Here is a 72,089-nt window from a genome sequence, read left to right on the forward strand (position 1 = left end):
TATGAAGTGGATTCTAAAATCAATTTAGTGAGTCATAAACATTGTTTTATTTGAATAAAATAAAACAGAGAAGCGTAGACAACACACATATGCCTAATATATATTTAAATATTTTCATGGCAATTTTGCATCCATTTTAATTATAATTTCATATACATATAGACTGAAATTTGACATAAAATATATTTCTTAAAGTGGGGCAAGATAAAAAGTTGTGTGAAAATTATTGTCAGGTTTTAGACAGCAAAAAGCAGATGGAAGGATTTAATCTCAGAATTAGATAAATCATTTTTTCCAGGGTTTTGAAAATTCTAACTATAGCAAATTAATATTTTACTGAGTTTACTAACCATAAACTTCCCATTGATCATCTATACTATTCCTTTTATGTGGATAAGACAACTGAAATTTACTAGAGTTTAGTGTCTTTTCCAAGCCATTCAGTTAGGAAGCTATGAAGTAGAATTGGGAATCTAGCCCAGGCTCAAGCCTATACCTTCTCAATCAACAGAAATAGCAAGCTTATTTATTCCTTTATTTATTCACCCATTCAAAAAATAAATGTGCATTGTACAGTCAGTGAGGTCCAGTCATGGTATGGAAGAAAGGAAATATATTGAAGGGCAGTATAGTCATTATTGCATTATTGTTGCTGCTGATACATATGTACACACACATACACACATATATATATACACACACACATATTTGTTTATATAGTCGTGGCCCTGCTTTAATGAAGCTCACAGCCTAACATCCACAGGCTTAGCAAGTAGTGAAATGCAATTGGACCTCAATGAAGTTTAACTTCTTTCATGGACGCTTAAGAATTATGATGCAGATATAAAAACTGGTTTGTCATGACATAGACCCAAGCCAGCATCGTCACTTCTTTCCCATGTCTTTGATATTGGTCAAATCACTTCTCAAATTCAGCTTTCTCCTCCTAAAATGGAAATTATAACACCTAGCTTTCAAGTTTGCTGTTAGAATTAGAAATAATACAGCAAAAATGTGGGGTCCCATGTCTGGCTCTTCACTGTCAGTATTAAGAGCTATTACTGTCAACGAACACAAATTCTGGAGAATACCTACTTAAAGCATAAGGACTCAGAGAACCGTACATAAGTGTTAACAGTATTAGATATGAAGACTCCCTAATAAATGCCTGCCAAGTTTCTTACATATAAATGCCAATTTGTAGTCCTCGGCAAATATAAATACAAAATCTGTCTACTAATATGTATTTAACAAGGACAATAAAAACAACACAACCTAGAGAAAATGAAGAGCTCAACATTCCCATTAGTGCCAAAGCATTTCATATGCTTCATTTCTAGAAGAAGGTAAAGCCAACCTTGCCTACTATTGAAAATTCTCTTCATTCACAGTAACTGGCTCTACTCACAGCATCAGTGCTTAAAATAATCCCTCCAGGGAATTGATAAAGCAAAACTTCCAAGGCTTTAGCTATTTGGCAACAGTCTTTTGAAATTTCCTATAAACATTTACCCTGACCCGTGATATCTTTCCATTCTTCAAAGTTTGGTATCCCCAGGGTAAAGATGGCAAATTATGTGGAATTAGGTGGTGGTTAGAAAATATAGCTTCACTGAAAAGAGTTTTCAGTAATAAAAATTCTATGAATTTGTCTAGGGCAAAAATCTACAGTTACTTTGGGAAAGGTTTATGTAAGGTCTGACATTTCAAAATGAGGCATCAAATATTATTGGCTGCTTAGTTTTTGCAGTCTGGGACACTTGTGCTTTTTGAAAGGGTGAAGAAAAATTGAAAAACCACTTAAAGAGTCTCTTCTCCCCCATCTACTCTGTCAACCAAATTCAGACTGAAAATCGTTCCCTGAGCAAAGGCTTTTCATAAGGTTAAACTAAAAAACCTAAGAAAGCAAAGATAAAAGGTTATTTTATCCATGTTAAACATACCAGCCTTGAGAGAAGCTTACATATTTCACACTGGGAAAAGACGTATATATTTCTAGTCTACTTTGATGGAACAGTTAATTTATTAGATGCTATGCATATGGTCTCAAAACTGCATTTCATATGTATTTGTTCTACCCTGCTCTTCCTGCTCTGCACCCTGTCCCCAATCCAACTCAGGCCATCAAAAACAGACTGAGCTAAGAAATGTTCAGGAATCCAGATTTATTACCCATCAATCATTCAATAACTCTAACATAACTCTAATCTAGAGCCTTCCTTCTCTTCTTTCCTACAGAATCTGGCCTCCCATCATAGAGGAAGCTTCCTCCAGATTCTAAGTCTATATAAATCCAAAGACCTTCTCCCCTTTCCCAGTGTTTCCAAGGAAAAAGTTTAGATTTAGACATTGGAAAAGGGAAAACTGGCCCATAATACATTATAAATATGGTAGTGGAATAGATTTAAGGAGAGAGACATTCTTTGGTAAAATAATATCTAAAAGCTTTGCTTGCAGGAAGGAATATAAGTTACTATGTGCAGATGAATGTGTGCTAAGTTGCTTCAGTCATGTCTGACTTTGCGACCCTATGGACTGCAGCCCACCAGGCTCTTATGTCCATGGGATTCTGCAGGCAAGAACACTGGAGTGGGTTGCCATGCCCTCCTCTAGGGGGTCTTCCTGACCCAGAAATCAAACCTGTGTCTCTTATGTCTCCTGCATTGGCAATCTGGTTCTTTACCAACAGGGCCACCTGGGAAGCCCATGTGCAGATAAGCCTTCTTATTTATAGTCTGTTAACCTTTTCACAACTGGATCATGGAGAAAGCAAGGGAATTCCAGAAAAGAGAAAAAAAAAAAATCTACTTCTGCTTCCTCGACTACATTAAGTAAGCCTTTCACCGTGTGGATCACAACAAACTGTGGAAAATTCTTAAAGAGATGGGAGTACCAGACAACCTTAGTTGTCTCATGAGAAACCTGTATGTAGGTCAAAAAATAACAGAACCAGCCATGGACCAACTGACTGGTTCAAAATTAGAAAAGAAGTATGACAAGCCTGTGTATTTTTACCCTGCTTATTTAACTTACACGCAGAGTATACCATGTAAAACACTGGACTGGATGAAGCTCAAGTTGGAATCAAGATTACTAGGAGAAATATCAACAGCCTCAGATATTCAGATGATAACACTCTAATGGAAGATAATTAAGAGGAACGAGAGTCTCTTGATGAGGGTAAAAGATAAGACTGAAAAATCTGGCTTGAAACTCAATGTTACAAAAAAAAAACCAAGATCATGACATCTGGTCTCATCACTTCTTGGCAAACAGAAGGGGAAAAGGGGAAGCAGTGACAGATTTTATTTTCTCGGGACTTCAAAATCACTGCAGACAGTGTAGCATGACTACAGCCATGAAATTAAAAGACGCTTGCTCCTTGGAAGAAAATCTGACAAACCTAGACAGTGTAGCCAAAAGCATAGATTTCACTTTGCCAACAAAGGTTTGTACAGTCAAAGCTATGGTTTTTCCAGTAGCCATGTATGGATACATGAAGAAGGCTGAGTGATAAAGAACCAATGCTTTTGAATTGTGGTGCTAAAGAAGACTCTTAAGAGTCTCTTGGATTCCAAGGAGATCAAACCAGTTAATCCTAAAGGAAACCAACACTGAATATTCATTACAAGGACTGATGCAGAAGCTGAGGTTCTAATACTTTGGCCGCCTGATGCAAAGAGCCAACTCTTTGGTAAAGACCCCAGTGTTGGGAAAGATTGAGGGCAGGAGAAGAAGGGGACAGCAGAGGATGAGATGGTTAGATAATATCACCAACTCAATGGACATGAATTTAAGCAAACCCTGGAGATAGTAGAGGACAGAGGAGCCTGGCGTACTGCAGTCCATGAGGTCAAAAACAGTCAGACAAGATTCAGTGATTGAACAACAAACAACTATCATCTCTGAGAAAGAACACAAAATTCAGAAAGAAGAAAACCAGTGACTCACCACCAAGTCCTCCCAGCCCTAATGGTGCCTTTTTATTAAGAAAAAGCCATCCCTCACTTTTCAATCCCAGTATTTTCTGATTAAACAGGGAAAATAATTCCTTTCATGTACCCCTCACCTAACCATTGCACAGTGCACCTCTACTACCTTGGCATATCATCTGGTTCTCAGAAGTAGGGCGGATTTCAGCCCCCACCTGACCCAGAACTATTGGAAGTGCTCAACTGTTCAATGCTAACTTACTTTCATCCAGAGCCAAAACCACTATTATGTCCTTGTTCTATCTTCCAACCTTAGAATCAGTTTCTTCCTTTCCTTTCCAAGCAACCCAAGCAGTTAAAGGAGAAAACAGTTGTGGCCCATACCAATGGTCCATTCTGCAGACCTGAGGATTTCCAGGATGCAAAAGGAAGGGGAGGCCACGGGGGAGCCAAAGGCTTGGAGATAACCAGAGTGAAGAGGAAAGAGCAGAGTTAAAATGATCCAGGAACTTCTGAAGAAAAGGAGTAGTGTGGGATCACATGGCAAGTTTCTGAAGAGCTAAGGACCCACTTTGGCAAAGGCTATATACACTTCAGGTAGTTGGACATGTGCTCTTTGTGTGGTATTCTTCATATACCCTTCCCTCCATCTCTGCCAATATCTTTCCACTCAGTAATTTAGATGCTACCTCTGTATCTAAGATAGCTCCCTAGCTAAATAGATGATAGCTGGCTACCTAATTAGCTAGTTTGCATCTTTGGGAGTTTCCAGGGTTATATTTGCTAGTGATGACCATACTAGATTTCATGGTCATCAGCAGGCATCCAATATCCACTCAACATCAGTGACAATGAAGGTAAACTAATCAGTTTAATCAGTTTGTCTAAAATCCCTGACCCATTTCAATACCTCCTAACTGCACCTCCCAAGAGAAGCAGCCCAGTGCCTGGCTTCACAGGTAGCCACATTGGGAAAAAAACAAACAAACTATTAACTTTGTAGAGCAGTGCTTTTCAACCTTAGCTGTTCACACCAGGAGATCTTCATAAAAACAAAACAAAACAAAAACTTCCTACACCTCCACCAATACAATTAAGAACTCTAGGACCAGGATCCAGGCATCAATACTTGTTGATATTCTCCAACTGATTCCAATATGTAGTCAAGAATGAGAACCATGCTGTAGATCGGTGGTTCTCAGGCAAGCGCTACATGAGAATTACCTGGAGGATGCACTAGACAGGATGCTGGGGACCCAGCCTCAGAATTTATTATTCAGTAAGTTTGGGGGTGGGGCTTACTGTTTGCATTTCTTAAGAATACACATGTGGTGCTAACGCTACTGGTCTGTAACATACCACTGTATTAGAGGAAGAACTCAGCGATTAGGGGCAACCCAGCCACAGGCTATGGAATGCACAAGACATATATCCAAAAACCTGGAGAGTGAAGGTGTTAGTCTCAGACAAAGGAAGGGTGGAATGACTTCAGAATATACTATAATTCACAGCATTGCAGATTTCCCTCAGACTAAAACTGCATAAGAATGAGGGTGCTGCTTTGAATTTATGGTATCCCCTGACTCTATCAAAAGTGCTTGATAAGGAATATTGATAACAGTAATTAACTGGAAGTCCATGCTGCACCTTATGGAGAAGGAAATGGCAACCCACTCCAGTATTCTTGCCTGGAAAATCCCATGGACAGAGGAGTGTGGTGGGCTCCAGCCCAGAGGGTCGCAGAGAGTCAGATACGACTGAGCACAAGCATGCACGCTGCACTATATTTATCCTTCAGGATACAGATGCATACCATATAACACAAAACCAATTTGAAGATTTTAAGTGAGCTTTAGGGGAATTTCAAAGGAGATGAATTTACTTTTAAATCAAAGGGGAAGGAAATGCGGGTTATGTGAGTTTATAAAAAAAATATTTTAGAGCAAAGAACATTTATTTAAACGTCTTTCACCATTCAAACAAAGGTTATATGATAAAAATAGATTGAGCCTTTTAAAATTGCCAATACTTTAATATTTTGACCTACAAAAATGTTAGTTTATTATGAGTCAATCTACTGGAAATTTCAGTAACAATGTATGATGTACTTCATTGCACTCAGGTTAATCATTAATTTGAAGATCCATGAGCAAAGATGATACCTCATTCATTTTCCTTCCTGCTATCCCTAAAGAGTTCCTATGCCTGTTGCATGATAAGTATTTAATAAATGTAGGTTACATGAATAAATGATCTGAAAATAAAGTGTTTTCAGAGCATTGGAACACTCTAAGTATGTATATCACCTGGAAGCTGAATTTGTTTTGATCTTTAGTTTTATGTGCTGGGTTGTTAATTTTAAAACTTCTCTATTTTCATCAATTCTTTTTTTTTGTTTTGTTTTTCTTAGCTCCTGTGAGCTCGTCCATGGGGCCATGATCTATATATAACTGTTGTCTAGACGTGAACTAAGATGCACTTTGTCATTTCAACCCCTTCCATCTTGCAGAAGCAAATCATTATTTCACTACTACACTTGCAATCACTGTTCAATAAAGCTTCCAGTGGACCCCCTTTCACCTTTGCCAGATTTCTCGTTTCTTGTTTGAATGTCCTTCAGCTCTTCAAATTGTCCTTTGGCTGTATTCAATACTTAAGTGACTATTACTTTGCAATGCATGCACTGTAACCCCAGTTCTCCTTTCATTGGAGTTTATTTTCTGAGGAAAATTGCACTTCACTACAGACCTATTCATCTGTGAGTTGGGGCAAATATAGTATTATTCTGGTCTTAAATGGGTCAATTTTTTCCCCTTGTGCTTGAGGAGCGAATGGGAAAATAAGTTTTGGGGCTCTTTTGTAGATGATTTGGAAAGGATACTTAATCAGAACTATTAGGGTCATGGCAATTCCTCAATGACAAGACAGAATGTATATTGCTTATGAAATGTAAACAAAAGGGCCATAGTTGAAAATGCTAGTGAACTACAGACTCACAGCAGGTAAAAATCATATGTGATTCAAAGAACTCATAGCTATGCATAACAATGCTACTAGCTCAATATTCTAGTCCCTTGTTTCCCACAACAAAGGTGCTCTGAAGAAATATTTTGTATAATAAATAAAGCTATATGAACTGAATCATATTTTTGGTGTTCTAGCTAAAAATTAAAGAATGCATTTAAATCACATTTTAGTGTTTATGAGAGTTTTTAATATATGTCATTGGATTCTCATTAAAAAAATAAACTGTGAAGGAGATAAACCAAATGGCAATAAATCCACATATTATGGCTGGATTAAATTATATGACTCGACCAAGGTCACATACTAAGTTGCAGAGATCAGTTATTAACCCAAGACTTGAAACCAAAATTAAATGGTTTTTTTTCCCTGTTTTAGATTGCAAGCATTCATAGTTTAAATTTTGATTTTGGATATCATACCAATTTTGACCCAATATCCTTTTATTTCAGTATTGCTCCAACAGATTTGGTTATATTTTCTACAAATTAAGCCTAGATGATCTACATCAAGACCTGAAATAGTGACTGGTATAATTCTGTCTCTAGATTTTTATTTTACAGAATGGTCATCTATGACATTTTACTCAACTGTAAAAAAAGGTGCCTATATATTTTCAGTGTATAACTCTCAGGCAGCAACAGGGAGATAGGTCCTTTTTAGGGCCCTGTGATGTGACCCTGGCATTATTTCTCTGAAATTCAAATGAAAATTATCTTCTCTAGAGACCATATACTTATAATGGGGACTCTTCAACTCCATTATTTGTTCTTTAATCTGAATATCTTTAGCAAGAGCAGAGCATGGTTTGAATGCTTCATAACAAATTTAAGCAGGATAAAGAATTAATAGTGCAGTAGGCTAAAGAAAACTTATTATTTCTCAGCGTTTACACATGGCATACAACGGTCTTTGTGATCTGGCCCTTGCCTACATTTCCAACTTGCTTATAGACACAAAGACAATGAAAATGATTGGTAAGAAAAGTTATGTTAAAAGCTGCTTGTCAATACCCTAATGGCCTTCAGGCCTCTTGCCATCCACTGGTAGGTTATCTGGAATTTCTACAATTCTACATTTCTTAAAAATAACAGCAGTAATCCCTCTTAGCATGCAAAATTTACAGGAAATAACATCAAAAGAAGGCATAAAAGAGTAGAATACAAGAACTGTGATAAATTTAAAAAATAATCTCACCCAAAGTTAACTTTCAACATGGAAAAACTGAGAATTGAAGAGTGAAATGGAATTGTCCAGAGAATAGATGTTCTAACATTAAATGTAATTAAATTTGATATATTTCCAACTAAGCAATAGGTACTATGCTAGGCAAGGTCATAGGTGTTATTTCATTTAATCTTCAGCATGACTCCAAAAGTGGGATTTTGTATCTTCACCTAAAAGTTTCAAAGGTATCAATTAGTTGTTTTTTTTTTTTTAATTGTAGTGAGTGACAGGACATCCTGGATTCATACTTTCACCTAGGTGAAAGCAGAGTCAATAATATTGATCAAATTAACAAGGGTTTTGTGGTGCTGTCAATGAGCAGAATTTAGGTCACATCCTTTCCAAAACTCTTAAATGGCCATGATATTAAATATAAGCGACATTTTATCATTCAATTTTGAAATGCATTTTTCTTATTTCTAAGATACTTTTTTCTCTTCCAAGAAGGTTTCCATTCTTCTTTTGTGTTAAGGTTTCATCTACATCTAGCAAGCACTCTGGCTATTGGAATAAAATCTACTAATATACTGGCTCACAATGGTGCACAGTGAATAGAAAAGCAATAAAAGGAGCATCTCCAACTCAGGTGTCTTAGTATCCATCTTTCTGCCTTCCTCATTCATTGACCTGAGAGAAGTCTGTTAAAAATACTGCTGCTATCAAATTAATGACGATAGAAATTATTTCAAGCATCTTTTCTGACCAGAGCAGCATGAAAGTAGAAATCAACCACAGAAATATAAATGAGAAAAAAAAAATATTACATGGAGACTAAATAGCATGCTGCTAAAAATCCAATGGGTCAATAACAAAATTAAGGGAAATTAAAAAAGATCTTGAGACAAATCACAAAGAAAACACAACCATAAAAAAAATCTACGGGCTACATGAAAAGCAGCCCTCAGAGGGAAGTTAATAGAGATATAGGCCTTTCTCAAAAATAAGAAAAATCTCAACTAACAACCTAACCTACTAACTAAAACAATCAGAAAAAGAAGAACAATGACATCAAAAAGCAAAAACAAAAAAGCTAAAGTCAGCAGAAGTAAGGATATAATAAAGATCAGAGAAGAAATAAATAAAACAGAGATTAAAAAAAATAGGGAAAAAAACAACAAAACCAAGAGATGGGTCTTTGTAAGGGTAAACAAAATCAACAGACCTCTGTCCAGACTCATCAAGAAGAGAGATAACCCTAATAAACAAAATGAGAAATGAAAGAGGAGAAATACCAATTGATACTAAAGAAATACAAAAAAGTCATAAGAAAATACTATGAACAATTATTTGCCAACAAACTGGACAACTTAGAAGAAATGGACAAGTTTCTAGAAACACACAGCTCACCAAAACTGAAGCAAGAAGACATGGTTAATTGGAACAGAACAATCATTATTTTACAGAAGCAAAATGTAACCTGTAACAAACAAACAAACAAAATCTTTCTGCAAACAGAAGTTCAGGACCAGATGGCTTTACTGGGGAATTCTACCAAACATGCAAAGAACTTATACTGATCCTTCTCAAACTCTTCCAAGAGACTGAAGAGGAAGAGGCATTCCCAGCGTCATTCTAGGAAGCCATCATTACCCTAATACCAAAACCAATGACAATATGAAAAGAGAAAATTACAGGCCAATATCTTTAATGAATATAGATGCAAATTATCAACAATATTAGCAAACTGAATCCAACAACACACAAAAGAGATCATATACCACTATCAAGTTGGATCTATCTATGGGTCAAAAGGATGGTTCAGTATATCCAAATCAACCAATGTGATATACCATATCAAAAAAGGAAATGAAAAAAACACATGATGATCTCAGTAGATAACAGAAAATGCATTTGACAAAATTCAGCATCCATTCATGATGAAAATTCTTACCAAAGTAGTATGGGGGGCCATATCTCAATATAATAAAAGCTATTTATGACACACACACAGTCAGAATAATACTCAAAGGTGAAAAGCTGAAAGACTTCCCACTAAAATCCAGAACAAGACAAGGATGCCCACTCCTATTGTTTCCATTCATTGTTGGAAGTTCCAGTGACAACAATCAGACATGAAAAAGAAACAAATCACATCCAGTTTGTAAAGAAAGAGGTAAAAGTGTCATCCTATGCAGATGACATAATATTATATATGGAAAATTCTGAAAACTGCACACAAAAACTACTAGAACTGATCAATGAATTTAGCAAGGTAGCCAGACACAAGACTGACATACAGAAATCTGCGGCATGTTTTTTACAGTAACAATTAAATATCAGAAGGGGGAAGTAAAAAAAAAAATCTGTTTTAAAAATACACCAAAAATTAAATATTTAGGAATAAACTTGATCAAGGTGGTAAAAGACTTACATGCTGAGAACTATAAAGCATTAATAAAGATAAATGCAGATGATTCAAATAGAAAGATATCCTATGCTGGGGATGAAAGAATTGATACTGTTAAAATGGCTGTTTTGCTAAGAGCAGTCTACAGGTTTAATGTTCAGTTCAGTTCAGTCATTCAGTCGTGTCCGACTCTTTGCAATCCCATGGACTGTAGCACGCAGCTGCCCTGTCCATCACCAACTCCATGAGCTTACTCAAACTCATGTCCATCAAGTCGGTGATGCCACAGATTTAATGTGATCTCTATCAAAATATCAACACCATTTTTCACAGAACTAAAACTAAGAATCCTAAATTTGATAAAGAAACATAAAAGGTCCAAAATTGCCAAAGCAATCCTGAGGTAAAAACAAAGAGGCAGGCAGGACCTTTGCAGACCAGACAAATACTGCAAAGCTCCAGTAATCAAAACACCATGGCACTAGTACGAAACACACACAGACAGAATAGAGAGGCCCCAAATAAACCCACAGATCTGCTGTCAATTTTTGACAAAGAAGGCAAGTATACAGAATGAAAAAAAGACAGTCTCTTTAGCAATTGCTGTTGGGAAAGCTGGACAGCAGCATGGAAATGAATGAAGTTAGAACACTCCTTCACACCACAGACAAAAATACACTCAAGATGGCTTAAACACTTAAATATGAGACATGACACCATACAGCTCTTAGAAGAGAACATAGGCAAAACATTCTCTGACATAAATCATAGCAATTTTTTATGTCACTCTCCTAAGGCAAGATAAAGAAAAGCAAAGATAAACAAATGGGAACTAGTAAAACTTACATTTTTGCACAGCAAAGCAAATCATAAACAAAATGAAAAGACAACCTATAGACTTAAGAGAAAATATTTCCAAATGATGCAACCCACAAGGGCTATATTTCCAAAATAGACAAACATCTTATACAACTCAATAAACAACAAAAGAAAAACCAGTACAAGCATAATAAAACCAAACCAAGCCAATAAAAGTGGGCAGAAGACCTAAATAGAGATTTCTCCAAAGGAGACATATAGATGGCCAATAGGCCCATGAAAAGATGTTTATCGTTGTTAATTAATAGAGAAATGAACATCAAAACTACAGTGATGCATCACCTCACACCATTCAGAATGGTCATCATTAAAATGTCTATAAATAATAAATGCTGGAGAGGGTGTGGAGAAAAGGGAAACCTCCTACACTGTAGGTAGGAATGCAAACTGGTGCAGCCTCTATGGAAAGCATTATGGAGGCTCTTTAAAGAACAAAGTTCTTTATAGTATATATTTATAGTATATAATATATAATATACTATATACTATATATAGTGCATATATACACACACACTATCAAGGGGCTTCCCAGATGGCCCAATGGTATACGAATCAGCCAGACAATGCAGGAGACGTGGGTTTGATCCTTGGGTTTTGAAGAGCCCCTGGAGAAGGAAATGGTGACCTACACCAATATTCTTACTGGAATAATCCCAGAAATAGAGAATCTACAGTCCAGGGGGTTGCAAAGAGGCAGATACAACTGAGCGACTGTGCACCCATACATGCATGCATATGCTATCAAATACAGTTTGCTATTTTATCTTCATCTGTTGGGCTCCCCCCGCTCCACCATGTTTAACATACTGTTCGATCTTCAGACTGATTCATCTGCCCATGACTGAAGCTCAGCCACTTGTAAAGTAAAACTTATTGGTTGTAGGAGAAACAGAGCATAGCCAAAAAGCGACACAGATCCCTGGAGGGAGATAAGGACCCCACGCGTGACTGAACAGCAACAAATACTTAGACACTGCAGTCCACAGCGTCACTAACAGCCAGGCATGACTGAAGCGACCCCTTGGACTGTAGCAAGCCAGCCTCCTCTGTTCATGGGATTCTCTAGGCAAGAATGCTGGAGTGTGTTGCCATGACCTCCTCCAGGGGATCTTTCTGATCCAGGGATCAAACTCACATCTCTTATGTCCCCTGCACTGGCAGGAGAGTTCTTTATCCCTAGTGCTACCTGGGAAGTCCGTAAGGACCCTATAAGGTGAGAAAAAAAAAAAAAAAACTAGCATTTTTGAGGACTTGCAGTATTATGTAGTTTATATACTAAATTTAGCTTATTCATATCATTCACAACCTATCAGGAATATAATTTTATTAGGATGATAATATGTGCCAAGAGGGCTTCCCAGGTGACACAGTGATAAAGAATCTATCTGCTAAAGTAGGAAGCCTGGGTTCAATTCCTGGATGGGAAGATCCCTGGAGAAGGAAATAGGAACCCACTCCAGTATTCTTGCCCCGGGAATCCCAAGGAGGGAAGAGCCTGGTGGGCGACTATCCATGGGGTCACAAAGAGTCGGACTCAACTTTCGTCAGACAAGACTGAAACAACAACATCAACAATGTACCAAAACTATTACAATGCTAAACAGACACTGACTTATTTAATTTTATGCTAAAATCAAATCCCCTACGATTATACAGTGGAAGTGACAAATAGATTCAAGGGAATAGATCTGATAGACAGAGAGCCTGAAGAACTATGGACGGAGGTTCATAACACTATACAGCAGGCAATGATCAAAACCATCCCCAAGAAAAAGAAATCCAAAAAGGCAAAATGGTTGTCTGAAGAGGCCTCACAAACAGCTGAGAAAAGAAGAGAAGTTGAAGGCAAAGGAGAAAAGGAAAGATATACCCATCTGAATGCAGAGTTCCAAAGAATAGCTAGGAGAGATAAGAAAGCCTTCTTCTGTGATCAGTGCAAAGAAATAGAGGAAAACAATAGAATGGGAAACACTAGAGATCTCTTCAACAGAAACAGATACCAATGGAACGTTTCATGAAAGATGGGCATAATAAAGGACATAAATGGTATGGACCTAACAGAAGCTGCCAATATTAAGAGATGGTGAGAATACACTGAAGAACTATACAAAAACAACCACGATGGTGTGATCACTCACCAAGAGCCAAATATCTTGAATTGCAAAGTCAAATGGGCCTTAGGGAACATTAGTACAAACAAAGATAGGGGAGGTGATGGAATTCCAGTTGAGCTATTTCAAATCCTGAAACAATGCTGTTAAAGTGCTGCACTCAAGATGCCAGCAAATTTGGAAAACTCAGCAGTGGCCCCGGGCCTGGAAAGGGTCATTTTTCATTCCAATCCAATGCAATGCCAAAGGATGTTCAAACTACTGCAAAATTGCAGTCATCTCACACCCTAGCAAACTAATGCTCAAAATTCTCCAAGCCAGGCTTCAACAGTATGTGAACCGAGAACTTTCAGATGTTCAAGCTGGTTTTAGAAAAGGCAGAGGAACCAGAGATCAAATTGCCAACATCCAATTGATCATTGAAAAAGCAAGATATTTCCAGAAAAACATATATCTCTGTTTTATTGACTATGTCAAAGCCTTTGACTGTGTAAATTACAACAAACTGTGGAAAATTGTTAAAGAAATGGGAATATCAGACCACCTTACCTGCTTCCTGAGAAATCTGTATGCAGGTCAAGAAGCAACAGTAGAACCAGATACGGAACAGCAGACTGCTTCCAAATTGAAAAAGGAGTACATCAAGGCTGTATATTGTTTATTTAACTTATATGCAGAATATATCATGCAAAATGCCAGGCTGGAAGAAGCACAAGCTGGACTCAAGATTTCCAGGAGAAATATCAATAACCTCAGACACGCAGATGACACCATCCTTATGGAAGAAAGTGAAGAAGAACTAAAGAGCCTCTTGATGAAAGTGAAAGAGGAGAGTGAAAAAGCTGGCTTAAAGCTCAACATTCAGAAAACTAAGATCACGGCATCCAGACCTATCACTTCATGGCACACAGATGAGGAAACAATGGAAACAGTAACAGGCTTTATTTTCTTGGACTCCAAAATCACTGCAGAAAGTGACTGTAGCCAAGAAATTAAAAGATGCTTGCTCCTTGGAAGAAAAGCTATGACCAACCTAGACAGCATATTAAGAAGCAGACACATTACTTTGCCAAGAAAGGTCCATCTAGTCAAAGCGATGGCTGTGAGAGTTGGACCACATAGAAGGCCGAGTGCTGAAGGATTGATGCTTTTGTATTGTGGTCTTGGAGAAGACTCTTCAGAGTCCGCTGAACTCCAAGGAGGTCTAACCAATCAATCCTAAAGGGAATCAGTCCTGAATATTCATTGGAAGGACTGATGCTAAAGCTGAAGCTCCAATAGTCTGGCTCTGTGATGTGAAGAGCTGACTCTGGAAGTACCCTGATGCTGGGAAAGATTGAAAGCAAGAGAAGAAGGGGACAAGTGAGGACAAGATGGCTGGATGGCATCGTCAACTCAATTGACATAAGTTTGAGTAAGCTCCGAGAGATGTTGAAGGACAGAGAAGCCTGCGGTGCTGCAGTCCATGGGGTTGCAAAGAGTCAGACACAACTGAGCACTGAACAACGAAAAGCTTTATAAACAATGCCAATTAGAGTGGTGATCTTAAAAATGTTGTTTTAGCTTGCAGTGGCAGCATATAACTTTTTTTTTTCCCTTGAACTGTTTCCAAGTAAAGCATACTTCAAATCTTATTTAAGTATAGTTTAGGTTTTATAATACTTGGGATTAGTGTTAGGTTGGATCATTTTCTAAAAGACAACAGGCAAGAGTTGTCAGTGCTCATTACAAGGAGTCATAGAAATGGAACATTATAAGGAGCGTTAATGTTATTTATTCCAGTGGTGTTCTCCCTCCTGCTTTGCAGATAGGGAAGCTGAAACTTGAGACAAGACCTGATATGGTTTAAGCTATGTAGATGGTTAATGGCAAAGTCAGTGCTCAAATTCAGTCCTTTTAATTCTCATTCCCATATTCTTTGCACAACAATACCAGATAGGATCTCCTTTGTCAACCACAGAGAACAGTAAAAAAAAAAAAAAAAAAAACAGAGACACAGGCGTACTAAATCTGTGAAGGTGAAAGGGAAAAGGGATCTGTTTTTATCTTCAAAGTACTACTTTGGTGCAGCCACACTTCCAGGACACATCCAGGACAGCATCCTGGATGACAAACTTTATAGCACCTCACTCTTGCCTATAGTGAAATATTGAAAACTGATATATATTATTTAAACATATATGCACTTTAGAATGTAGATATATATTTTTAATTAACTTATATATAGGTGTATACTTATATTCTGATAAACACACAAATATTTTTTTTTAAATATATACGTATATTCTAAGAAACCTAAGACCTGTTTTACTTTTTTGTTAGAATATAATTGCTTTACAATGGTGTGTTTCTTTCTGCTGTACAACGTCGTGAATCAGTCACATGTATACCTATATCCCTCTCCTTCTTGAGTCCCCCTCCCACCCCCCTACTCCATACTCCCCCGTTGCACCCCTCTAGGTAATCACTGAGCTGAGCTCCCCGTGGTATAAACAGCAGCTTACCACAAGCTATCTATTTTATACATGGTAGTGTATTAATATCAATGCTAGACCTGTATTGTGTGGGTTTTAGAGTAATCCTGATAAATGTTCACCCTGTGAAATGATAAATTTGGCATTATGACACATAGTACATGAAACTCAGTTAAGTTCTTTCATCACACTACAATTCCTTTTCCTATTATGTACCATCTTGTCTCCACCTAGAAATTTCTTCTCCCTGATGGGACCCTGGAAAAATTCTCCATGTTAGAGCTATGCACGTAATGCAAAATAATCTCTATATTCTTTCCATTTCTTCCTATCCTAAATGACACTAAAGTGTCAGAAACACACGCAGGAGCCTCCCAAAGTAAGAGCAGGTTTCTGAGTAAGCTCTATAACTTGGGAGTACTCATTATCCATTTTTATATAAGCAAAGAAAAACTGCAGTTCTTACCACCAAAATTCAAAGTGCTATACATTACAGAGTGAAACCAAGGAAGATTCAGAGAGGACCTAATCTAGTCCAGAGTGTGAGCAGTAGACAATGTTATTTCCAACAAATTAATTTAATTGGTTCTACAGTAGCAGGAGGAAGTATCTGTGTACATTTAGATGTTCCCTTGAGAGCATAGCTGAAAGCGACTCAGAGAATACACAAGAAATCTACTGTAGATCAAATGTTCTTACAGAACTCAGCACTTACTGCGCTACCTAATTTCAATAAAATTTTACATCCAAATGATTTGTGCCATTACTTTTTAAAAATGATACATGATACTTTTAGTTAAATACACTCTTTTATAATACATTAGGAAAATTTTATGTTAATAGGACACAATATCAACTGGCTAAAAATCTTACCTACATAATTTGGAACTGACAGATAAATTTATCTAAACTACAGCAATTTTTGCAATTTAAAGGATATGTAAGGGTTTGAAAGTTTATGTAATCATGAAAGTAAATCATTACAGTAGGAACTTAGTTTCTTCCAATTAAAAGGTTAAAAGTATTTTTTAAATTTACTATAAAAAACATATTACTTTTGAAATAAAAAAGCACTTATTTTTCAATGTCATAAATGCTTTGAAAGGAGAAAGTTTAAGGTAAACTAGAAACTAGAATGAGATAACTCTCAGATCCAATCAGTAAAAGCTATAAGAATATGTAGAAGATAATTCTACAGATTGAGGAGGAAATATTCCAAGTAGAAGCAACAGTGTTAGCAAATATCCAATATTATATATGTGAGTGAGTGAATTAATGAACAGTGTTGTGAATAGTAATTGTTTTAGTAAAAACAAATAGCTTAGACATAATTTAGAGAATGATAAAAATTTCTTTCAAAATTTGAATGTCTTTAAAGAAGGCATTCTGACTTCTATTTATATATATATCAATAAAATAAATATATATATATATATATCAGCAAATAAACCTAACAGGAAATATTTTGTCTCTTGAAAGAATAATGAAATGGATAATACAGAATCTACAGTAGTTTATTCTTTCATTCATTCAAACCTTTTTCTTTGGGAACCTACAGTGTACCAGATAGCGTTCTGACTGTTGGAGAATCAGAAAGAAACAAAACTGACAATTCCTGCCTTTATAGGAGAGTCTCTGTCCTGTAGAAGAGAGTTTCAGTGAAGAGATCTGAGCATTTGCATTTCTAAACAATGTCCAGGTTATATATTTCTGCTGGCCTGGGGATTACACTCATCCAAAGGGAATGTCCATATAAACAAAGCCTAATGAACAATGGGAATGGAGAAGTAGATTAAGTAAGAAACATAGGCAGGAGGCCGTTGTGTGTTTAAAGGGCTATATTAATAATTTAGAATTCTATCTTTGAGGACATCCATTCAAAACTGAGAATTGTAGGGAGTAATAGTAGAACAGATTAGAGTTTTTAAAAACATTACTTTGGAATCCCAATTAAGATGGTGGAGTATAAAGATTCTGAGCTCACTTCATCCCACTGAGACAGCCATCCTACATACATACATAGAACAACATCTCTGAGAATAATCTGAAGACTAGCAGAACAGATTTTCTACAACTAAGAATATAAAGTAAGGGCCACATTATGACAGTTGGAGGGGCAGAGAAGAAGTAGAGTCAGAACCCAAATCTTCAGTGTGATGATCTACCAGCAGGAGGAATATCACAACAACCACAGAGGCCCCTGCTGAGGAACAAGGGGGTCAAATCCCACATTGGGCTAACAAGCCAAGGAGACTACCCTAGGCAGATAAATCCCCTTAAAAATGCTAGGTTTTGAAAACCAGGAGGTCTTATGTCTGAGAGAGCTGGAAGGCTGTGGGAAACTGAGGTGGCTCTTGAAGGACTTATGCACAGACTTACTCCAGAGACTCACTTGCTCTTGGTCTCTGCACAGAAGCAGCAGATTGAAAAGTACTGGAGTCATACAAGAAGATCCACTGACCAACCTGAGGATATATATCTGCCAGAGTATCAGGGATCTGGTAGAACTTTCTCTGAGAACAGATGCACTGGTGGGCACACTTTTTTTTAACTCTTTCTTCTTCCACGTAGCTGGCACAGTGCTTAAAGATGCCATTTCCATCATTCTCTATCAAAGTAGTTAAAGTCACATGCTCCAACCCAGAATTGCCCTGCCAAACCTGCCCAGCTGAACCTGCCCTTACTGGCTGGCACCAACAAAGCAGCTCCCACCCTGCTCTTCACAGCAGGTGGCACTGGCCAACATCAGCGCCCCAACAAAAGTCTCCCCCTCAGAGGAATGAACCCTACGTGCAGGGATAACTTGGGCCTACATGCAGTGATGACCAGCCAGCTGGCCTGGGGGCAAACTCTACCCACCCATTCCACAATAAAGGACCAGCCACAAAAGAGGACACACACAGCCCACACAGGAGACACCCCTGGAGCACCTGGCCCTGGGGACTAAGGAGTGTTGCAGCACAGGACTCAGAGGGACTCTACATAAAGTCTTTTTTTGTTTTTAAGACCAGAAGCAGAGCTGATATACCTAATATACAGAAATAAACACAGAGTGTTATGCAAAGTGACAAGCCAAAGTAAAACCTTCTTGAATAAAAGAACAAAATAAAAACTCAGAAAAAGGACAAAACAAAATGGAAATAATTCACCAGGTAAAGAAGAGCTAAAAGTGATAGATATAGAGATGCTTACCAAACTCAGGAGAAGAAATAAATAACTAAGTTAAAACCACAAAAAAGAAACAAAATATAAAATAAAACCCAATCAGATCTGAAGACTATGCCAACCGAAATGAAGAATACATTAGAGGTATCAATAACAGACAGTGGATTAGAGGGTCTGGGAGAATGGATTAACAATCTGGAAGGCAGGATAGTGGAAATCACCCAAATGAAAAGGTAAAAAAGAAAAGAAAAAACAAGGATTTTAAAAACAGGCTAGTTTAAGGGACCTCTGGAACAACATCAAGATGACTAACATTCACATTATATAGCTGACAAAAAGAGATTAAATAATCAAAGGGACAGAAAACTTATTTGAAGAAATAATGGCTGAAATCATCTGTAACCTGGGGAAGGAAAAATACATCCAAGTCTAAGAAGCACCAAAGATTCCAAAAGAAGATGAACCCAGAGAACTTCTCACCAAGACACACTGGGATTAAAATTGCAAAAGTGAAAGATAAAGAGAGGAACTCAAAGCAGCAAGAGAAAATTAGTTATGGGAGAAGGCAATGGCACCCCACTCCAGTACTCTTGCCTGGAAAATCCCATGGATGGAGGAGCCTGGTAGCCTGCAGTCCATGGGGTTGCCAAGAGTGAGACACAGCTGAGCGACTTCACTTTCACTTTTCACTTTCATGCATTGGAGAAGGAAATGGCAACCCACTCCACTGTTCCAGGGACGGCAGAGCCTGGTGGGCTGCCGTCTATGGGGTCGCACAGAGTCGGACACGACTGAAGTGACTTAGCAGCAGCAGCAGCAAGGGAACTCCACAAACCTCTAAACTGATATTTCCACAGAAACTTTACAGGCCACAATAAACTGGCATATCTATGTTCAAAGTGATAAAGAAAAACAAACAGACAAACAAACAAAGACAACAACGGCAACAACAAAAAACTCTTAAAAAAATTAGGATACTCTGCTCAGAGAGATTATCATCCGGAATTGAAAAGGAGAAACAAAGAATTTCCCAAAATAATTATTAGAACTAATAAATGCTGCAAAGATTCAGGACAGAAAATTAATTCACAGAAATAGGGTAGGATTTGTATCCTAACAAACTATCAGACAGCAACAACAACAAAAAAGTAAGAAAATAATCCCATTGACAGCTGCATAAAAAAGAATAAAATGCGTTACAATTAAACTTAATAAAGTAAAAGACTTGTATCCTGAAAACAATAAAACACTGATGAAAAAATTTGAGGATGACACAGATAAGTGGAAAGATAAACCCTTGTTCACAGATAAGAATAATTAATACTTTTAAGATGCCCATATTACTCAAAGCAACCTAAAGGTTGAATGCAATTCTTACCAGGTACCAATGACATTTTTCACAGAACTGAAAATGAGGAGGCTATTTGCAACTAGAAAAAAAGAACATCCATAGCGCTCTTAAGATAGATTTTATAAAAAAGCTATAAGTATCATAATCTCATATTTCAAACTATACTACAAAGCTATTGTAATCAAAGCTATATGGCATTGGCACAAAAGCCGACAAATAGATAATGAAACAAAAGAGAGTCCAGAAATAAACCCACACTTGACCGTCAATGAATTTATAACAACAGAGCCAAGAATACCCAGTACAGACAACCATCTCTTCAAAAAATGGTGTTGAGAAAACCGGATAGGTACACGAAAAAGAATGAAAGTGGACTATATTCTTACACATGTAAAAATAAACTCAAAATGGATTAAATGGTTACATGTAATAATGTAATACCTAAAATCATAAAACTCCTAGAGGAAAATATAAGCAATATCTCTTTTACATCAGCATAGAAATATTTTTTGGTCTTTTTATTCAGGCAAGGATGACAAAAGCAAACATAAACAAATGGGACTACATCAAACTGAAAACTTTTCACACAGTGATGAAAATCATCAACAAAATACTTAACTCACACAATTAAATATAAAAAGCACAAACAATTCAATTAAACAAAATGAGCAGAGGACCTAAATAGACATTTCTCCATGGAAGACACAGAGATGCTCAACGTCACTAATTATTGGAGAAATGTGAATCAAAACCACAATGAGTTATCATCACCATACATCTGTCAGAATGGCTATCATAAAAAAACAACAAACAGTGAGTGCTGATAAAGATGTGGAGAAAAGGGAACCCTCATGAACTGTTGGGGAAAATGTAAACGGATGAAGCCATTATTGAAAACAGTGTGGAGATTTTTCAAAAAATTAAAAATAGAACTACCATTTAATCCATCAGTAATTTCACTCCTGAGCATTGTCTAAAAGAAACAAAAACAATAATTCAAAAAGATACAAGCACCCCTACATTCACTGAAGCGCATTTACAAAAGTGAAGCTATAATAGAGACAATCTGTGTCCACTGATAGATGAGTGGATAAGGAAGCTGTGTTATAAATATGCAATGGGATATTACACAGCATCTTGCCTTCTGAGATAACATGGATGGACCTAAGGGATATCATACAAAGTCAAGTAAATCAGACAAAGACAGATACTACATGATTTCATTTACAGGTGAAATCTAAAAACAAAACAAATAAATAAATGAGCAAAACAAAACAATAACAGATTCCTAGATACAGAACAATCGGGTGATCTGCAGAGGAAAAAGAGGTAGGAGGCTGGGTGAAATAGATGAACTGGATCAAGACATATAAACTTCCAATTACAAAATACATAAATTAGGGAAATATAAAGTACAATGGAGGTATATAGTAAACAATGTTGTAATTAATTTGTATGGTGACAGAAATGTTATTAGACTTACTGTGGTCATCAGTGCATAAAGCATGTAAACTGGGTAGAGATATTGTTGGGTGGCTATGTTGTACACCTGAAGCTAACACAATGTTGTATGCCAACCATACTTGAGTAAAAAATAAATAGGAAAGAAATTTAAATAATAATTAGTTTTAATGTAATGTGGTGAGTGGACTGGAGAGAGGCAAGTTCAGATGCCGAGAAAACAATGACGAAATTACACAGCATGTGCGGTGTGCTGGACTAGAGTAACAACAATAGAGTTGGAGAATGGGTGGTTGTGCATCTTAGTTTCTATACTTGCAAATTATAGGCCCATTGTTTTAAGCCAATTTTCTGACTATATATTTGATACTCTATTGAATAGCTATATAATGTATGATCCATATCATTACCAGCAACAGCAACACCACCTGAAAACTTGGTAGTAGTGCTGAATCGCAGGCTTCACCCCAGATCTACAAAATCAGAATCTACACTCAAAAAAAGATTCCCGGGTTATTCACATCCACATTAAAATATGCAAAACACTACTATACCGTAAAACAACTACCTCCCATCTTACAAATTTAGATAACACATGCTTTTGAATAGCAAGATCTATGAATGAAATCCAACTTCTCTTCCAAAGACTGTCCAGAATTCTTTATTAAGATGTGCATATTAATAGAAAAAGATGCTGCAGAAATACATAGATACAGAATGCATTGATAATAACCATATATCTTAAAATGCAAATTACATTTGAGCTAATGTTTATAATCTGTATTAAATTAAAAGTTTCTGGGTTTTATTTATTTTTCTATCTATAACTACGATGCACTTAGAACAGAGGTAAATGGCTAACGAAACAATTTTACTAACTAAAAATTTCTATATACAATTGTTAAAGATGATACTTAGTGTTAGAATAATATGAAGGGAAGTAGAATTTGAGGATGTAACATATTCTTTATACCTTCAAATTTTGGCAACTTAAAGTTTTCATCAGTTCAATTTGTTGTTTTATAAAAAGGATTAAAATATTAAGCAATCTTCAGCCTTCATATTATGAATAATGTTCAAAAGCCAAACAAAAGATTTACAGATTCTAATAGGTATTCCATTCCCAATTTGCTAAAACCAATTACAAAATCCCAAATGGTGGCTTATCTTTGAGGCATGTTGTTTAATGTTTTATTTCTAGCATTTTGCACTTTAGTTTAATCCTCTTCCTTTGTAATTGAACATACAGTTGATTAGGCTTAAGGACACAGCGCCTGACAGAAACTAAAGTTGAGGCAAGCCTAGTTATCTCCATCTTTCCTTAATTGTACTGAGTTTATGAAACGGATGCTTCTCCTCACCAGCCTCAGAAATTTCATTTTTATCTGTTCTATCCATTTGTGTAAAGTAATAAAGGCAAAGTGAACAAAATATGAAAATATTTCCACAAATGGATATTGCTATACAAGCAGAGGTGGTGATGCATATAAACTGAACTGCTGGCTAGTGGGTAAAGCCACTGTTGGACGGATTGAAATGTTCTTCCTAAAATGATGCAGTTTGAAGTTGGTACAGAAAAATGATTTAGAGGGTCTTGATGTATAATCCATGAAAATGCAGAATGCACAAATCTAAATGAACAAAGCCATCTGTCTATGGCTTAATTTATTTCAACAAATTAATATCGAGGGTTCATTTTCCAACCAGTATTTTGTATTGAGGACTACATTGAATAATAAGATACACAGTAGTCCACAGTGGATACTGTTTTGGGGAAGAAAAAAATTAACATAGTCCCAAGTGATCATATTACATATATACATTTGAAAGAAATCTGGAAAGAATTGAAGAGGAGGTAACATTTTAAGACTGTGAAATTTTAATTGGGTTTTAACAGAATTAAAGAAGTACCTGCATTTCAAACAAGCAAAATATAATAAACAATAATTTAAAAGTGAAAAAAAAAAGTGTCTTTGTGATAAAATACAAAGCAGAAAAAATGTTGATCATAAGAAAATCATAGCTAACAATTAGTACTTTTTATTGTCATTCTTTATTGGAATTATAGCATTTAATCTTCATAACAACTCAGAGGGGTAAGTGTTTCATACCCTCCACTGAATAGACACAAAAACTATAACTAAGGAAAGTACCAAAACTCTGCCTGTGGCCACATTGCTAGGGCCTGGGAAGGTGACCTGGACTGTCTGTGTAATTGGTAAGGCTACATTTTTCCATGCCCTTACTGAACAATGCTCATGGTATGCTGTTTAATAAGACAGATGTACATGGGTAAATAAGTCTAGAAAGATTGGACCCTGGTTTATAAATGGTCTGGTTTTCTGAGTTATTTATGTAACTAATGCTGCAAGACTTAGGTTAGGTCGTCACCACCCATGTCCTACCTGTCTCCATTGTGTACCACCCACTATTTCCTTTCTTTGTTGCTTTTTCCCCTAGGCTAGAACATTTACCAAGTAAGTGATTCTTCCAAACTACTCTGTAGGTATAAACAGTTCAATTTATGCCCATACCTTCAACATGGCTAGGTCAGGGGTCACGTGACTTGAGTCATGTAGTCAGTTAATAAGTAAATGAATGGAATGTGAATAGGAATGAAATCACCCTTTTGAAATATGTGTCATTATACCATACAGATAACTCCCTTCATATCAGAAGAAACCCAGTGCATTCTAAGGCATCACATCTCTATCTGTTAACACTGATATTTTCTGAATAGCATCATGATATGGTGATCATCAACAACACATTTGTGAGTGGGTTTTGGAAATTTAGTATTAAATAACCAGATAACAGCCTAAATTCTCATTTGAAAAATCAATTCCCAGTTGTCTTTTGAAATTCATGTCAGAACACAAAGTTTGAGGATTACATAGAAAATCAAAACAAAACACACAAACCTTATCCTCAGGAGGCAAAATTAACAAATAACCACCTTTCATCTAAGTGATTTACATACTTCATTAGTCCTGAGGTGCTTAACATTATAAACACTCCGACTATTTGCTTTACGAATGGAGACATGGGTTATCTTTGGGTGTGCTGAAGCTCAACTTTTAAGAGTTTTATTCTTTCTCCTTTAGAAATTCACACAGACTCTATAGGCTTCATGTTGCTGAACTACATTTTAGAGAAGATCTTATTATAATCATGGCCCTTTGGTGTACAGAGACCTAATTACATTGACTGGAATCTAAAATATATCTGAAATATTAAACTCTCCTGCAAGTGAAGACTGAGTCAGATCTAATTATCAGAGAAAAACTGCACCTTCAACTGAGCCATCCTGACATACCTTTGGTGAGAAGTGACTGGTCAACTGCTTTTCTGGGAAGCCAGCAGGACAAAAGCAACTCAAACTAAAAAGACTCAACATTACAGAAGCAAGAGTCGAGTGATCTTTTCCTATCCTTCCATTTATACTGAATTCTCAGACCACTCTAAGCCCAGTTCACTCTGAGCATTATATTTAACAACGAACTATTAAGGTAAGGACAACTATCATCTTCCTTTTACATAAGGAAATTGAAGCATAGGGAGGATAAAGAATTGGCGCAAATAGCGTAGGCAGGACACAGTGGCTCTAGAATTGCAACTCATTTAGTATACTTGGCACTCTAGGTAGCATCTTAAACACCTAACTTGCTGCTTCTCCTGTGGGTACCACAACCATCACCAGCAGTGCTTTTTCCATGATCAATACCACCATCACTGTTGACTGCGCTTGTTACCTTTTTTCTCCCTTGCACCGATATAAATTTTTACTAATAAACATTTGTCCAAGTCTGTACAATTTACCTGTCTTTTTTTAATATAAATTTATTTATTTTAATTGGAGGCTAGTTAGTTTACAATATTGTAATGGCTTTGCCATACATTGACATGAATCCACCACGGGTGTACATGTGTTCCCCATCCTGAACCCCTCTCCCATCTCTCTCCCCAGCCCATTCCTCTGGGTCATCCCAGTGCACCAGCCCTGAGCACCCTGTCTCATGCATAGAACCTGGACTGGCGATTCGTTTCACATCTGGTAAAATGCATGTTTCAGTGCCATTCTCCCAAATCATCCCACCCTCGCCCTCTCCCACAGAGTCCAAAAGACTGTTCTGTACATCTGTGTCTCTTTTGCTGTCTCGCACACAGGGTTATTGTTATCATCTTTCTAAATTCCACATATATGCATTAGTATACTGTATTGGTGTTTTTCTTTCTGGCTTACTTCACTCTGTATAATAGGCTCCAGTTTTATACCTGTCTTTTAAATGAGCACTTCTTTCCTACCAAGTATTATAAAAATATTTACCAACCTTAATTTATTCATCCTTTAAGAAGATATTATTATTCAAAAAAAAAAAAAAAAGAAGATATTATTATCTCCTTCTTGCAGGTAAAACTGAGGCTCAGAGACATCAAATGACCAGGATAACGGAGCTAATTATTGCATGGGTCAAATCCAGATCCTTCAGATTCAAAAGACTGGCTCTAAGAGTCCAGATGAGCCCCCGTTTTCTATCCCAGTAGATCTCAACCAAAGACCCTAACATCTTCTAGATAGCATTTAGAAATGTGGGGGATATTTTATAGCTGCCCGAAGGCATCTTAGCATGCAGGCATGGGAAGCATCTTTCAATGTGTCAGGATATCCTTCAAAGAATTGTCTCACCTCCAGAATGTCGATAGTGCTCTCCTTGAGATACACTAAATTATGGTTTCTTTTCTCATCAGAGAGATCATTCTCATGTTGTACCTTAGCTAAAGTATTTCCGCACAACCGTTCCATCTTGTGTATTAACGAGGGCTCAGGGAAATGTTCACCTTTAAGATGGAGTTATACATGCACACGGTAGTAACGATTTTCTAAGGCAGTTCTCATTTATGTTCCTCTAAGAATAAGAATAATTTATAATTCTAAATAGCAAATGATGGCAGCTGATATGTAAATAATGCAACTCAGCCCCTTTGATCCCCTTTGAGTAATGCAAATTAATTCAGCTAACTGTTTAAATCAAATATTCAGTAGAGAGATATGATATTGTTATGGCAGATGATATGGGAATTATTTGCTCTTGGTAGTGGTGGTAATGGTTTGTTTGCCCATTTACAGGTATTCTAATTAGTCATCTATTTGTCCATCTGTACCTAATTGCAGTCACCTGAGGTGTTCACAGAGGACAGCAGTTTGAATCCTTGACTATATCCCTTTTAATTTTATATATTTTCCCCCACAATGACAGGTGATATCTTTATTCTCTAAAACATCATTCAGTTCAGTTCAGTTCAGTCACTCAGTCGTGTCCGACTCTTTGCGACCCCATGAATCACAGCACGCCAGGCCTCCCTGTCCATCACCAACTCCCGGAGTTTACTCAAACTCATGCCCATCGAGTCGGTGATGCCATCCAACCATCTCATCCTCTGTCGTCCCCTTCTCCTCCTGCCCCCAATCCCTCCCAGCATCAGGGTCTTTTCCAATGAGTCAACTCTTCACATGAGGTGGCCAAAGTATTGGAGTTTCAGTTTCAGCATCACCATTACTAAAGGCTAATAAGCAATAGTTGGGAAAGGGAAGAAGGTCCTGATGAAAACTGAGAAGCCAATACCTGTGGTGAACTGTTCTTTGCTTTCAAAGGATAATTTAGCTAACTTATAAAGTGAGAAATGTGTTTAAATCCCTTGAGGTCAGTTATTGCTATAAACCAAAAGCTGGATTTGCTTGGCTTCTGCTTGAAAAAAATAGAATAAAAGAGAAGAAGTGACGGTAGTTTGTCTTTGGGTAATTTACAGAGAGATTTTCTTTCAGTTACCATTTAATCAGCCGCAGGGGATTGGCGCCTATTTCTCATCAGGCATTATTCCCACAATGGCTCTGTCAGTGTAAGGTGGCCATTTCACCGATGAAGTAAATGAGGCTCAGAAAATGAAATGCCTCCCCCAGGACACCGAGCTAGTGAATGTCAAACAAAACGTCTAACCCAGGATGATATATTTCTAAAGCCTGTATTCACCTCACTAGGGAACAGCGAGTTACTGAGCTTGGCGAAACAAAGGAGTGTTAAGAGCGCCTTATGTCTTATATGTTGTCCACATATTGGCAGCAAACATTTATGTTTCATGCTTATTTGTGGTTTTTTTTTTTTTTTTTTTTTTTTTACAATGCTGTCAGGAAGTGGATAGGGAATGAAGAATCTCAAATTTTAGAGAGGGACAATAAGGATCAGAGCCACCAAGGTGATTTTCCAATGTCACACAGCCCATAAGTAGTAGAGAATGATGCTTTTCAGCACAACAAATACTACCTCTTCGAGGGATAAAACTGATGTTCATATTCTCGAAAATCCATTTGTATTCACACAACAGACCAATCAAAGATCAAATGTTTTTATTTAGCAAAGCAAATCTTGTGAATATCTACAAAATGGTGCCCTGGCCAAGTCAACTGCTGATTAATTCATCAATACATTTCTCAGCAGATGTGTTCATACAGCGGAAATGACATCCTTTGCTTAACTGAAACTTATCACCAAGTAAAGTACTTCAACACTCAAGACCTTAACCTTCTTATCTATAAAGATGGAAACTAGAGACTATAAAGCATCTGTGTTCACAGCATAACATTAAGGATGAATTTAAAATAATAGCAAAATGTTTGATACAAATGACTTATTTAGACTCCTGTTTCCCTTGCTTTCTGTCAAATTTTTTACATAGTATATTAACACAAAAATTGCATACATACACATACACAAACATATACTCACACTGGTTAGTGTTCCTGTTTATAAAATTTATTAAATACCATGTTTTCCCAATTTGATATTCAAATGCATAATTAACATTATAATTAACAACTTTTAGTGAATATTTCATAAATTTTAGTTGTTAACTAACATTTGAGAGGAGAAAACTCAGGCAGTGTATGAGAAACTTACTCTATTTTTGGTTTTCCCTTTAGGAAATCAAAGACAGAATGCAAATATTACTATGATTTGGATCCATACCTACAAGAAACAGAACAGCAAATTTGCATCTGTCAAACTACCCATTGAGGATAATTTTCTGATTTGTTTTGCATGCCTCTTTAAGAAAGGAACATTGTTGAGATAATTCTACTTGGAATTCTTCTCCTCATCTCTGACTGGGTTTTAAGTTGGGAATAAGTCATCTGGGGATAAAGACTTGATTCTAACATAACAGTTTTAGGGAGAGAACTGGTCATTCTCAGATAGTTAGACATGGGAGATATTATGAGACTATCCTAAGTTTTGAACACAGAGCGGCCGCTTCAGTAGGCATTACACACAATGTCAAGAGGAAACTCCCAGAAGCTTCCGTGAGCCTCCAGCAATTTCTGGAATTGGAGTAAGATGATCATGCAATTAGCCTAAGAGCAGGAGAAATCAAGACAAAGGATGAGAGGACTTGTAAAAATCCTTTTCATCAAAGGAAAAGGAACACAGTCAGTGGTAGATCTATATTATCTTTTTGTTCTAGTTGATAGTATATGGATCTTCTTTCTTTTCTTTTTTTAAGAGCTCAATGCTACCAACTGCTAAATACATCTCTGTGTTAATGGGACATCTAGAAGGTTATAAATAATTTGAGTTGACCCAAAGAGTTCTTTCTACAGGAAACATCAGTGTATCAGAAAATAATACATATATCAACGTATATGAGACCATACCAATTTTTATTTACTCACAAAGGGTGAGTGATTGACAAATTCAGATTCATTATTACTGGTGTAACGCAGAGGTGAGGGGGTGGTATGCGAAATAGAAAACTACATAGGATGCCTATGTCAAGAACAGTGTATTCAACCTCTATGGAAGTGCACACACAAGAAAATGAGATTTAATTTTAAGAACATCTCCTTATGCAGCAAGTGCCATGTGCCAGGAGATTTATATGTAACTCATCACCACCTTGTAAGCTAGGCTTCATTCCTCCCATTTCGTAAAGAGAAAATGGAGGCTCAGACAGTTTAAGCAACTTGTTCAAGGACTCATAACTAATAAGTGACAAAGTAGAGTTTTATGGAATCCACACTCTAAAACTGAAATTTTTTTATTCCCCTGCTGCCCTAAGTCACAGAGAATATGACCCCTGTATGAAAGAAATAACAGTGGGCATGTTAATATCTTTAATAAAAAAGCCCTGTAGTTTCCCTGCCTGGGAAAGTTTATTTTAAGTCCTGACTCGAACTCTTGAGATCTGTGCTTCCAATAAGGTCATTTTCAGCATCCCCAATGGTTCTGATCTCTTGAAATGTTGTGAGTCCAAGTGCACTACACGTGCAAAATGTGTTTCAGATCCCAAACATTTACTATGAGAAAAAGTACATTAATGACTTTTATATTGTTTTTATGTTGAAATGATAATATCATGGATCTATTTATTGTTAAGATACATTTTGTGTGTGTGCGTGTGTGTCTGTGATCAGTCATGTCTGGCTCTTTACAACACCATGGACTGTAGCCCATTAGGCTCCACTGTCTGTGGGATTTTCCAGGGAAGAATCCTGGAGTGAGGTGCAGTTTCTTCCTCCAAGGGATCTTTACCCAGGGATCAAACTCACATCTCTTGTGTCTTCTGATTTGACAGGCAGATTATTTATCAACTTCCCCATCTGGGAAGCCCACATAAAATTAATTTCACCTTTTTTTGTTTGTTTTCCAAAAATGTAACTACTAGAAAATGTTTTTACATACATGGGTGACCTAATTAGATAGTACTGGTCGAGGTCCTGAAAGAATAGAGATGAGAGATGATTTGTGCCTTTAAAGAGCCCCCCTCCTGCATCATATATATATATATATAAAGAAGCAAGACTCAGAAACAAACAGTTGCTGAGCTTCTGTTCTTGTGTGTTTTTGTTTTTTGTTTTTGTCTTTTTTAACCTCAGCAATTGTAAAGCCATCAGCATGGGCTTTGGGACTGGGAGAAAACTCATTATAATTCCATTCCCCTTCATCTTAATCAAGTTCAGTCGCTCAGTCATGTCCGACTCTTTGCGACCCCATGGACTGCAGCATATCAGGCCTCCCTGTCCATCACCAACTCCTGGAGTTTACTCAAACTCATGTCCACTGAGACAGTGATGCCATCCAACCATCTCATCCTCTGTTGTCCCCTTCTCCTCATGCCTTCAATCTTTCCCAGCATCAGGGTCTTTTCCAATGAGTCAGTTCTTCACATCAGGTGGCCAAAGTATTGGAGCTTCAGCTTCAATATCAGTCCTTCCAATGAATATCCAGGACTGATTTCCTTTCGGATTGACAGATTTGATCTCCTTGTAGTCCAAGGGACTCTCAAGAGTCTTCTCCAACATCACAGTTCAAAAGCATCAATTATTTGGTGCTTAGCTTTCTTTGTGGTCCAACTGTCACATCCATACACGACTACTGCAAAAACCATAGCTTAGATGGACGTTTATCAGCAAAGTAATGTCTTGGCTTTTTACTATGCTGTCTAGATTGGTCATAGCTTTTCTTCCAAGAAGCAAGTGTCTTTTAACTTCATGGCTGCAGTCACCATCTGCAATGAATTTGGAGCTGAAGAAAATAAACTCTGTCACCGTTTCCATTGTTTCTGCATCTATTTGCCATGAAATGATAAGATTGGATGTCATGATCTTAGTTTTTGAATATTGAGTTTTCAGCCAGCTTTTTGACTCTCCGCTTTCACTTTCATCAAGAGACTCTTTAGCTCCTCTTGACTTTCTACCATAAGGGTGGTGTCATCTGCATTTCTGAGGTTATTGATATTTCCCCCAGCAATCTTGGTTCCAGCCTGTGCTTCATTCAATGCAGCATTATGCATGATGTACTGTGCATATAAGTTAAATAGGCATGGTGATAATATACAGCCTTGAAGGACTCCTTTCCCAACTTGGAGCCGGTCCATTGATCCATATCTGTTCTAACTGTTGCTTCTTGATCTGCATACAGATTTCACAGAAGGCAGGTAAGGTGGGCTGGTATTCCCATCTCTTTAAGAATTTTCCACAGTTTATGATCCACACAGTCAAAAGCTTTGGCATAGTCAATAAAGCAGAAGTAGATGTATTTCTGGAACTCTCTTGCTTTTCTATGATCCAGTGGATGTTGTCAATTTGATCTCTGGTTCCTCTGCCTTTTTTAAATCTAGCTTGAACATCTGTAAGTTCTCAGTTCACATACTGTTGAAGCCTCACTTGCAGAATCTTGAGGATTACTTTGCTAGCATATGAGATAAGTGCAACTGTGCATTAGTCTGAACATTCTTTGGCATTGCTTTTCTTTGCAATTAGAATGAAAACTGACCTTTTCCAGTCCTGTGGCCAGTGCTGAGTTTCCCAAATTTGCTGGTATATTGAGTACAGCACTTTCACAGCATCATCTTTTAGGATTTGAAATAGCCCTGCTGGAATTACATCATCTCCACTAGCTTTGTTCATATTGATGCTTCCTAAGGCCCACTTGACTTTGCACCCCAGGATGTCTGGCTCTAGGTGAGTGATCATACCGTGGTGGTTATCTGGATCATTAAGATCTTTTTCATGTAGTTCTTCTGTGTATTCTTGCCACCCCGTCTTAATATCTTCTGCTTCTGTTAGGTCCATACTGTTTCTGTCCTTTACTGTGCCCATCTTTGCATGAAATGTTCCCTTGGTATCTCTAATCTTATTCAAGAGTTCTTTTAAAAAGTTAGTTGTCATCTCCATCTCTTTGTAGTTCATTTGAAATGTAAGAATAGTAATATCAATTCCAAATAATTGTTATGGAAATTAGAGATAATTCATGCAAAGAGTCTGGCTCAGAGACCTGCTCCTAATAAATGCTCAACAAACGTAAATGTGCTTTATCTGTTCCACTTTTCCCTTTCTGTGTTTGTCACTAAATGACACCAGAGAAGTCACCTAAATAATGTTATCATTTTTTTTTTAATGTGCACTATGGATTTTTTTCCCCCTAATCTCAAATTTTCTCCTGTATCTGACCCAGTCTCAAATGATAAGAATGTTGTTTTTCTTTAAGGTCAGCAGCTTCGGGCTGAATTTGCATCAAAGATGAAAACTATCTCCAAGTAAATTCAATTTGTAAATATTTACTTCTCTATATAAACTATGCTCTTCAATTTAGTGAACCAAATGCTAAAATTTTATGAGCAAACCAAGCTATGCATAGCACTTCTTATTTTTAAAATAGCACAAGCCTGAAAAAAATCAATGTTCCTTTTTTATGCATTTCTGTCTTCATTTCCTTCATTGCAGCATCTCCCAGTTTGCTCAGTTTCAGAATTTGAAGGATTTTTTTTTTAATTTCTAAAATTATCCTAAAAGTTTATGACTTCCTTCTCATGAAGGAAGCTTTATTCTGAAGGAAATGTTAATTCATATAATCATTCATTCATTCACTTGATGGGTATTTATTAGATGCCTATTATATGCCAGGAACTGCCTGAATTGAAGAGGATACAGTATTTAATAAATCAGATTCAGTACCTATACTCTCAGAGCTTATATATTACAGAGACAGACACATATTACTATGGAACAAATATAAACCAACAGACAATGAATGAGAAAACTTTGGGAACTAAGGGAATATAGAAAAAGGACCTGTCCTTTGGGCCAGGGAAATAATTCCTGAAGTTATAATATTTAAAGCAAGACTGTTGTTGACTTAAAATAAAAAAGCATAACTTAAAAGTTGAGAGTTACGCTTCATTCAGCAGACAAAACTGAGGACTTAAGCCTGGGACTCAACATCTCAGGATACGTGAAGATGGCAGCTGCAGTGGCTGACGGCTGTAACATCCTTTGTTTACTTACATGGCAGGTGGCATTTATAGTTCACACTATCACAAGAAGTAGGAGTTGGTGAGACAGATATTATCCCAAACCACATCCAGAGCTCCATACTCTGTTGTTGTACTTTTAAAAATAAAATGAAACCGGGATTTCATTGGTGGGAGAGAGGGTAAGAATCTGCCTGCCAATGCAGGCGACATAGGTTTGATCCCTGGTCCGGGAGGATGCCACATGCAGCAGAGCAACTAAACTTGTACACCACAACTCCTGAGGCCGGCCCACTCCAGGGCCCAAGGCCACAACTAATGAGCCCTTATGCCTCAACAACTGAAACCCACATGCCCTAGAGCCTGGGAGACACTACTACTTGTTGAAACTACTCAAGCCCAGGAGCCTGGAGCGTGCACTCTGCACCAAGAGAAGCCACCACAATGAGAAGCCTGTGAAGGACACACAATGAAGGACAGCCCCGGCTCTCTGCAGCTAGAGAAAGCCTGTGCGCAGCAAAGACCCAGGGTAACCCAAACTAAACAAGTAAGTCACAAAAAATAAAATAAAATTGGGTGTTCTGGGAAATCGCTTTTGACCTTGACAAATCAACATGAAGACCAAGTGGATGTGGAACATTCATACTCAATGAATTTCTTAAAAAGCACCTGGATGACACTCTCTTTGACTAGTATCTTGCAGAAGTTATGTTCCCAATCTTTTCCAAAAGAGATGAATCATCTTTGAATACTAAGTAAATACTGCAGTATTCTCAAAAGGGATATAAAATAAGCTTTCAGTGACCTGTTAATATATTACTCTTTCAATGGAATTCCAAGCATTACTCAATTTTTTATGAGGTGAATTAATTAAAAGAGACATTCCACATTTAGGGGGAAAAAGTCCTCTGAGAGTCATTCTCCAAAGATTACCTCATCAAGAACATTAGCAAAGAGCTACAGATGAAATCTCATCATAAAATAGTGGAACTGTTAAAACGTGTATCCAGTTGAAACTTATTGAACACCTACTTTGTGCTGGGCACTTCTATCCCAGATTATTTTAGTGGATCCTCTGATTCTCAGACCGCCCTATGAAGAAGGAATGTGTATCCCCACTGTAAACATAAGTATGCTGAAGCTTAGAGGATAAAAGTGATTTGCCAAGCTGATGGAGTAAATAAAATAGTAGGAAATGCACACAGCTGTCTGTGATGTCTGACTCTCACACTATAACAAACACTGATTAAGTTAGCAGTGACTAAATGTCGAAGGAACTTTAAGCAGCCTAGGTTGTGTTGGTATTTAGAATGGAATCCCAGAAACCATTCCCTGCCATGAGGAGCCTTTCTTCACTAAGCGTTCTTGCATTTTAAAACTACTCCTTGGAGCTTGCCTGGTGGTCCAGTGGTTAAGAATCCACCTGTCAATGCAAGGGGCACTAGTTCAGTTCCTGGGCCAGTAAGACCCCACACGCCACGGAGCAATGAAGTCCCTTACCGCAACCACCGAGTCCCCTGCTCTGCAGCCCCTCCTTCTCCTGAGCCTCAATCACCGAGCCCACACCCAGCAACTACTGAAGCCCCTGTGCCAAGAGGAGCCACCGCCAAGGGAAGCCTGCTCACCGCCAGAAAGAGTGGCCCCCTGCTCACCCCAACTAGAACAAGCTCCAGCACAGCCATAAAATAAAATTATTCATTTAATTAATTTTAAAAGAAGAATGAGTTTAGAGCTACCAAGACCCATTCTTAAAAAAAAAAAAAAGTAAAAATACAAAATTAAACCGCTCCCTGAAAACTGCCTCTAGAGAATTAAGGGCATCTGTCTCAGAGGAAAGAGATACAGCTTTAGAAGACACATAATCAAATCTCTGCCTAAGGTCTCGGGATTTCCTCACTCAGGCACAACAAAAATAACTATAAAATGCATCAAAATAAGATCTTGTGCCAACCACTCGCCTATATTAAACTCTGTATGTCAGAAGGTAAAATCAAACCTCTTTAATCACTTTTCTGTCATTCTCCACTAACCCCACACAGAGATGCGGTAGACACACACAGACATACATATCTTTGCTTGACCAACTCCAACTCGCTCACTACATCTCAGCTGTAACACCACTCCCTCCAAGAAGTCAATCTAGGCCTCTCAAGTAAGCATCATATTCCTGTGCTTCTCCTGAGGTCTCTTCCCATGTGTGCATGCTCAGTTGCATCCAACTCTGTGTGATCCCATGGTCTGTTATCCCCCTAGACCCCTCTGTTCATGGGATTCTCCAGGCAAGAACACTAGAGTGGGTTGCCATGCCCTTCTCCACTGAGGTTCTCTTAGTTAGCCTTTATAAGCTTGCATCTGAATTATACGTTTCCTAGATTGTCTTCTCCATTGAACTGTAATGTGTAAACAGTGATAAATTCTAGCTTTATGAAGACCCAAGTACGCATTCATGGGGAGGGTTCTTTAATAAAAACAATTAAAACTCACAAATAGAAAATTAAGTGCATGTGCATGCATGCTAAGTTGCTTCAGTGATGTCTGATTCTTTGCAACCCTATGAGCTGTAGCCCACCAGGCTCCTCTGTCCATGGGATTCTCCAGGCAAGGATACTGGAGTGGGTTGCCATGTCCTCCTCCAGAGTATGAGAAAAGAATTACATCAAATTGGAAACTTTAAAATGATGCGTATTATAAATATACTGTACACAGAAAGATAACATGATAATTTTACTAATTAATAGCTTCACATGCCTCTATATACTTTCCTACAAACAAACTTCTGGATCTGACCATTTCAAACCTAGTTTTTCCTCCATCATCCGCACCCTTCCAGTGTCCAGTCTACTGGGCATAGTTCTGTTGAATAAACTTGTGGAAACGGACCTTTGGATATCATGCAGCCTAGTGAGTTGGTTCAGTGAGAAGTAGGATATCTAGCTGTCATTTCTAACCTGGACTATCTGCTCTTAAGTTAACACATACAGAAGTAACCATAAACCCCACAATCTGTCCTCCTAAATCCAAATATGTAGTTAAGTATGTGGGGCTTCCCTGGTAGCTCAGTCGGTAAAGAGACCACCTGAAATGCAGGAAAACCTGGGTTTGACCCCTGGGTTGGGAAGATCCTCTGAGAAGGAAATGGCAACCCACTCCAGTATTGCTGCTGGGGAAATCTCATGCACAGAGGAGCCTGGTGGGATACAGTCCATGGGGTCACAAGAGTCAGACACAATTCAGTGACTAAGCTACTACTACTAGTATGTGTGTATGTATGTAGGTATCTTGGAGAAGGCAATGGCAACCCACTCCAGTGTTCTTGCCTGGAAAATCCCAGGGACAGAGCAGCCTGGTGGGCTGCCGTCCATGGGGTCGCACAGAGTTGGACACGACTGAAGTGACTTAGCAGCAGCAGCAGCAGGTATGGATCTTCTCTATTCCTCCCTCTCATCTCTCATCTCACTCTCTCTCTGACACCAGATCTCCAAAATGTCCCTGACAACTCTGGTGACACTCCTCTTGGGAAAAGTATGTGGTAGGAAACCTAGAGTGTAAAGGGACACAGGTTATTATCAATGAATTTTAAATATTTTATTTTTGCAAATTTAACAAAATATGTAACCCCATGACCACAATGCTAGAGCCAGAGCCTCGGAAGGGGCTGTAAAGATGCTTAATCTTCCTGTTAGTTACACTGAATTCATGTTTGGATGTGATAGAATAAGTATTGTGTCTTTTTTCACTTTTGAATCCCTTACTCCTAGGCCTATGCCTGACATGCAGGAAACTCTCAAAACATATTTATTAAATGAATGATTTAAATTCTGTCATATTAGTTCTTGGGCTTACCTGATGACTCAGATGGCAGAGAATCTGCCTACAATGCAGGAGAAGCCAGATTCAATCCCTGGGTTGGGACGATCCCCTGGAGAAGGGAATGACTATTCACATCAGTATTCTTGCCTGAAGAATTCCATGGACAGAGGAACCTGGCGGGCTATAGTTTATATTAGTTCTTAGTCACATCTTCATAATCTATGAATTGCTTTGTGACATAATTGAAAGCTATGTCTAGCTTTACAAACAACAGTAAACTTCATCTGTTGCTATGCACATCAGCATATAACAGGAATACCTCAGAGATACTGTGGGTTCACTTCCAGACTAACACAATAAAGCAAATATCTCAATAAAGTGAGTCACATGAATTTATTGGCTTCCCAGAGCAAGAAAGTTATGTTTATACTCTACTGTAGTCTATTAAATGTGCAATAGCATTATGCCTAAATTCAATGTACATACTGTAATTAAAAAATACAAAACAAAAACAAATTACAAAAGAAGCATCAAAGATCACTGATCACAAATCACCATAATGTATATGATTGTGATGAAAAGTTTAGACTATTGTGAGAATTATTAAAATGTGACACATGGACATGAAGTGAGCAAATGCTATTGGAAAAATGGCACCAACAGACTTGCCTTAAGCAGGGTTGCCACATATCTTCAATTTATTCAACTTGTAAAAAATGGATTTCTACAAACTTCAGTAAAGCAAAATACAATAAAAAAGGACTGTCAGTATTATTATTGTCATAAATATCATAATTCTACCACTATCTATTTTTAAAGTACTGTTTTCCTCTCTGTGATTAAGAGACAATAGAGAACTTAGGTCTTGAAATAACTTTTTTATATTAAGAATTTATTAATTATCAGAGACATGAGACAAAAGGTTATGAAAGTAAATTAAGTTCAAGGGACCTCTGCCTACCAACAGAATAGGTAACAAGCTGTGATATATCCAGATGGTGCAATAAATATTCCAGAAATATAAAGGAACCAGCTACTTGGATGTGTGACAATGAAGCAATCACCAAGTGATTACGGTCAGTGAAGTAAGCCAGAAAAGAGGTCATATGGCTCTCTATATAAAATTATAGAAAATGCAAAAGAAAAATTATGACAGCAGATCAGGAGTTGTGAGGAGGGGGCATCAAAGGATGGAAAGAAGAGATGACACAGGGACAACAGGGAACTTTGGAGGTGATGATATATTCACTCTCTTGATTGTAGTGATGGTTTCATGGATACATATGTATGTCAAAATTATCATATTACACACTGCACATAGGTACAGTTAATTGTATATCAGTCAGATGCCAATAGAAGTATTAAAAGGGCTTCCCAGGTGGCACTAGTGGTAAATAATCTGCCTGCCAATGCAGGAGATACAAGAGACATGGGTTTGATCCCTGGGTCAGGAAGATCCTCTGGAGGCGGAAATGGCTGCCCTGGAGAATCCCATGGACAGAGGAGCTTGGTGGGCGACAGTCCATGGGGCTGCAAAGAATCAGACACGACTGAGTGACTAAGCACTTAGAGGTGCTAAAAACATGAAAAGGGTGTGCATTTATTGTTACACTACCAAAATAAAATAAGCATACCAGCATTATATGACACAGGCCCTTGACGGTGTGGAACCAAGTAAGTCCCAAATGTGTTCTCGTTTACACAGATGGGTACGTCTGCGTATATAAATCCTTTTAGTGCTACAACTCCTGAGCCTCTCAAAGATTTACAAAGGGTAATATTTAGTAGAACATCCTTATCAGCATTTCTAAAGAATCTTTATTTCTACAGTGTACTCAAGGCCAAGAGGGATTTGACAAAACAAACAATAGCTTGTATAATGAAAGAACAATCCTTATTCTAAAACAAATCTGCAGCATTCTAAGACAAATAGATGGGATGAAGTCTCATTGAATTAGATCAAGCTTTTGACACATATGACACAAGATCGTTTTGAGTGAAGGAAGTGCTAGCTTTCCCAGGGGAAGACCAAACTTACTGTTGGATTAATCTCAGGGACATTCCAGCTGCTTACTAAAGACCATGATACTTGCATTGAAGAGCTCTACAGAATCTTTACTACTTAAGGTTTGGAGAGGGCTTTTATAGTCTGCACTAGATTCCGGGGTTTCCTTTGCTTCCATATGGAATGTTTATTGAATGATTAAACCAAGGAATGTATGCTTATTACATAAGCACCTTGGTTTTCTTTCATTTTCTTTTGAAATGAGGAGTTTAAATAAAATTTCAAGATGACAGAAAGACAGTCACATATAAGAAAGCCAAGTTGCTTATTCTAACAGCTGTTTCATCTGTCTATGCTTGTGTCAATGTTACAATAATACCAGGTGTGGGGTAAGACAGATATCAATCCTCATATTTTATTTTAAAAATAAAGGCCTCTCATAGATGGACTACGTTTTCAGAAATCTTCAGTTTAGATGAATTAAAAAGTCCTTCAGTATATCATGTTCCATGTCCGTCTTATAGCCACAGTATGGTGTTCTCACACTTTTATTTTTTCCTTTGCTTTTTACAGGCAGGTTTAGATATTGGAATGTTTCCATTTTTATGCCACCTGTGACTATTTTTAACAGCTCTCTAACACACTGTGCTGTGTATTTTTCAGGTTCACTCGGATCCTTGGCTTAAACACTGATCCCACTTCTTACATCATGTGCTTCCACAGTAAAATTACTTCTCTCTGGATTTGCTGACCCTTCTTCTGTAGATTTAATTACTTCTCCCAAAGATAGTTGTCAATAGGTTTTAGTGCATACGCTTCCCTTGCCTTGAAAATACACAGGTTTTTTTAATGAAAAACTTTATTGTATAATAGATGTTCTTTATATACATTTTTCTCCCCATCTAGACTGTGGATTTCTACTTGAACTTTTAAAGATGATTTGCAATTGTTAAGGATTTCCTAGAGTTAGGAAGATCTAAATTTGAATGCTATCTTTAATATATCTAGGAATCTGGTTTGGGACAACTTAATCTCTCAGTGTAATCTTGTTTTTTCAAGTATAAAATAAAAATCATGATACCTGGCTTACCAGGATTTTGATAAAAAAAGATATCATAGAATTGTATTTGTAAGGCCTGCCTGGTACATAATATGTGTTCAATAAATGATAACCAATGTTGCTGATGCTGTTTTGTTGCTGTTATTACTTCCGCGGTGACAGCTGATTATCAAGAAACCAAAATATCTTTCTGAAGAGCTTTCAGTTACTCCCCAAGTGGTAATGCTTTGCAGATTTTCAGGCAGAAGAATATTACAGAGCTCACAGAACAATATTCCTCAAAGTAGACTGACCTTTGCAAACATATTGGCTTGATCTAACAGACCTTGCTATGGTGCAAATGAGGGGAATTGAAGCCAGAATAAGCCATCTGGGGTCTTCGGAGGCATCAAGCCCATAGGAGATAATGAAAACATACATCACCCATAACCTTTTAGGCCAACCGGGCTATTGAACATAACAGGAGCATAATGGCTTTCCTGATGTGTCAGAAATTCTCCACTCCTGCCTCTAGTAGTTCATCAAATTGCTCCATGCTTATTGCTTCAATCTGTATTCATCTTTAATATGCCTTGTATGCTTGAATCCTTTCTCTCAAAACCTTCAAGGCCCCAGGAAATTCTTGTGCCCAAATGCCATACTCACTAAGTGACAAAGACCCTGAAAGCTGAAAATCAAACCTGCTATATTCAGAAATAAAAAAAGGAGAGAAGTCATATTAAAAATAAACAGTTTCAAAGATTTCATGGAAAAAAAAATCAATGCAATTTGCAACTTCATTTGTTCTAGTGACAAGCTGATAAAATGTTGGTAGTACAAATGTGTCAGAAAATTTGACACAAATTGAAAGTGACTACACATTCCATTATCCCAAACTCCCTTGGTAATGGAAAATGATGGTTAAAGAAAGGTTCTCATATGTCTTAGAAGCATGAGGCTGTCTTTGGGAAATAATACCCTCAATTATTAGGAAAGATAAGCAATCAAAAGGATGCAAGGGCTGCAGTGATTCTGTGATCCAAGCTTCAGGATCTTGACTACTGGCTGAACAGTTTCATTAAGAGATGCTAAAATATACACAAAAAAATTCTTATCTGTGAAATACATTTAAAAATGTGGGCATAGAAGTGACTCATTGGTTAGTGGAATCATTAACAGAGAAGTCATTGTAGTCAGTCAGTAAATAAAGCTTGCTAAAGTATTTAGCGCAATTAAAAAAAAAAAAAGCCTGTATATTTAAATAGCATTCTATTTATGAACTATCGTCATTTAAAAGACACTTTAAAATATGACACATAAAATTAAATTTCCTCTAGAAATTTTTCAGGTAAAAGTATAATTAGGACCTAATAGATGGTCTTTCCATTAACTCCATTCTTTATATATTGAAACTTTGTAACATTAGTATTTTGTGTCTTATGGTCACACAAAGAACCTAGATTCTAAGAATTTAAGAAGGTACAAGAATGCTGTATGCTTATGCTAATACTTGTAATAACATCATAAGAGAGTAATTATTTTCTTTATTTTACAAGGAAAATCGATCTCAGAAAAAGTAAGGGCTCTACGGGTTTTCCAGAAGTCATGTATGAATGTGAGAGTTGGACTATAAAGAAAGCCGAGCACCGAAGCATTGATGCTTTTTAACTGTGGTGTTGGAGAAGACTCTTGAGAGTCCCTTTGACTGCAAGGAGATCCAACCAGTAGATCCTAAAGGAGATCAGTCCTGGGTGTTCATTGGAAGGACTGATGTTGAAGCTGAAACTCCAGTACTTTGGCCACCTGATGCCAAGAGCTGACTCATTGGAAAAGACCCTGATGCTGGGAAAGATTGAAGGCAGAAGGACAAGGGGATGACAGAGGATGAGATGGCTGGATGGCATCACTGACCCAATGGACATGCGTTTGGGTATGCTCTGGGAGTTGGTGATGGACAGGGAGGCCTGGCGTGCTGTGGTTCATGGGGTCACAAAGAGTCGGACATGACTGAGCAATTGAACTGAATTCCAAATAAAACCACCCAACTAATGAGTGATAAAGACAGGATTTGAGTTTCAGGCTACCTCACTTGAAAGACATGACTATTTCTTCTATGACATCTCTTCCAATGAACTCTAATTCTGTTATTTTCTTCAATTATGAATATATCTACTTTACAGCAGCCTTCATAATCATATAGTAATTCAGGAAATGTGTTCAGACTCATCAATATGAAAAATTCACTCATTCAATTCATTCCAAAACACTTAGTGAGAACGAAATGCTTAGTGGCCATTTGTTAACAGCCATAACAACAACAGTAGTAGTCAGAACGATTTTACTTGCAAGTAGGAGAAAGTCAATTCTAACTTAAGAAGAATTAAGTAGATTCTTAATCTTAGTAAATTAAGAAGAAACTAACTTAAGTAGCACAAAGCAATTTACTGACAGGATAACTGAAGGTACTTCCCAAAAGTGAGGGAAGGGTGCAGAAGCAAGAGCAGCTTTGGGACTTTAAAAGATTGGACTCGCTTTTTCTTGCCACGACTCTCTCCCTGTACCACTTCTGCTAGACCCTTGGCTTCATTTACTTAGGCTCTGCCTTGTGATTATAAATATGGCCCCTATAGCACCGAAGTCACATCACTACAGTCTGAAAGGAGAAACAATCTCCCGGCAGCTCAGCATATGAAAACACCAGGGATGGATTCTAACTGGCCAGTGAGGTTCACATGACCACCCCAGACCAATCATTGGTTTGGGTAATGAAATATTATGATTCTCCAGGCTTGGGTTACATGCCTATCTTTATGGTCTAGGGAATGGGTCCTTTGGTTGGGAGCTCCATCAGAGTTACAGAATTACAGAAGAATTCCCAAGGAAAGAGGCCAGGGGAGTATACTAACTAGTAGCTTAGGAAATCATATTGAATAGTCATCATTAGCAGTTATTGGATATACTAGCTAATACTTGCTGAACATCTGCTATATTAAGGGCATTATTTTGAACATAGTAAATGTGTTATTTAATATTCACCATAATCATACAAAATAGATATTTCTATCTCCAGTAAAGATTAGAAAATCAAGGCTTACAAACTTTAAATTAATTGCTCAAGGGGTTATAACTGTAACTGGGAAGGACTGAACTGAACATAATGCATATCTTTCTGTCCTGCTACTTCTTACAACTATTCTATGCCGCCTTCAGGTTTGGAGACATTTTTCTTTTGTTACCCATTACTACTCAGGATATGGTTTGCAGGTCCTGGGTATCCTCCTTTGTGGAATATTTTAGTTCGCTACTGTTCTTAAAATACAATGCTTAAAGTCAAAATTGCCTGTATCACATCTATCTGTAAAACAGGAAAATGAGTATGAACAGCATAGTCATAATTTAGGTCTTTTTTAGAGAAGCCACTGAGCTAATTTAAAACAAATACTAAAATCAACATGGGTAATCCTGTTCATACTTTCAGTCAAATATAATGTTTCAAACCTTTTCTTATAGCTTGGTGCCAAAGCAGATGTCCTTTTCTTTTTAAAATTAAATACTTATGTTTCTACCTTAATACTCTATGCTGATTTTTGAATGAATTCATCTCTTGGTTGATTTTATTTTTCACGGCTTTGTTCACCAGTCCCACAGAATATGACACTGAAATGTCTTTCTTTTCCTCATTGTATTAGATACTATCAAACTACTTATTGCATTAGAGATCATGCTGCTCCTACTTAAAGCTTGCTTCTCCATTAGACAATAAACTTTCTGGGTGTAGGGACTGTGACTACTTTATTCACCATTGAACACCTAGTTAAGTGTTTGGTACAATGGTCAATCAATAGGTAATCTTGAATGAATAAATGAATGAATCTACTGATATTTTAATACATAAAGCATATAGTTTATCTAAATTGAAATCAAATTTTGTTATTATTTTTTTGATAGGTAAGGATAAAATAAAATCTAATAGCAGAATTAATTTGATATTTTCCCACATTTCGCTCCTGCATCAGGTGGAAATGTGTTTGGATTTGTTCATATCAAACTGTCATTGCTTACAATTTCTTTGGCTTACATTGCCCAGATCTTGCTTTTTTTATGAGGCAAACTCCTGGACTCCATTCTAGAAATTTTTGTCACCACATCATCCATAAATCTGACCTTCTCATAACAGTTGCTTCTGTACTCATGTTTCTACACTGCAATTCAATTATTACCATCTATTATTGATATTACATCTTTAAATGCTATACTGTGAAGGATAGAATCCATCTCTAAATCTGTTTTCATATACTTGGAAACTAATGGAATACTTGGGACATAATGTTATTATCAGGTTAATCATTACTATGATCAATAGAACCTCATTTCTCATGAAATCTCCTAAACGTTCTTTACCAGCGGTCCTGCCGCAGAGCCATGTTCTAAGAATGGCCATGGCTTCGATGCTGATGGAGCTTAGTTGCTTGAAACCTGAAAGCACACAAGTCCTGAGAAACATCCAGGAAGCAAAGGCAGGATTGTATAAGAATGAAAGGATATTTTGAAGAGAGAGTGTGGATTATTAAAGGAGTGAAAGGAAATGAAAGTGAAAGCCCAAGATAGGAATATGTATCTTTCAATATTGTGCGAATGTTACCAATCTGAACTTATATTCCAGGTGTGAATTTCCCTGGGAGGTAAACTGTCCAGCTTATATTTTACTTCTATTTTTCTCATTTTCTCTCCTAAATTTTCAATACCATCTATCTGTCCCTTGGCCTGCTCACATTCTTATTTGATATTGAGTATACTGCATTAAGGGCTTCCCTGGTGGCTCAGAGGTTAAAAGCTTCTGCTTCCAATGTGGGAGACCTGGGTTCGATCCCTGGGTTGGGAAGATTCCCTGGAGAAGGAAATGGCAACCCACTCCAGTATTCTTGCCTGGAGAACCCCATGGATGGAGGAGCTTGGTAGACCCCAATCCATGGGGTCGCAAAGAGTCGGACACAACTGAGTGACTTCACTATCTATCACTATCACTATCTATACTGAATTAATTCCATAGCAAATGACTTTATGAAAAGGAAAATGTAAGAGGAGATGTATTTTACTGAAGAAAGATAACAGTTTAAATGAGTAACAAACTAATCTACAAAAGCAATGACTCATTCTTGGGGAGTCAGGTTGTGCTTTATAATCACATGGACTTGGGTTCAAATTCTGATTATCATTCACTGGTTAGGACAATTGTTTAAATTATAACTCTCTGAGCTCTAGTTTTCTCCTCTGTATGGCAGGATGATACCTATTTCATGCGTTGATTAATAAGAATAAAGTAAAACAGCAGCCAAAGTTTTTAGCAAATAGGTCCATGATAAGTATGCACTGAATTCAGTTGAATTAAAAAATGTATATTTACCTAATTCCATTCAAATAATACTCCATTTTAAAATTTGAGCAAACTTAAATTTAAATAAGTGAATTAACCACTGCAAGGTTGCCAGGTTAATCATTGGCATAATCACAAGTAGATTATAGAAAAAGCAACATAAAAGGTATTTAGAAGGATATATCATAATGAACTGCATATTAGAAATATTCCTAAAAATATAGACAACATTACAATCTGGCCAATAAAGGAAAAATTACATTTTTGTTCTCTCTAAATAGGGATGAATGATAAACTAATAAAAATTTGCCAAATAATGAATCATGCTTGAGTTCAAGCAGGGAATGACCAGTTCATCTGCTTAATCACCTTTTTAAAACAGATATCACTTTGCTAAAGTGACATCATCACTGGTATAAATGCTTGAAGATCTGAGAGCTATTGCTTATTGTGTGCAAGGAATAATTGCACCTCTTTGGAACTTCAGTGGGCATTTTTTGGAAGAGAAATTAGGTGGAGTTTTGTGGATAATCCTTCATCTTAGAGAAAAATAATAATAATCTCAAACTAATGAGACAGTGGTTTCATGACTCAACTCCACTTGACAGCAGACTTTCCTTAGACTCAATAACAGTCTGAAGTTTTCAGATGAGTTGAAACTTTATTCTTGCAAACTATATCCATCTGTGGCAGGTATTCACTGGAGAAGTATTACTGGGAGCCTGGGTGTTCTAGGGGCTTTGCTCCAGGAAAGCTGTGCAGATGGGCGCTTTCCTCCCTCCCTGTGTGCAGTAAGGGAAGCCTGAGGCATTTTTCAGTGAAGTCGCTCTGGGAAAACCTTAAGGGCCTGTCTTCCTGCTGTGTGTACTCAGTCAGGGGATTTGAGTAGGAGGTGGGGAATCTGGAGAGGATGAAAAGCAACACCAATGCAGACCCACTTTAACCCTTGTTCAAGCATGGAGCATCTAGTAAACAGCAATCAGAACACCCAGGCTCTCTTCTCAGCCCCTGTGATCAGCTTTGTCCAGCACTGGTGATCCTGGACTGCACTTAGCAACCCGGAAAGTCACATCTGAGCAGGCTCAGCTCACCTTTGTCAAAGCAGGACAGATTTTTCCCTATTCTAGGGCCTACGTGAACATTTCTCTAGGGAATCAGGCACTGAGGTTTCAGGACACAGTGATAATCATCGTGTGGATTTATAGATTTGATCTGGAAAGGTTTGGGGAGAATGACCGGCTCTCTGCCTCCTGTGCTCATGGAGATGACCTTATGAGTGCCCAAGTTAGAATTTCCAGAGTTAGGGCTATAAGCACATCTCCAAATATTTAATGGGCATTGCTGCTTCTCAGAACAACATAAAATGTACAAATGCTATTTGAGACAAGTTGTTCATCCCCAACCACCTAACCTGTCAGTTATAGATAAAGTCAAATTCTATCATCTTATAGATAGGGTCAAACTCTGGTTTTCATGAATAGCCAACTCAGTACTTCTCTGGACAAGTAGAGTAGCCAGGAAAAATATGAGATCTCCGGAGACTGTGCTCACAGAGGCTGTGCTAATCTGGGGGTGGCGGGGGGCAGGGCGGTGAGAGGTGGATAATACCTTATTAGTGAAGACAAGAAAAGTATCAAGCTAATAGAGCAATGCCTGAAACATCACTGGCATTATAATAATAGAATGTATGAAAGTGAAAGTCACTCGGTTATTTCCGACTCTTTGCGACCTCATGGACTATACAGTCCCTGGAATTCTTCAGGCCAGAATACTGGAGTGGTTGGCCTTTCCCTCCTCCAGGGGATCTTCCCAACCCAGGGATCGAACCCAGGTCTCCCGCATTGCAGGTTGATTCTTTACCAGCTGAGCCACAGGGGAAGCCCAATAGCACGTATATAAGGCACTCCTTTTGCACCACTGAGTTCCTTTGCTTATTCCTATGGCTTGTCCTTTCACTGCACATGATGAGAGGACTGGATCTCTCCTTTTATATGTAACCTTTAAAAATGTGTCCCTGACTCAGCTCCTTCCCAGCTACCTAGAAATCTGAATTTTGGGGTGTCCTTTCTCCTCTAGTATCGTTCATCTTCCACCCACCCAGACTCTTCCCCTTCTCCACAGAGGCAGGCTCATATCTCTCTGCATCCCATGTGCAAACTCTGTGGCCTTTTAATGTTTACAATCTGAAGATGTTCCAACAGAAATCATTAGCACTAATATGTAGGGAGATGACTTCTGTTTGACCACCAGGTATGTTCACTTTTAAAGTCCTTGTTTGGTTATTCATTTTAAGTATAGTTGTCTGTACATTACCTTTTAACCAAAAAATGCCCTGGAAAGTCATTTATCATTTATTACTATTACCCCTTCCAAATGTAAGTGAACATAAAATTTGCCAAGTGTCATGTTTAGTTCCTAGCAAGGAAATGAAGCTGTCATTCTATGCCCACCACTCTCCTTTCCCCGCCAGTTTTTGCGGATGTACTGTTTACAGTTGCAGACTCTTCTTTAAGCCTTTTTCCCTCCTTAAGCTCCCACAACAGTCATCTCATCCTTACAACTCTCCTCTACAGGGTGATAAGGGAAATCATGTTTCCATAAACACTAAGAGGCCAGGAGTTACACCATTTCTTAATTAAACAATTCTTCTCTCTTCCTTCCCTAATTACATGCTTTACTTTCATTTCCTACTTGTGATGAGAATCTATATTCTTGAATGGAATCAATATAGAATTTGAGTTGAATGGGTATCAACTTCTCCCTGGGGAAGGTGGGTAGAAATCACACTAGTCTACTACACCAACTCAAAAAAGAACTTCATGAGGATTAAGACAGTTTATTCTTGATTTACTCCATACGACTTTATTGAGCAATGCTAAGTACTGGGCATAAATCAATCAGTGAGAGATGTGTTTTCTGTTCTCGTGAGGTCACACTAGCAGAGGAGACAGACCTTATCTATGTGACTTAAGGGTAGGAATGGAATGCATATGTCTGTGCCTTGATTCACTCACTAGATAGTAGTGATGTAGCTGTAGTCATGTTATACTTACGGTTCACCTTAATGACACCTATTTTAGGACAGGCACTGTTCTACACACCTTGCAGGTATGAACTCATTTAAAGACTGTTCTAAACTACAAGATGGGTTATATCACTTTCCTATTTCTCTGCTTCTTTGTGGATCCACATTAGTGGGTAAACCAGCTAGGTATATGAAGAACATTGGACTATCCTAGGGCACTAAAATATCACTGGAAACAAAAAAGTTGATGAAGAAAACCATATTTAAAAAATCTCTTTTCAAGGAGAAGAGAAAATGCTTGGAAAAATTCATTTATATAGCTGCTGGGCATGAAGGCTGAGAATTATTTGTGGGATGCTTAAGTCATAAGACATGCTCTTAAAGCACTTTCAAGAGAAGATGGATCCTGTTAACTTTCACTTTTGTTTATCTTTGTCACATGGGTTAGGCCTGATGGAACCAAAAGTGGGTTGTTTTATAAAACTGATAAGAAACTAAACATTGCCATCACCAGTCCCTCATGCCATCCACAGAGCTTCTTCTAATCAAACATATGTTGGAGAGAACTCAGAAGCTATGATTGAAGCAAATATCCCCCTAAGTCATCCTCACTCTTTAGACATGTCTGAACATCAGAATTATGTCAAACAATATCATAGGTTACAAGTCCTTTCTATTCTGGTATCTAACTATCTTTCTACACTTAACTGCTACTGTTCTGCCTCTATGTAGGAATGCAAGCTACTACTGTTGTCTCTCCAATTCCTTTTCTAAATGTTTACTTATCTGATTTATCTATCAAATATGAATTCCATAAACACAGTAATTTGTCTTATGCATCTCTGTACTCCATTGCTGGGATCCTGAATAATGCATATAGCTGTAATAAGTATTTGCTAAATAATAATTTTCTGCTGAAGGGAAAATCCTAGTGACTTGTTTAACACATCCAAGTGACTTGTTTCCACATCCAATAAAATCATACACACAGATCAGACCCCAACAAATATTTGTTGAATGCCTGTATGATCATCTGATCCCTTGTTCCTTTAAATAATTTTTATCTCTTCTAACAAGAACAAATCATTTCCTTTCACTTTCTTTGGAGAGTCTTTTTTGCTATTCTTGTATTGAAGAACATTCAGAAGTGGTTTAGATTTTTAAAACTCTGAAGTGTATTAAAATGTGTTATTTATAGACTAATTGGCAAAGCCCTATAAATACAATGATGGCAGCTCAATTTCTGAGTGTAGTCTTGTTTGGTTCATCATAATTTGACAAGTTGGCATGATTGAGGTTAATGAGAAAATTCATTTTCAGTGACATATGAGGCATTTAGGAGAGCAACAGTTACACTAATAAAGAATTGCATGTTCCACAGACTGCATAGTCTTTGCAATTTTTCTTTTTATATATATAATATATAAATTTTCATATATATATATATATATATAAAACAAATGGCTTGCTTTATGGAACTCTAGATAAGAAGAGAAAGAAAGGGCAGTACCCAGAGGTTTGAAAGAGAAACAGGATGTCTTAATAACTTAACCTGAATGATAGAAGTTCAAGGTAATAGACCAGGTAGGCAAATATAAACCTTACCCCTTGCCTGATGTGGAAGCACATAATGAATCTGAATTAATGATCTACTTTGTTACAAAAATAATTGTTCACAATCATATCAGGAAAATGTCACTTGTTCTCATAAACACTGTTTTAAAATGAACTATCAATACAGGTTATCAAAAAGCAACTCTTTCTCCAAAAGCAGTGATTAGAGAGCCAAGTAGCACTCAAGTGAGGCATCTGGGAAAGAAACACTTAACAAATTAGCATTTACTAAGTCAACGTTTGCCAGCACTTTCTGTATGATAAGAACTCTGCAAGGTATGAGACAGACAACAGTGGATGGCAGAGCTTCTATCTTTGACCTCAAGTAGTGTACAATCTAGTGGGAGGAGCCTGAAGTCTTATAGGTTCCTGGATGAGAAACTGGAGACAAGACTACAGCAAGTGAATGTGGTCAAGACTGCAGCAAGTGAATGTGGTCAAGACTGCAGCAAGTGAATGTGGTTCAGAGGAGACAAATCTAGCTTTTTCTGAGTAAACTAGATTCCATTTAGGTCTATGAAAATCTGTGTGCTAATATAGGTTTTACCATAGGACACAGACAAACAGAGAGATAGCCTCTATCTTAAGCACAAGGTCTAGTCATTTTCCTCCTAACCTGGCCAAAGTTTTCTTTTAAGTCTTGCTTCTTGTGCTTATTGTCAATAGTCTTGCTTGCCATTTCTACCACTGGTGGGTAATGGTACTAGGCAAAAAAAAAAGAAAAAGAAAGTAAGCATCCTTGAGATCATTATTTACAAGCATTTAAATATTAGGCAGTAATAACCATATCTAACATTCTTCCTGAGATTCACTTTCTATAATGTGCTTTCAATGCACATTTTTTAGTGGCTCTCAACTCTGGTTGTGACTCAGAATTACCCATACAGGTTGCACACTGATGCCTTGATCCCAGACTAGCATGTTCTGATTCAGTAGGTCCTGGGTGGTATGTTTAAGAAGCTTCATGAATGATTTTGAATTGCAGTTCAGGTCTGAGAAGCATGGTTTTATGTGATTTGTTTTTCCACAATGTCCCCAGGAGACAGGCTCCAGTAATACTCCACCAGCTTGCGTTCCTGTGTTTAAAATATGTATCCAGAGGCACCTCCTTAGGGAAATCTTCCGGATCCCAGCCCCCTCATCCTGCCACCCACCACCCAGGCAGATCCAAATCGCAAACCTTAACCACACCTCCGGTTTGTCGTCCTATTATGCAGTATCTTTTTAAATCACTACTGCTCATTTGTCTCTCTTACTTACTTGTGTGGTCCTTAAGGGCCTGGGCTCATCTATTCACCCTTGTCTCCTTAGACTGCATTACATTACTTGGACATGGTAGGGTTCAAATTAATAATGACAATAATGACACACAGTACTTACTATGTGTAGGCCCTGTGGCCAGCACTGTGCATGCATGGACTGATTTAATATGCATGACAACTATGTGAAGTAGGTAAGCTAGTACTATTATTATCCTCATTTTACAGATGAGAAATCTGGTGCACAAAGAAGGCAAGCAACCTAAGGCCACACGCTATCTGTTTAATGGAGATGTTAATAATATCTCCGTATCACAGGAAGAGGAAACTAAACTCTTTCAATCACATTAGTCCTTTAAGTGTGGACCCTTAACACTGTGGTTTAGAAACTTGCTCTTTATGCCACTAACATCTGGAATTGGGGGATTCTTTGGGTTTTTGCATATCCTACGTATGATCCTTCTTTTGCATTATGCAATCATCTCTCTTAGACGGGGCAGGCAGAAGACACCAGCTGAACCCCTGCAGTGTATGTGCTTCCAGTTGAAAACAGATGATGTTAACGAGCAGTGCCAGCCATCTGTTGACATACTGATTTGCCACCGAAAAAAAATGGAGTGCATTTGTTCACATTTCCAGATTATTTAAAAATAAGGAGCAATGGGAGTTATTAAGTTGGGCAATCTGAGTTCTAAGTAGCATTTATACACTTTTTTTTCTCCTAGATGCCTTCTTTAAAATTAAATTTTTAATAACCTTTAAGCCTTGCAGCCTTGAGGGAATAATTTCTTTCACAGTAGTTCAAAGGTTTAATTTCACAGTAAAGCTTTTGAAATATGGTATTATCCCTTTTGTTCTAGAAAATTACTGTTTAAAAAAATCATATTTCAAAGTAATGATTGTAATGAGAAAAAGATATGAGGCCCAACTTCAAAAGGGAAAAATGATAACCTCGCCTGTGATGTCCTCCAGTGGGCTTTTCCCTTGTGGATTCTAATTTGTAACAGTCAGAAAAATCTCCAGGATTGTGCATTCTCTGCCTGGTGATACAGCCCAGGCTGTGGTCTAGGAGCGAGGGAGGGGGCACTGATAGAGACATAATGGAAGCCACTGGCTTTCTCATAGAAGTAAAATGAAATCTGTCTCCAGTCCTGCTGTTGTGTGTGCTTTCTATAAGGCTATTTCCAAACAATGTTATCTTTAGGGTTCTAAAGCCATTCCCATGAACATTTTAGTTGTGTGTGACGTTCCAGAGCAGATAGTGGGTGACTGTCAAGTATAGCAGAGCCTGACAGGAAAAGGGAAGAGAAACACCTAATTCAGAACACCCAGCATGTACTGGACAGTGTACTTCGGGCTTTATATATGTTCTATATTTTTTTAACCTTCTGCAGCTCTCTGAGGTAAGTAGCATTAGCCCCATTTTATTGATGTTAAGTCCTCATTCTACAGCAGATGGTACTTACCTGGTCTTGTGACTCTTAAGAATCAAAATCCTCACTGCAGCTTCCTTTAAAGCTCCCCTGGCCCATTCATCACTTTATGCTGCTGCTTAGTCGCTCAGTCATGTCCGACTCTTTGCGATCTCGTGGACTTACAGGCCACCAGGCTCCTCTGTCCATGGGGATTCTCCAGGCTAGAATACTGGAGTGCATTGCCACGCCCTTCTCCGGGGGATCTTCCCAACCCAGGGATCAAACCCAGATCTCCCACATTGCAGGAGGATTCTTTATTGTCTGAGCCACGAGGGAAGCCGAAGAACACTGCAGTGGGTAACCTATCCCTTCTCCAGGGGATCTTCCTGACCCAGGAATCGAATTGAGGTCTCACATTGCAGGCTGATTCTTTACCAGCTGAGCTACCAGGGAAGCCCCTTATCACTTTATAAGAGTACCTAAAAGGATTTGTTAAATTGCAAATTCATAATAACATTAAATGGATTAAAGAAGAAAGATTAATAGAATGAGAACTATATATGTAGGGCAGAACTAGAGCCACGTGTGTTTAGGAGAGAAAAACTCACTGTAATTCTATTAGCTTCAATTTCTCTTTACTCTTATTTTCTCCTCTGAGTCCTTGAAATTTTGGTAAACACAAGAGTTATAGGAAATTTTACTGAATACCTATTATTTGCCATGCTGTATGATATGTATTCTCCAACCTTTATCTCACTAAACTCTCCCAGTAAATAAAAAGTTAGTACTATCACTATAAATATTTAACAAAGTGAGGCTTGGAGAGATTAAGTGATTATCAAGGTCACTGTAAATACTGGAGGGCACGATCCAAGACTAGGTCTCTCTAATTCATTTGACAAATCTTTATTAAGTTCTTTTTCTGTGTCAGCTGTTCTGCTAGTTATTGAAAATACAGTGGTAAATATATACACAATTCTTATACTTGCAGACTCCTTTCCTAGCAGTAAAAGAAAGATGTTAAGTACAAAAGTATATGTTTAATTAATTATAATTCTCATAAGTTTTCTTTAGATGATTAAACATTAGCTAAGCTCAGAATGTTCTCGTTATGTTCTAAACATACAGAGAAATTGTCTCCTTTCTGATAGATACTTTAGGCACATGGAGTGGGTGGTAGACTTTTCTTCCCTTCATATTCAAGGAGTCATTTATCATGACTAATATCCTGCTTAGTTCTGATATTTTCAGCCAATAATTTAGATTTTCATGTTTACATTCAATTTTAAATACCACAGAAATGCACAGACAAAAAAAAAAAAAAAATAGAGGCAGTGATTATATATTCTCCCAAACAGCCAAATGGCCTTGAAATTGTCTCCAACAGGTACCTATCAGAAATGGATGTTTTTGCTGGGATAACAATTGGGTCATGTAGATTGAGATATTTCAACCTTGGAGTACCTCAACTTAGTTTTACATAACTTTTTTCTCTGAATTTAGAGGCTTGGCATGATACATTTAAACATTATTGGAAAAATATGACCCATACAAGAAGAATGGGCAGTTGTGATGTAATAAAAATATGTATTTGATCTTTGTCTTTAGTTCTGGGGACAGAGTTTCTAAACTCCTTTGAATTTCCTGAGTGATGAGTGCCTTTTACTATTCGTAACAAGCCACTCCCACTCTTTATTTTTTTTTCTTTTATATTAAAGTTAAGTTGATTTACAATATTGTGTTAGTTTCAGGTATACAACAAAGTTATTTATTTATACATATATATCTGTTTTTCAGAGTCTTTCCCATATAGGTTACTACGGAGTCTTGAGTAGAATTGCCTGCACTATACAGTAGGTCCTTAGTTATCCACGTTATATGCAGCAATGCATTATGTCAATCTCAAATTCCTATTTTATCCCTCCTCCGACCCTTCCCCTTTGCTAACCATAAGTTTGTTTTGTAAGTCTGAGTCTGTTTCTGTTTTGTAAATAAGCTCACTTGTATCATTTTTCAGATTCCACACATATGCCATATCACATGATAACTTGTCTTTCTGTCTGACTTCTTTCACTTAGTATGATAAATTCGTGGTTCATCCATGTTGCTGCAAATGACATTATTTCATTCTTTTCTATGGCTGAATAATATCCCATCATATATATGTGCCACATATTCATCTGTTGATGCACATTTCGTGTCTTGCAAATAGTGCTGCAATAACATTGGGGTGTATGTAGTTATCAAATTATAGTTTTCTCCTTTTCACCATATCTGAGTTTATGCTATCAAGATGACTCTTGGTTGGCCCCAAGATATTAATAGTTCAAGACGGGGGCGGGGTGGTTAAAGAGAAACCAATCATGTGATACCATGGTAAGAACTAGCAGCTCAAACCCCTCCGCCTACGGGGAGGTGAGAGTGACTGCATACTGAATTCACGTGCTGGCAGCCAGTGGCTTAATGAACCATGCCTATGGAATAAAATGTTCATAAAAAGAAAAAAAATTTTGAAGAAAAGAGATTTGAGGAATATAACAAGTTGAGGAACATGTAGATGTGCTAAGTGAGTAGTTATTTCCAGAGGGTGTTTGGAAGATCTATGCATAATAACACACCCCTTTAACTCTCACAAGATCACGCATTAGGCACTTCTTCAATTTGGCTGGTCTGATTTGAAAACTTTACTTTAAAAAAAAATAAATAAAAGAAAGAAAGAAAAGCAAACTATAATAGTTAAATTGGCACTTTCCTGAGTTTTGTGAGTCTTTCTAGGAAATTATACAACCTGAGAGGGCATGGTTTGTGGGAAATCCTGTATTTGAAGTCTGCAGGTAAATTGTCGGCAGCTTAGAAACCTTATTTTCTGCTGACATCTGAAGCTGAGGCAGTCTTGTGGGATGGAACACTTAACTGATCAGGTCTGCACTAATTCTGAGTCATTAGCGTCAGAATGAAGTTGAATTGTGAAACAATCAGTTGGTGTTGGAAAATTGGAGGATTGGTCACTGTTGAATTGATATATCTGAATTGTTTGGGGGGAAAAATGCAGAATGGTACAAGGAGTTTAACTTGGTTTTACCAAAGGGCCATGACCTGGCTTAAATTCTGATTCTGCCTTTGAAAATCTGTGTTACTTCTTAAGTTACTTAATTTTTTGGAGCTTCTGTTTCCCAACCATAAAACTAAAACACCCATAATAAGATTGTTAAAAAGATTAAATTAGCTACTAAAAGTACAGACTTTTTCTCCATAGCTGACACCAAATAAGATTTAACCATTTTTAATTTCACCCTCTCTTCTTTCCTTCTCACTCAGTTTTAGAGAAGCCTTCTTAGTAATAGCTCAGAAATCCAATTCTGTTCTAATTATTCATATCATACTCCAGAAATTCCAGTATATCTCCTACAAGTGATGTCTCTGAGAATGTCTTGCACAACCACAAGTGGAATAAAAATATCTTATGTAAATTGCATATTTTATGTCTATTTTCCTGATTTTCTAGATGAGCATATTGCTCAAGGGATGAAGACGCTCAGTTGATGTCATAGAAATATTCAGTGGTTGTCACAGCCTGTGGTTTTAGTCTGTGACTCTGCTTGTCTATTTCTCTTGGAGCAGTTTATAGCCCAGGGTGAGACCATGTGTCAGGCAATGTGTCCCAGTTTCGAATTTGGGAAATATAGTCACCACTTTCAACTATATAGCTATTAAAATGCAGGAGATAGTGCAAGAAACCCTACTGAATTCATTAACATTTACGACATATTAGCTATGGGATTTTTTTTTTTTTCCAGGGGAAAGAGGCAGGAAAGAAGAGTTAGAGCACTTGCTTCTAAAAGGAGGTAGAGGTACCTTTAAAGTTTAACTACTAAAGTTCTAACAAAACCAGCTTCTTTGATAAGGCAGACCAGTCAGCCACGGCGTGTTTTGCAATTTTCAATACACAGTTCCGCTTTCACACTTCAATAATTTATTTTCTAGCACTTAGAATCCAGGAACCTGCTTTCACTGATGTAGCTAAAATGCAAGGAACAGAGTTTAATAACAAACATCTCCACTTATCTCATCTCATTCCCCAGTAAATTGTGTTGGAAAACATGTGTAAATAGTACCAAGCAAAAAGGGCATTTATGGTCTCCTTTAGAGTGTGTTCTATTTGAATTCCAGATGTAGCAGTCTTTATAGAGGGCGACCGCTTCCATAAGAAAAATGCAAAACTTTCTAAAGTGAAAATCCTAATATTATCAGAGGATCATAGAATTTTCAGACTTAAATTCAAATAGATCTAACATACATGCAACATCCGATTTATCACTATGATATTCTGAATGGTTTCACTCTCTATGTGGTGGATAGAATCAATTTCATTTTTTGGATGAGTACTTTAGACTAGTAGAAGCTAAATTATTTTCCTAAGATTGAAGTTGAAATTTGAAATAGAGCTTGGAAAAATCCAATTAGGCTTACAAGTGCCCCATTAATTACTAACTTTAGGAATTAATTACTAACTTTAGGAAATAGTTATAAAAGTTAAAATTGTCATTATACATTCCAGGAGTTATTTCTATCAGAGGAGATACAGTTTTAAGATATACTCAAAGTATGTATTTCCCATACTTACTTATGTTCAAATATTGAGCAATGAGTAGGTATGCCAAATAAAAAAGATAATCCTCTAAAGAGGACTTTTCCCCCAATGATCTTAAATATAAGAAAATAAAAGAAATATCTGAGAATTTACCAGACATTCTTCAAGGGCAAGATCAAAGATATTTTTCAAAGAAACTGAAGATGATTTGTTGAGTAATTTATTTAGCAATATTTAGATACTGTAAGCAACAATGATAATTCAATTTGATTGGCTGCCAACATAGCTTTAAGATAATCCAGTGAAGAAATTAAGAAATTAAGAACTCTATATAAGCTGGAACACAGAAGGACACTGATATTTAAAAGGCCTATGACAAACCTTTCATCAATGTGCCCCCAATGATTTAAGGGTGATGTTAAGGTGCATGGGGTATCTTATGAACACTAAGAATGTTATTCATGATTTGACCTTTGCAAATCACTAGTTTTTTGGTATTAATGCAAACAACAATTGCAATAAAAACAGGTAACAGTTATTAAGCATTCTTTATGTTCTAGATACCCAGACAACTAACTAACATATTTTTCCTCCAAATCTTACATAGACATGGGCATGGTCTTACATTCTCACAGTTTCACAGATAAGGAAACTAGAACTTAGCTGGACACTCAGCTATGAAGGCCCTGAGTTAGGACTCAAACCCAAGTCTTTTGACAGCAAAGGTGGGGTTTAATTGCTCACTGCCACTTTTACTTTTTAATTAGTGGATGGAAAATTGCTTTACAATTTTGTGTTGGTTTCTGTCATATAATAATGCAAATTAGTCACATATACACACACCTCTCTAGGTCACCACAGAGCACCAGGCTGGGTTCCCTGTGTTATTTAGCAACTTCCCTCTATATATTTCACACATGATAGTGTGTATATGTCAATGTTACTTCCTCAACTTGTCCCACCTTCACCTTCCCCCGCTGTGTCCAGAAGTCCATTCTTCAGCTGGTTCATCTGTCCCATTTTTCTAGATTCCATATATATGTGTTAGTATTTGACACTTGTTTTTCTTTTACTGACTTACTTCATTCTATATAAGAGGCTCTAGGTTCATCCACTTTACTACAACTGACTCAAATTTGTTCCTTTTTATGGCTGAGTAATATTCCATTGCATAAATGTACCACAACTTCTTTATCACTGCCACTTTTAAATCTTCCATTAGATCAGAGCAAACTTCAGCATAGGAAAGGAGTGCAGCTTACCTCTACCTAAACAGAGCTCTCAACCAGATGCTCATCAGATTAAAATCTAAAATACGGTTTGTAGCATAAATCTAACCACTAAAGATTTCTGCTTCCTTTTCATGGTGTAGAATTGTTGTTAGTCAGCTACACAGAGCATTTTTTGAGCTCCCTAGAATCTAGGTGGAATAGTGTGTCTGGATTCTGACAAAGTAATATGGATGGGAGAGATTAAAACACTTCTAGGCACAGTCCATAAAAACTTCTTAAGTAATGTTTGTCTCTTCTTTGTACTAGCTGGCTGTCAAAATCCATGGTGATTTGGAAGCCAAATGTTGAAGGGGCACAGTCTCTATCAGCTTGGGTCCCTGAAGCATAGCACTCCTCCTCTATGCCCACCTTCTACTGATTGATCTCCAAGTGAATGAAAAATAAATGACAAACCACTCTAGTGTTTTCGCTGGGGAAATACCATGAACAGAGGAACCTGATGGGCTATAGTCCATAGGGTTGCAAAGGAGTCAGACATGACTTAGTAAGTAAACAGTATCTCTTAGAGCAGTTAGTGATAACCAATGTGATTACGAGATATGCATAGCATTTTCAATAATGTGGTCATTTGAAACTATACATTTCAAGATGATCTTGTAGAAAATATTGTAATATCACAAATTTAAAAAAATTAAACTAAGTCAATAAGTTCAACGGAAAAGTATTACTTTCGAATGCTGAATAACTGTTCCTTCAACTGGTGCTTCAAAGAACCATAAAAAAAAAAAAAGCCATTAGTTTTCAAAGAACTTGAGGACAGAAAGCAGAAACAGAGTCTGTTTTAGGGGCTGGAGATTAAGTAAATCATCAAAAGGGAAGGATGCTACACCATTAAGAGACTGTGCTATCTTCAATGTTATAAAAATATTGTTATATATACCTATTATTATCACAGTGGTGGTGGTTTAGTCGCTCAGTCATGTCTGACTCTTTGTGACCCTATGGGCTATAGTCTGCAAGGTTCCTCTGTCCATGGGTTTTCCAGGCAAGAATACTGGAGTGGGTGGTCTTTTCTTACTGCAGTGGAACTTCCTGACCCAGGGATCAAACCCAGGTCTCCTGTAGTGCAGGCGATCTCCTACATTGCAGGCAGATTCTTCACTGACTGAGCCACCATGATCACAGTAACAATATAACAAACCTAGACAGTGTATTAAGAAGCAAAGACATCACTTTGCCAACACAGATCTATTATAGTCAAAGCTATGGTTTTTCCAGTAGTCACACATGGATGTGAGAGCTGGACCATAAAGAAGGCTGAAGAATTGATGCCTTCAAATTATCACGCTGGAGAGTTCCTTGGACAGCAAAGAGATCAAACCAGTCAATCCTAAAGGAAGTCAACTCTGAATATTCTTTGGAAGGACTGATGCTGAAGCTGAAGCTCCAATACTTCAGCCACCTGATGTGAAGAGCTGACTCACTGGAAAAGACCCTAATGCTAGGAAAAATTGAAGGCAAAAGGAGAAGGGGGTGACAGAGGATAAGATGGGTAGACAGCATCACTGACTCAATGGACATGAATTTGAGCAAATTCTGGAAGATAGTGAAGGACAGGGAAGCCTGGTATGCTGCATTCCATGGGGTCACAAAGAGTCAGATATAACTCAGCAACTGAACAACAACAAAATCACAGTAACACTCAAAAGATTACCATAAAGTAAGCATCATCTTAGTCATTTTATAATTAGAGAAACAGTTTCAGAAAAATTAGATACAGTGCCCATGGACATATGGCAGATATGCCTGGGAACCAGGACACATCTTCTTAGCTATCCTCCTCTGCCTAGGACACTTCAGGTTTCCATCTCCAAACACCTGATGACTCTACTCTGTATTTTCACCAAGACAGTCTAAAAATTGTAAAACAAATTATTTTTTATCTAGCTGCCCACTGCTTAGCCGTTCTGCAGAACTTGCCTCTGCTGGTCATCCCCTCTTTTGGCTTGCCCAGCATCACCATCTTGTTCTCTTCCTAACTGTAGCTAATTCTGGGAGGCCTTTACTCTGCCCTTCCCTGAAAGATTTGATCCACTGTTCTTCTTACAGGGAAATTTTCAGTTTTTCAGTGCCCTGTGTGGTTTCTCAACACTTGGAATTTTTTTTTTTTTCCCCCAGTGGAGTGTCATTATTGGATTTACGTTCAGGGCTCATATATTCCTAGAGAAGAAATGCATTTTATCCTTTATGTATGCCTGCATTTTATGTTGCACACTTAGGCAAAGGACATGTTCTATATAAATCCTGCAAATGAAAATGTGAATGTGAACATGCAAATCTGGTAACAACTATGAATTGAGATATAAATAGAGGAGTCAAACACATGAAACATTTCTTCAAGGCAGGAAAAATAGATCAAGGGAGACAGAAAAAGATTTGCTTCAGTGCTTGGGACCTTGTTTCCTGCCAAACTCAAGGAATACAAACAACAATATTGACTTTGTAAGGTCAAAGTTACTGAGTTCTAAACAAATTGACTGCAATGGAAGGAATATTTTTTTGATGTGCACCAAAAAAGGGAAAATATAGCCCTCAGAAGAAAAATGGAGCTTGCCAGTCCTTAGCATTTTAATCCTTAGATCCATAAAGTGATTTATGAGTAAAAGCATTCTGTAGGGTTACAAGAAAAGGCAACAAGCATTTATTAAGAGCCTACAATGCTTCAGGAAGTTTGCTAAATTAATTTATTTAATCTTCACAAAATTTACTTTGGCAAAACAATTTAGCAGTTTCTGGAATCATTAAACACAGAGTCACCACAGCGATTCCATCCTGGTTATATATCCAAAAGAAACAAAAACATAACCATACAAAAGTTTGTATGTAAACATTCATAGCAGCCTTATTCATAATGGCTCCAAATTGAAAACAACCAAAATGCCCATCAACTGATGAATGGATAAATGTGGCACATTTATACAATGAAATCTTATTCTACATTAAAAAACTGAAATATGTTAGAACATGCCGCTGTTTAGTCACTGTCATATCCGACTGTTTGCGACCCCATGGACTGCATCACGCCAAGCTTCCCTGTCCTTCACCATATCCTGGAGCTTGGTCAAACTCATGTCCATTGAGCCAGTGATGCCATCCAACCATCTCATCCTCTGTCGTCCCCTTCTCCTCCTGCCCTCAATCTTTCCCAGCATCAGGGTCTTTTCTAGTGAGTCAGTTCTAAAAATCAGGTGACCAAAGTATTGGAGCTTCAGCTTCAGCATCAGTCCTTCCAATAAATATTCAGAACTGATCTCCTTTAAGATTGACTGGTTGGATCTCCTTGCAGTCCAAGGGACTCTCAAGAGTCTTCTCCAACACCACAGTTCAAAAATACCGATCCTTTGGCACTCAGCCCTCTTCATGGTCCAACTCTCACATCCATACATGACTACTTGAAAAACCACAGCTTTGACTAGACAGACCTTTGTTGGAAAGTAATGTCTCTGCTTTTTAGAACATGTATGAATCTTAAAAATATCACACACTTCTTTCAGAGCAACCTTTATCCCAGTGAATATTCCAGTGTATATTTATGTGTGTGTGTGTGTCTGTGTGTGTTTAAACATGTTAATGGAGAGAGGGTATAAAGGCTCTTCAGTTCTACTCAGGACAATTCTGTAGGGTTATCTCAGCTTCAGGCCTCCCTAGAGGACAGGCTGGGGTTTCCCCTGAAACTGCATTATAGTTCCCTCTTTCTGTCTCTCTGGTGCTGCTCCTTCCCTTCCCTTCCTGCAAGCAAGTGTGAATTTCCAGGCCACTGTCTAATTCATATCCTTCACTCCATCTTCCATCATTCATCTCTTAGTCTGCTGTTCAGAGAAAGCTACCTGAAGCGCTAGGCAAACTGAGATATGTGGTCAGCTATTTACGGGAGACAGTGAAAGAAAACACATTAGAACTTCACAGCATGTAAATTATACTTCACAAAGCCTGACTGCATACACAGTATATGCACAGACTCACAGGTGTTGTAAAATACTGCGAAAGCAAAATTTGAAAAATATCTGTTACTTTGTGATGTTGGGTACAACCTGCTGCTACTGCTGCTGCTAAGTCGCTTCAGTCGTGTCCGACTCTGTGCGACCCCAGAGACGGCAGCCCACCAGGCTCCCCTGTCCCTGGGATTCTCCAGGCAAGAACACTGGAGTGGGTTGCCATCTCCTTCTCCAACGCATGAAAGTGAAAAGTGAAAGTGAAGTTGCTCAGTCGTGTCCAACTCTTTGCGACCCCATGGACTGCAGCCCACCAGGCTCCTCCGTCCATGGGATTTTCCAGGCAAGAGTCCTGGAGTGGGGTGCCATCGCCTTCTCCATGGGTACACCCTAACCTCACCTAAACACTGAATGGGAAATGAGAGAGTTAATGTGAAGGGCCTGAGAGCATGTCTGACATTCTATAAGAAGAAACCAGTCTCGGCCATTTCCCTTTCCCTTCCCACATTCGTCCTCAAAAATGAGAATTTTACTCCTTACAAAAACTGCAATGTATTCTTCACAAGTTTCAAATATTCTGAACTTCATTATAGCACACCTGATTATAGTATAGGCTCCAGATCATACCTGAGTGTTAATTCCTGGCATATTAAAAGAACCTCTAATTTATATTGTATTATTGAAAGACAAACTTACTGTAAGAACTCCCAACCTTAAAAAGCATTATAGGGAATCCCACCTCCTGTGAAAGCACCATTCATATTATTTTTAAACACACTGTCATCCCCATTTATTCATTCATTTATTCAACATTCATTTATTTGTTGTCTACCATGAAGACACTGTTTATTGAAGGTACAGAAATTAATATGATTTTGTTTTTGCCATTGAAAAAAGACTTTGCTTAAGAGTAAATATGGACATATAATTGGACATCTGTGGTAATGTCAAATATTTTAATAGACCCTGGATACAATGGGAGTTAGTGCAATTAACCATGCCAAGAACAATCAAGGGAATCTTCTGACATGAGATGAAATGGATTGGTTCTAATAAAAATGTAAGTCTTCCAAGACCTCTAAAGTGTGGAGAGAATTCTAAGGCAGAAGAAACAACTCACACAAAGGCATAGCATAGAATTCTGAGTGTACAGTAATCCATAAGTAATTTTGTAGGTCAAGGGAATACCGGGACAGAATCATAGTCGGTAAATATAAGCAAGCCCTGATGACACCAATAAGAGTTGAGATAAAGAACCCTAAAGTGTTTGTGTGATCTACCCAAGGTCACAGAAGTAATGTGATGAAGCCAAGAGATGAATATCCAGGTTATTTCATTCCAAAGCCCTTTCTCTGCACAAGGTTCATCTCTTAGCTTCATCTTTATCTTCAACTGTTACTGGAGTCATCAGTGTCTTTTCTTTGTACATATTATGCTACTATTTATTGTGTGGAGTTTAATTCTGTCTCAGCTTGGCAACCTACTTAGGGGCTACCTGAATTAGGCAAGGACAGAAACAGGTCCAGTGGAACCAAAATGTCCTGGAAGGCATTTGCTTTCTGATTTAATCATTTAAATTTACTTTCGGGGGTATAAGTGAGTGTGTACATCTGAAACTCGCAAGAGGATGTAAAAAGGGCAGCTCCCTCAATACATGCTTGAAAGACATCCATGGCTAACAAGGTTCAGGTTTGAAACTAATGAAAAGTTAATTAAATGTTTGACTTCATCAAGGAGACTTAGTAAATGACTATCAAAAGGGCTATGCTGGTTAACATCCCTTCCAGCTGATGCATGTGCCTAGAGCTAAAGTGCAGACAAAATGATCAAGAGTCAAAGATGCTGAACTGTCAAGAGTTTTAACGATCACCTCATCTGCTGCTTTCTAACATCTGCTCTGCCTTACATGGTTCCCGTATATTGTCTAAGAACAAGGAATCCTTTTATCAAACAAGCTGATAAGGTAATTCTTGGGAGATTCTCATGGCCTAATAGCCTGGGAAAGAATCGAAGAAATTCTACAACTAAACGACAAAAAATTCAATCCATTTCATTGCCAACAGTTCTTAAAACAGAATTGATGATTCAAAATGGTCTCTGTAATTTAATAAGAGATCAAGAGCCCAACGAACATGTAGTTCTTGTAATACATCTTAGGAAATGCTGATTAAATGTAAATAACAGACTTTTGGTGAAATGAGGGGAACAAAGTCCAAAGAAGTCAAGGGACCCAGCCTGGGCCATTTAGCAAACTTATAATAAACCTGCTGGGATCACTGACTAAGTCTCATGCTTTTTGTTGTTGTTGTTTCTCACCATTAAAAAGACTTCAAAACCTATTAATAACATCTGAGTAGGCTTCTCTAGTGTACCATCAGATTGAATGGTCTGTAGTGAGCTTACAGGTTTTATAGTTCCCCTTCTCGTTTTCACATATACCTAAGGGACCAGGTTCCCCTTCTACAATTAAGCAAAGCCTTAGTTTCACTTCATTTCAATATTTAATCAAATCTTGCTTTGTATTCCGCCCTCCCATCCATTCCCAGAGCTGCTAATTGCTTTACACGTATCTGTATCATGAATATTCTTAATTGTGAAAGAATTTGAATGAATGGATACAGGATTTAAATTTGATTTATAAAAATCTCTTAAGTGGTCTTCACTGCCTTCAGGGAAGAGTATCCTTATGCTTTTTTTCCCCCTGTTTAAAGAGGTGTTAATTAAACACTTTGAGTTAATTTAAAATTAACAGTAGATATAATTTGATGTCTTTCTATTGGATCAGCAAGTTTTAAATGAAAACTCTTGGGTCAAGAAGTTTCCTGTTTTAGGTGTGATTAATCTAAGCGAATACACTGTTTCTGAGAATGAATCATCTGTGCTCTTCTATAATTATATTTTGTGAAAAGGGAGAAATTTCAGTACAGAATCCAGTCCACTTTGAAATGGAAAGAAAATTGGGTGTCAAAACTTATGGAACCTATGCAAAAGTACGAAGGGATCACTGACTTTTCGTGGAGATTGTCATCTGATATTACAGATGAGAATTTCATAAAACTGTTAGAGCTGGAAAATCCTTGGAGATCAAGTTATCCCAACCCCTCACTGTGAAGACAAGAATGATGAAACCAACAGAAGAGAGTGATGAACCCAGTGGCACCCAGTAAATTGACACCAGTATTTGAAATTAGAACAGTTTCTCTGACATTATATCCCACAGAGACATTTAAAAGTGTCACAAACCTGTAGGTGACACCATTTTTGGTGAAAACTATAATAAAGGTGTCAGCCAGTCTATGTTTTTTCTTGGAGCTTGAAATCCCATTCCAAGCTCACATAATTGTTGGCAGAATTTGGTTTCTGCCATTACATAGCTGAAGTCTTGTTTTCATGGTGGCTGTCATTCTGAGTTTCTAGAAGCTGTTCATAGTTCCTTGCCATATAGCCCTCTTACAATATGGCAGCTAACTTCTTCAAGGCCAATTGGAAGAGAATCCTCTCTTGTAGCTCTTTTAAGTAGTCTTCTAAGTCAAGCCATATAAGCATCTCTGATTCAAAGAAGAAAGGGACCTGAATTTCCAAAGATCCAGCTATTTTTCTGTGATTTCTTTTCTCATTCTAAATACATATGCACTATCTTAACCTAATTGTGTATGTTTTCCTGAATGAGTGCTCCTCAACTCTTGCAAACTTTAGATCCCCAAACACATGGCCCTGCCATTGCCTCATGCCACTGACCATGATATTAGTCCAAATATTTGAAACTATTGTCTTTTTTTTGCCTATGATCCAATGAATGTTGGCAATTTGATCTCTGGTTCCTCTGCCTTTACTAAATCCAGCTTGTGCATCTGGAAGTTTTTGGCTCACCTACTGCTGAAGACCAGTTTGAAGCTTTTGAACATTACCTTGCTAGCATGTGAAATGAGTACAATTGCACAGACATTCTTTTGTGTTGCCCTTGTTTGGGATTGGAATGAAAACTGATCTTTTCTAGTCCTGTGGATATGCAGATGGCACTATTCTAATGGCAGAAAGCAAAGAGGAACTAAAAAGCCTCATGATGACGGTGAAAGAGGAGAGTGAAAATCCTGGTTTAAAACTAACATTCAAAAAACTAACATCATGGCAAACAATCCTAATACTCCATGGGAAATACATAGTGAAAAAGTGGAAACACTGACAGATTTTATTTTCTTGGGCTCCAAAATCACTGCAGATGGGAACTGCAGCCATGAAATTAAAAGATGCTTGCTCCTTGGAAGAAAGCTATCACAAACCTAGAGAGTATATTAAAAAGCAGAGACATGCTTTGCTGACAAAGGCCCATAAAGTCAAAGTTCTGGCTTTTCCAGTAGTCATATATAGATGTGAGAGTTGGACCATAACAAATACTGAGCACCAAAGAATTGATGCTTTTGAACGGTGGTGTTGGAGAAGACCCTTGAGAGTCCCTTGGACTGCAAGGAGATACAACGAGTCAGTCCTAAAGGAAATCAGTCCTGAATATTCATTGGAATGCTGAAGCTGAAGATCCAATACTTTGGCCACCTGATTTTTAGAACTGACTCATTAGAAAAGACCCTGATGATGGGAAAGATTGAAGGCAGGAGAAGAAGTGGATGACAGAGGATGGAGTGGTTAAATGGCATCACCGACTCAACAGACATGAGTTTGACCAAGCTCCAGGATATGGTGAAGGACAGGGAACCCTGGCGTGCTGCAGTTCATGGGGCCATAGAGAGTTGGACATGACTTAGTGAGTGAACAATAACAACTGCCTGTCTTAGAATTCACCAGGATTTGTCTGGCTTACAGTTTTTACATAAGTTATTTCCACCCCCTAGAAACCTCAATTTCCTTCTTTGCTTGACTGTCTTCTAACATGTTTCAGTTCAGTTCAGTTCAGTCGCTCAGTCGTGTCCGACTCTTTGCGACCTCATGAATCACAGCACGCCAGGCCTCCCTGTCCATTACTAACTCCCGGAGTTTACTCAAACTCATGTCCATCAAGTCAGTGATGCAATCCAGCCATCTCATCCTCTGTTGTCCCCTTCTCCTCTCACCCCCAATCCCTTCCAGCATCAGGGTCTTTTCCAATGAGTCAACTCTTCACATGAGGTGGCCAAAGTATTGGAGTTTCAGCTTCAGCATCAGTCCTTCCAATGAACACCCAGGATTGATCTCCTCTAGGATGGACTGGTTGGATCTCCTTGCAGTCCAAGGGATTCTCAAGAGTCTTCTCCAACACCACAGTTCAAAAGCATCAATTTTTCGGCACTCAGCTTTCTTCACAGTCCAACTCTCACATCCATACATGACCACTGGAAAAACCACAGCCTTAACTAGACGGACCTTTGTTGACAAAGTCATGTCTCTGCTTTTTAATATGCTACCTAGGTTGGTCATAACTTTCCTTCTAAGAAGTAAGCGTCTTTTTATTTTATGGCTGCAATCACCATCTGCAGTGATTTTGAAGCCCCCAAAAATAAAGTCTGGCACTGTTTCCACTGTTTCCCCATCTATTTCCCATGAGGTGATGGGACCAGATGCCATGATCTTAGTTTTCTGAATGTTGAGCTTTAAGCCAACTTTTTCACTCTCCTCTTTCACTTTCATAAAGAGACTCTTTAGTTCCTCTTCATTTTCTGCCATAAGAGTGGTGTCATCTGTATATCTGAGGTTATTGATATTTCTCCCAGCAATCTTGATTCCAGCTTGTGCTTCTTCCAGCCCAGCGTTTCTCATGATGTACTCTGCATGTAAGTTAAATAAGCAGGGTGACAATATACAGCCTTGACCTACTCCTTTTCCTATTTGGAACCAGTCTGTTGGTCCATGTCCAGTTCTAACTGTTGCTTCCTGACCTGCATATAGGTTTCTCAAGAGGCAGGTCAGGTGGTCTGGTACGCCCATCTCTTTCTGAATTTTCCACAGTTTATTGTGACCCACACAGTCAAAGGCTTTGGTATAGTCAATAAAGCAGACATAGATGTTTTTCTGGAACTCTCTTGCCTAACATGTTTAACAATAACCAAATGTGGGTTCACATCTTCCCTGGTTTGGGAGTCCCACTTTAGTGATTATTTGTCATATCCTGGCTTCCCCAATATTCAATGGGTAAAGAATCCACCTTGTAATGCAGAAGATGCTGGTTCGATCCCTGGGTTGGAAAGATCCCCTGGAAGAGGAAATGGTAACCCACTCTAGAATTCTTTCCTGGGAAATCCCAAGGACAGAGGAGCCTGGCAGACTACAGTCCATACAGTTGTAAAAAGTTGGACATGACTGGGCACTCACACCTCCTGCCATCTTCTGCTTTTTTTAATCCCATCTCTCTACTTCTACCAGTTCAACCTCCACTAACCCATGCTTGTCCTTAAGGAGAGAAGAATAAGCTTCCCTTCCTCATTCCTTAGTGCTCAGTGCCATTAGGAAATAAACTGATATTTCTTTTAAATAAGTGATTGAAGTAAATGGTTTAATTTCAAATTATGATAAAAAAAGAAAAAGAAATAAAGAAGTTAACAGCATTGGTTTTGGTCACAAAACTCATTTGACTTTGTTCAAAATTAAGTTTCTCCTCTATACTATTACTTAAATGATTACTTTTTTTTTTTAGCCTTAACATGTTATATTCTCTGAATCACAAAATGATTCATAAAATGGTTCACAAAACGACCCTGGGCTTGGTGAGTAGATTCTACATGTTGGAGTAAAATAAACCTGGGCTTGGATTCTGTCGGGATGGGTTTGAGAAAATGACTGGGGCTCTTTGAGACTTAGTTTCCTCATTTGTAAAGTGGATTAACTGCAATGTTAGGTTGTTATGAGGATGATTTGTGTTTGGTGGATGGCCTGGCATATAGTAGGCTCCCTTGGTGGCTCAGACAGTAAAAAATCTGCCTGCAGTGCAAGAGACCTGGATTCGATCCCTGGGTTGGGAAGATCCCCTGGAGAAGGAAATGGCAACCCACTCCAGTATTCTTGCCTGGAGAATTCCATGGATAGAGGAACCTGTGGGCCACAGACCATGGGATCATAAAGAGTCAGATATGACTGAGCAACTAACACCCACTTTCTTTCACTGGCAGACAGTTGAGGCCCAGTAAATATTAAATTTAAACAAAAGCACAATCATGACAAGAAACAAACAGATAATAACCACTCTAGTGCTGGATAAAAAATCACATTTGAGACAGGGTGGGACCTGGGACCCTTTACTTCAGTGCTTGTATGGGGACACACCTCTCTTGCAGCAGCAAACTGCAAAGAAACGATATGGGACTAAAAACGACTGATGCATGCACAGCTGGGACAGATGTTAAATGAAAGACACAAAGAGGTGGGAAAACCCAACTGCTATTTTTGCAGAGGTTTTAACAAAATCAGTGGGTCAGGAACAAAAGCAGAATATTGCACATGTCCCCCGCAAACACCACCACCTAAGGGGTGGATGAAGCCACCCCTCTGGCCCAACCACGGGACACAGCCCTACTCTCACTCCGCATAAGGAACAAATCCAGCCCCCCACCTCCACATCCCCCCCCACAGGAAGTGAGTTTGTTTTCTCCTTTCCCCTTGCTGCAGCAGGAGCCCCAATTAAGTCTTGCTTGAATTTCTTGTCTGGCATCTATTGATTAAGGAGGCCAAGAATCCTAGTCAGTAACAATGATTTACATTTTATAGCTGAGGCCCAGAGACATTAAAGTAATGGAGGAAAAATGACACAGGCATATGAAGTTAAAGCACTTAATCGCTCTGAGCCTCAATTTCCCCTTAGAAACATGAGAGCGGAAATAGTACTTACTGTGAGACTGAACTAACATAGCATATGTATGAATGGCTAAAGAGTACATAGCACAGAGTATTTTAAAAAAAAAAAGAAAAGAAAAGAAACAGAACCAAAAAGTAGAAAGGAGAGAGAGAAGAGGAAACTATCCTTTGGGAATCAGAGAAATAATTATTTTTTCCCATTCATGCAGCTGCAATACCTGAGGCTCAGAATATGCAAATATGTCTAGCAGTACACAACTTGATGTTGACAAAATGGAACTAAATTTAAGTCTCCTCTCATCAAGTCTCCCCTCTCCCCAGGAGACCTCATTCCTGCAATGTTTTCCAGGTCTGCCGATGAGAGCCGGTCAGACTGGTTCCCCACTGAGCAGGCTTTGAGTGCCCGCACACGTGTGGCCTTGGAGCTGTGTGCAGAGCTGGCATGCCTGGGTGTGTGTCTACTTCTGCAGTCAAGACTGTCCTCAACAGGAGCCTCCTTTTGTACACAGCTCTGTGGTTTTGGAGGGTTTCCCAGGTGGCGCTAGTGGTTAAGAACCCACCTTCCAGTACAGGAGACATAAGAGACGGGGGTTTGGTCCCTGGGTCAGGAAGATCCCCTGGAGGACAGCATGGCACCCTGCTCCAGGATTTTTGCCTGGAGAAGAATCTCATGGACAGAGGAGTCTGGCGGGTTACAGCCCATGGGGTCACACAGAGTCGGGCATGACTGAAGTGACTTAATGCTCATTAAGTCATCTATTGCCAGCCTTATCTGTGGTTCCTCCCCAAACGTCTATCCCACAAGGCATTCATTCCTAGCTGCTCAGCTGAGGGTGTATAGGTGTTACGAGCAAATGTGCATTCTAGGCACACAGAGAAACATGGTTCACAAATTCCAAATTGGAATTCCAGACTGAGGGGAGGCTAGGTTGTACAGAGAGGCCCACAGGTCACTGCCAGGCAATAATCATCCTTTAAAATATTCCCCTGTAGGGAAAGGAATTTAATTCAATAAAGAGAATCAAAAATAAAGACTATGGCTTGATAGCTAAGAGGCCAAGTTATGAAATCAGGCTGACAAGGGTATGAATCTGAGTTGACCACTGCCTTAGGCAAATCAAGTAAATTTTCTTTCTGCAAGATGTAGATAATAATTTCTACCTCTTGATTGTTGTGCAGATCAA

Source organism: Cervus elaphus, chromosome 2 (assembly GCF_910594005.1).
Source record: "Cervus elaphus chromosome 2, mCerEla1.1, whole genome shotgun sequence".
Lineage (NCBI taxonomy): Eukaryota > Metazoa > Chordata > Mammalia > Artiodactyla > Cervidae > Cervus > Cervus elaphus.